This window comes from Heterodontus francisci, chromosome 45 (assembly GCF_036365525.1).
Source record: "Heterodontus francisci isolate sHetFra1 chromosome 45, sHetFra1.hap1, whole genome shotgun sequence".
NCBI classification, from domain to species: Eukaryota; Metazoa; Chordata; class Chondrichthyes; order Heterodontiformes; family Heterodontidae; genus Heterodontus; species Heterodontus francisci.
This window is the reverse complement of record NC_090415.1, coordinates 18269793-18341881: the sequence shown is the minus strand read 5'-3', so window position 1 is coordinate 18341881 and position 72089 is coordinate 18269793. Positions and strand designations below refer to the sequence as shown.

At 42.2% G+C, this 72089-nt stretch overlaps 4 protein-coding genes and 4 non-coding genes across 8 annotated transcripts; 3 read left to right on the top strand and 5 right to left on the bottom strand.

Moving 5' to 3' along the window:
* The first annotated feature begins 20360 nt into the window (after positions 1-20360).
* On the top strand, positions 20361-20821 carry LOC137356229 (histone H3). The gene has a single exon (XM_068022102.1). The coding sequence runs from the start codon at positions 20361-20363 to the stop codon at positions 20769-20771; it is 411 nt and encodes a 136-aa protein (XP_067878203.1). The 3' UTR covers positions 20772-20821.
* An 11810-nt stretch (positions 20822-32631) lies between these two features.
* On the top strand, positions 32632-33313 carry LOC137356149 (histone H1-like). Its single transcript, XM_068021964.1, has one exon. The coding sequence runs from the start codon at positions 32632-32634 to the stop codon at positions 33304-33306; it is 675 nt and encodes a 224-aa protein (XP_067878065.1). The 3' UTR covers positions 33307-33313.
* Positions 33314-35096: 1783 nt separating this feature from the next.
* On the top strand, positions 35097-35507 carry LOC137356486 (histone H3). Its single transcript, XM_068022371.1, has one exon. The coding sequence runs from the start codon at positions 35097-35099 to the stop codon at positions 35505-35507; it is 411 nt and encodes a 136-aa protein (XP_067878472.1).
* Positions 35508-36222: 715 nt separating this feature from the next.
* On the bottom strand, positions 36223-36612 carry LOC137356306 (histone H2A.J-like). Its single transcript, XM_068022183.1, has one exon. It carries the CDS (start codon positions 36610-36612, stop codon positions 36223-36225), a length of 390 nt encoding a protein of 129 aa, XP_067878284.1.
* A 13304-nt stretch (positions 36613-49916) lies between these two features.
* Positions 49917-49988, bottom strand: trnag-ucc (transfer RNA glycine (anticodon UCC)). Its single transcript has one exon. It is a non-coding gene; the product is annotated as a tRNA-Gly (tRNA).
* Positions 49989-52011: 2023 nt separating this feature from the next.
* On the bottom strand, positions 52012-52083 carry trnag-ucc (transfer RNA glycine (anticodon UCC)). The gene has a single exon. It is a non-coding gene; the product is annotated as a tRNA-Gly (tRNA).
* A 2021-nt stretch (positions 52084-54104) lies between these two features.
* Positions 54105-54176, bottom strand: trnag-ucc (transfer RNA glycine (anticodon UCC)). Its single transcript has one exon. It is a non-coding gene; the product is annotated as a tRNA-Gly (tRNA).
* Positions 54177-56200: 2024 nt separating this feature from the next.
* On the bottom strand, positions 56201-56272 carry trnaa-ugc (transfer RNA alanine (anticodon UGC)). Its single transcript has one exon. It is a non-coding gene; the product is annotated as a tRNA-Ala (tRNA).
* Between the last annotated feature and the right edge of the window lie 15817 nt (positions 56273-72089).

Sequence of the window (72089 nt, the reverse complement as noted above, 5' to 3'; positions counted from 1 at the left end):
TCTCATTGAATGGTGGAGAGGGCTCAAAGGGCTGAATGGCCTACTCCTGTTCCTAGTTCTTATGTTCTTGTGCTGTGGTCAGGGTAAGGGGGAACAAAACTGTGCTGCAGTGCTGTCCAACACTGACACTTTGTATCACCGGGTTCCCACTGTGGAAATGACAATGATGAAACTGTAAAGTTCTAACCCTCACCTGTTCTTGTCTTGCAAGGAACACTTCTCCTTTGTGCAAGAACCGGAATAGATGTGATGTTTCCCAGGACCAAGGAACCGTGCAGCCCAGCTCCTTCTAACACACAGTAGGTACGTGATCATTCCAATAGTGTAAAGGTACAGACAGCTCACCAGTTCCACTGTCAGGGACACCAGAAGGAATCAGTCTCGCACTGATCCCAAGATCCAGACACACATTTTCAATCCCAACAAGGTAAACAGGGCAGAAGAGACAGACATTGTATCCAGTTCAACCCAATTCCGTGCTGCTGAGAGGTCGAGACATGAATCCCAGGTCAACTATCAGATTTAAACAGAATCAGAGAGTCATTTACAGCCCAGAGGAGGCTATTCGGCCAATTGACTCCATGTTTACCCTCCACAAAGCAATACAGTCAGTCCCACTCCCCGGCTCGATCCCCATAGCCCTGCAAGTCTATTTCTCTCAGGTGACCATCCAACATCCTACTGAAGTCAGTGATTGTCTCCACTTCCACCTCCCTTGAGGACAGGGAGTTCCAGGTCATTACCACCCCCTGTGTAAAACAGTGTTTCCTCATATTCCCCCTGAATCTCTGGTCAAAAACATTCATTCAATCTGTGTAACCTAGTCCTTGTACCATTTGTTAATGGCAAGAGTTTTTCCCTTTCCAGCTTGCCTGTGAAAATCTTGTACACTTCAGTTAAATCTCCCCTCAATCTCCTTTGTTCTGCGGAGAACAAGCCGAGCTTTTCCAACCTAACATTGTAACTAAAATCCTCCATCCCTGAAACCATTCTGGTAAATCTCCCTCTGCACCCTCTCAAGGACCCTCCCATCCATGCTGAGGTATGGTGACCAGAACTGGACACAGTACTCCAGTTGGGGGTCTAACCAGAGCTTTAAAAAGGTTCAGTATAACCTCCCTGCCTTTGTACTCAATGCCTCTGTTTATGAAGCCCAAGATCCCATATGCTTTACTAACCACTCTCTCAATATGTCCTGTCAGCGACAATGATCTCTGCACTTGCACCCTCAGGACCCTCTGTTATTGCAAATTCTTTAGAACTGTGCCAAGAATTATATATTGCCTCTCCCTATTCCTTCTGCCAAAATACATCACCTCACACTTGTCAGTATTAAATTCCATCTGCCACCTCTCTGCCCATTCTACTTGCCTATCTATGTTCTGTTGCAGACGGTTCATATCATCCTCACTGTTTGCCTCACCTCCATGTTTGGTGTTGCCAACAAATTTGGAAATAGACTCTGTGCAGGCTGAGCTACAAATTAAATATTAGACAGATCTGACACACTGTACTCGATTGAAAGGTGTTGAATTCATACCAGGAAGATGCTCCAGGACACAAATTAAAATGTCACCCACTTAACCTACAGTATGAGTTTAAACAATATTCATCCCAATAGTGTAACCTCACACCCAGCTTCGATGCAAGTTCAAAATTCTGTGCAGTATCAGATTGAGTGATGCTGTAAAATAGTGAAACCCCGAGGGACAACTTTGATCACAGTTCAGCATTCATCCACATTATACAGCTGCAAGATGCAGTATCAATTGTTTTCAGCCCAGAGCTACACATTACATCCCATTTCAAACTGAAAGATACAGTGTCAATTCCATCACTGTAGATTGAGCTCCAGAATACAAGCCAGTCCAAAGACCTCATGCACTATTATTAGTGCTGTAAAGGCTGGACTAATATTATGTATCTCTCTTGTGTTTATAGGGAGACTGAGACAATAGTAGTTAAAAAGACTCTCATAATAGTTAAATAAAACCAACAAGCATCAAACACTGTGTTGCCATCATTTCATTTAAATGTCAAGCAAATATATTGTGTGGGATTAATTCTGTTACTTTCAGTGTCTGTTACTGTGTGAGAGTGTGGGATTAATTCAGTATCTGTCAGTGTCTGTTACTGTGTGAGTGTGGGATTAATTCAGTATCTGTCAGTGTCTGTGACTGTGGGATTAATTCTGTATCTGTCAGTGTCTGTTACTGTGTGTGAGTGTCGGATTAATTCTGTATTGTCACTGTCTGTTACTGTGTGTGAGAGTTTGGGATTAATTCTGTATCTGTCAGTGTCTGTGACTGTGGGATTAATTCTGTATCTGTCAGTGTCTGTTACTGTGTGAGTGTCGGATTAATTCTGTATTGTCACTGTCTGTTACTGTGTGTGAGAGTTTGGGATTAATTCTGTATCTGTCAGTGTCTGTTACTGTGTGTGAGTGTGGGATTAATTCTGTATCAATCATTGTCTGTTACTGTGTGTGAGTGTGGGATTAGTTCAGTATCTGTCAGTGTCTGTTACTGTGTGTGACTGTGGAATTAATTCTCTAGCTGTCACTCTCTCGTACAGTATGTGGTTTGGGTCTAAGTCTATCGCTGTCATAATCTGTTCGTGTAAGTGTGAAATTAGTTCTGGATCTTTCTCTCTTTCTCTCTCTGTTGTCCTTGTGTGTGGAATTTATTCTGTATTCACTCTGCTCTGCTATCGTATGTTAGTGAGTGTTTCAGTCTGTATCTGCCACTCTATGGGAATCCGGATTCATTCTGTATCTGACTGTCTCTGCTATTGTATCTTTGTGTGAGAGAAATTGATTCTGGATCTCTCAGTCCCTGGTGCAGTTTGTTAGTGTGAGATTCATTCTGCCTCTGACACTCTGATTCAATATGAATGAGAGATTAATTCTGTATCACACACTGTCTGGTTCTGTGTGTGTTTTTGTATTTTACCTGCATCTGTCAGTCTCTGCTATTTTTTCATGTGTGGGATTAATATTGTTACTGTCAGTCTCTGTTGCAGTATGTGAGCATGGGATGTATTTTATATTTATATCAGTCTCTGCTACTGTGCGTGTCGAATTCTCCCTGTATCTGTCTGTCCATGGGAAAGTGTGTGTGTTTTGGATTCATTCTCAGTGTTCATCACTCCATGAGAGTGTGGGATTCTTTCTGCATCTGTCTCTGCATGTGGGATTCATTCAGTATTTGTCAGTCTATGTAGTTTATCTGTCAGTCTCTGGTACTGGATCTGAATGTGTGTGTGTTTTCTGTGTGAGAGAGAGAGAAATTCATTCTCTGTCAGAATCTGGTACTGTGTATAAGTGGGATTAATTCTGTATTTTTCAGTCTCTGGCACTGTATGTGAATGTGTGGTTCATTTTGTCTATGTCAGTAGTGTGTGAGTGTGGCATTCTGTCTGTACCTATCAGTCTGTGGTACTGTTTGAGGGGTCTGACATTCCCTGCTACTGTGTGTAAGCATGTGATTCATTCTGTTTGTGGTACTGGAGGAGAGTGTGAGATTTAGTCTGTATCTGTCAGTCTCTTGTATGTTTGTGCATCTGCAGTTCATTTGTCAGATGTATTTCATTTGCATCTCACTTCTGGTCTCTCAAATAATATATTTAACATTAATACCTCAGTAGGTATTTACATCACATTTAATTTAAATTATGACAACACTGGGTTTGATTCTGTAGATGTTATTTAACAAATATGAGAGTGTTATAACTACTATTGACTCAGTCTCCCTGTAAACACATCAGTGATACATCATTTTAACCCAACCTTTACAGCACTAATGATAGTGCATGAGGTTTTTAGACTGGCTTGTATCCTGGAGCTCAATCTACAGTGATGGAATTGACAATGTATCTTTCAGTTTGAAATGGGATGTGATGTGTAGCTCTGGGCTGAAAACAATTGATAATGCATCTTGCAACTGCTTAATGTGGATGAATGCTGAACTGTGATCAAAGTTGTCCCTCGGGGTTTCTTTATTTTACAGCATCACTCAATCTGATACTGCAGAGAATTTTGAACTTGCATCTAAGCTGGGTGTGAGGTTACACTATTGGGATGAATATTGTTTAAACTGATAGAGCAGGTTAAGTGGGTTGTTTTTAAATTTGAGTCCTCGTGCACCTTTTCTGGGATGAATTCTGCACCTTTCAATCGGGTACATGTGTCAGATCTATCTTATATTTAATTTGTAGCTCAGGCTGAACAGAGTCTATTTCCAAATTTGTTGACGGCACCAAACATGGAGGTGAGGCAAACAGCGAGGATGATATAAACCGCCTGCAACAGCACATAGACAGGCTAGTAGAATGGGCAGAGAGGTGGCAGATGGAATTTAATACTGACAAGTGTGAGATGATGCATTTTGGCAGAAGGAATAGGGAGAGGCAATATATAATTATTGGCCCAGTTCTAAAGAGTTTGCAGGAATAGAGGGTCCTGAGGGTGCAAGTGCAAAGGTCATTGTAGGTGGCAGGAGGTATTGAGAGAGTAGTCAGTAAAACATATGGGATCTTGGGCTTTAAAAACAGCGGCATTGAGTACAAAGGCAGGGAAGTTATGCTGAACCTTTACAAAGCTCTGGTCCCGTTCTGGTCACCATACCTCAGCATGGATGGGAGGGTCCTTGAGAGGGTGCAGAGGAGATTTACCAGAATGGTTTCAGGGATGCAGGACTTTAGTTACAAGGTTTGGCTGGAAAATCTGGGCTTGTTTTTTTTTAAAGAACATTACAGCGCAGTACAGGCCCTTCGGCCCTCGATGTTGCGCCGACCTGTGAAACCATCTGACCTACACTATTTCATTTTCATCCATATGTCTATCCAATGACCACTTAGACTCACCAACTTTAAGGGCATTTACTACTGTTGCAGGCAGGGCGTTCCACGCCCCTACTACTCTCTGAGTAAAGAAACTACCTCTAACATCTGTCCTATATCTATCACCCTTCAACTTAAAGCTATGTCCCCTCGTGTTTGCCATCACCATCCGAGGAAAAAGACTCTCACTATCCACCCTCTCTCACCCTCTGATTATCTTATATGTCTCTATTAAGTAACCTCTCCTCCTCCTTCTCTCCAACGAAAACAACCTCAAGTCCCTCAGCCTTTCCTCGTAAGACCTTTCCTCCATACCAGGCAACATCCGAGTAAATCTCCTCTGCACCCTTTCCAAAGCTTCCACATCCTTCCTATATTGCGGTGACCAGAACTGCACGCAATACTCCAGGTGCGGTCTCACCAGAGTTTTGTACAGCTGCAGCATGACCTCGTGGCTCCGAAACTCGATCCCCCTACTAATAAAAGCTAACACACCATATGCCTTCTTAACAGCCCTATTAACCTGGGGAGCAACTTTCAGGGATTTATGTACCCGGACACCAAGATCTCTCTGTTCATCTACACTACCAAGAATCTTCCCATTAGCCCAGTACTCTGCATTCCTGTTCCTCCTTCCAAAGTGAATCACCTCACACTGTTCTGCATTAAACTCCATTTGCCATCTCTCAGCCCGGCTCTGCAGCCTATCTATGTCCCTCTGTACCCGACAACATACTTCGGCACTATCCACAACTCCACCGACCTTAGTGTCATCTGCAAATTTACTAACCCACCCTTCTACACCCTCTTCCAGGTCATTTATAAAAATGACAAACAGCAGTGGCCCCAAAACAGATCCTTGCGGTACACCACTAGTAACTAAACTCCAGGATGAACATTTGCCATTAACCACCACACTCTGTCTTCTTTCAGCTAGCCAATTTCTGATCCAAAGCTCTAAATCACCTTCAACCCCATACTTCCGTATTTTCTGCAATAGCCTACCGTGGGGAACCTTATCAAATGCCTTACTGAAATCCATATACACCACATCCACTGCTTTACCCTCATCCACCTGTTTGGTCACCTTCTCGAAAAACTCAATAAGGTTTGTGAGGCACGACCTACCCTTCACAAAACCGTGCTGACTATCGCAAATGAACTTATTCTTTTCAAGATGATTATAAATCCTGTCTCTCATAACCTTTTCCAACATTTTACCCACAACCGAAGTAAGGCTCACAGGTCTATAATTACCAGGGCTGTCTCTACTCCCCTTCTTGAACAAGGGGACAACATTTGCTATCCTCCAGTCTTCCGGCACTATTCCTGTCGACAATGACGACATAAAGATCAAGGACAAAGGCTCTGCAATCTCCTCCCTAGCTTCCCAGAGAAGCCTAGGATAAATCCCATCTGGCCCAGGGGACTTATCTATTTTCACACTTTCCAAAATTGCTAACACCTCCTCCTTGTGAACCTCAATCCCATCGAGCCTAGTAGTCTGAATCTCAGTATTCTCCTCGACAATATTTTCTTTCTCTACTGTAAATACTGACGAAAAATATTCATTTAACGCTTCCCCTATCTCCTCTGATTCCACACACAACTTCCCACTACTATCCTTGATTGGCCCTAATCTAACTCTAGTCATTCTTTTATTCCTGATATACCTATAGAAAGCCTTAGGGTTTTCCCTGATCCTATCCGCCAATGACTTCTCGTGTCCTCTCCTCGCTCTTCTTAGCTCTCCCTTTAGATCCTTCCTGGCTTGCTTGTAACTCTCAAGCGCCCTAACTGAGCCTTCACGTCTCATCCTAACATAAGCCTTCTTCCTCTTGACAAGCGCTTCAACTTCTTTAGTAAACCACAGCTCCCTCGCTCGACAACTTCCTCCCAGCCTGACAGGTACATACTTATCAAGGACACGCAGTAGCTGCTCCTTGAATAAGCTCCACATTTCGATTGTTCCCATCCCCTGCAGTTTCCTTCCCCATCCTACGCATCCTAAATCTTGCCTAATCGCATCATAATTTCCTTTCCCCCAGCTATAATTCTTGCCCTGCGGTATATACCTGTCCCTGCCCATCGCTAAGGTAAACCTAACCGAATTGTGATCACTATCACCAAAGTGCTCACCTACATCTAAATCTAACACCTGGCCGGGTTCATTACCCAGTACCAAATCCAATGTGGCATCACCCCTGGTTGGCCTGTCTGCATACTGTGTCAGAAAACCCTCCTGCACACACTGGACAAAAACTGACCCATCTAAAGTACTCGAACTATAGTATTTCCAGTCAATATTTGGAAAGTTAAAGTCCCCCATAACAACTACCCTGTTACTCTCGCCCCTGTCGAGAATCATCTTCGCTATCCTTTCCTCTACATCTCTGGAACTAGAATTAGAATTAGAATTAGAATATTACAGCGCAGTACAGGCCCTTCGGCCCTCGATGTTGCGCCGATCATCTGACCTACACTATTCCATTTACATCCATATGTCTATCCAATGACCACTTAAATGCCCTTAAAGTTGGCGAGTCTACTACTGTTGCAGGCAGGGCGTTCCACGCCCCTACTACTCTCTGCGTAAAGAAACTACCTCTGACATCTGTCCTATATCTTTCACCCCTCAACTTAAAGCTATGTCCCCTCGTGTTTGCCATCCTCATCCGAGGAAAAAGACTCTCACTATCCACCCTATCTAACCCTCTGATTATCTTGTATGTCTCTATTAAGTCACCTCTCCTCCTCCTTCTCTCTAACGAAAACAACCCCAAGTCCCTCAGCCTTTCCTCGTAAGACCTTCCTTCCATACCAGGCAACATCCTAGTAAATCTCCTCTGCACCCTTTCCAAAGCTTCGACATCCTTCCTATAATGCGGTGACCAGAACTGCACGCAATACTCCAGGTGCGGCCTCACCAGAGTTTTGTACAGCTGCATCATGACCCCGTGGCTCTGAAACTCGATCCCCCTACTAATAAAGGCTAACACACCATATGCCTTCTTAACAGCCCTATTAACCTGGGTAGCAACTTTCAGGGATTTATGTACCTGGATACCAAGATCTCTCTGCTCATCTACACTACCAAGAATCTTCCCATTAGCCCAGTACTCTGCATTGCTGTTACTCCTTCCAAAGTGAATCACCTCACACTTCTCCGCATTAAACTCCATTTGCCATCTCTCAGCCCAGCTCTGCAGCCTATCTATGTCCCTCTGTACCCTACAACACTATCCACAACTCCACCGACCTTCGTGTCATCCGCAAATTTACTAACCCACCCTTCTACACCCTCATCCAGGTCGTTTATAAAAATGACAAACAGCAGTGGCCCCAAAACAGAACCTTGCGGTACACCACTAGTAACTAAACTCCAGGATGAACATTTGCCATCAACCACCACCCTCTGTCTTCTTCCAGCTAGCCAATTTCTGATCCAAAGCTCTAAATCACCTTCAACCCCATACTTGCGTATTTTCTGCAATAGCCTACCGTGGGGAACCTTATCAAACGCCTTACTGAAATCCATATACACCACATCCACGGCTTTACCCTCATCCACCTGTTTGGTCACCTTCTCGAAAAACTCAATAAGGTTTGTGAGGCACGACCTACCTTTCACAAAACCGTGCTGACTATCGCAAATGAACTTATTCTTTTCAAGATGATTATAAATCCTGTCTCTTATAACCTTTTCCAACATTTTACCCACAACCGAAGTAAGGCTCACAGGTCTATAATTACCAGGGCTGTCTCTACTCCCCTTCTTGAACAAGGGGACAACATTTGCTATCCTCCAGTCCTCCGGCACTACTCCTGTCGACAATGACGACTTAAAGATCAACAACAACGGCTCTGCAATCTCCTCCCTGGCTTCCCAGAGAATCCTAGGATAAATCCCATCTGGCCCAGGGGACTTATCTATTTTCACTCTTTCCAAAATTGCTAACACCTCCTCCTTGTGAATCTCAATCCCATCTAGCCTAGTAGGCTGTATCTCAGTAATCTCCTCGGCAACATTTTCTTTCTCTACTGTAAATACTGACGAAAAATATTCATTTAACGCTTCCCCTATCTCCTCCGATTCCGCACACAACTTCCCACTACTATCCTTGATTGGCCCTGTTCTAACTCTTATCATTCGTTTATTCCTGATATACCTATAGAAAGCCTTAGGGTTTTCTTTGATCCTATCCGCCAATGACTTCTCGTGTCCTCTTCTTGCTCTTCTTAGCCCTCCCTTTAGATCCTTCCTGGCTAGCTTGTAACTCTCAAGCGCCCTAACTGAGCCTTCACGTCTCATCCTAACATAAGCCGCCCTCTTCCTCTTGACAAGCGCTTCAACTTCTTGAGTAAACCACGGCTCCCTTGCTCGACAACTTCCTCCCTGCCTGACAGGTACATACTTATCAAGGACACGCATTAGCTGCTCCTTGAATAAGCTCCACATTTCGTTTGTGCCCATCCCCTGCAGTTTCCTTCCCCATCCTACACATCCTAAATCTTGCCTAATCGCGTCATAATTTCCTTTCCCCCAGCTATAATTCTTGCCCTGCGGTATATACCTGTCCCTGCCCATCGCTAAGGTAAACCTAACCGAATTGTGATCACTATCGCCAAAGTGCTCACCTACATCTAAATCAAACACCTGGCCGGGTTCATTACCCAGTACCAAATCCAATGTGGCATCGCCCCTGGTTGGCCTGTCCACATACTGTGTCAGAAAACCCTCCTGCACACACTGGACAAAAACAGACCCATCTAAAGTACTCGAACTATAGTATTTCCAGTCAATATTTGGAAAGTTAAAGTCCCCCATAACCACTACCCTGTTACACTCGCTCCTGTCGAGAATCATCTTCGCTATCCTTTCCTCTACATCTCTGGAACTATTCGGAGGTCTATAGAAAACTCCCAACAGGGTGACCTCTCCTCTCCTGTTTCTAACCTCGGCCCAGACTACCTCAGTAGACGAGTCCTCAAACGTCCTTTCTGCCGCTGTAATACTTTCCTTGATTAACAATGCCACCCCCCCCCCTCTTTTACCCTCTTCTCTGTTCTTTCTGAAACATCTAAATCCCGGAACCTGCAACATCCATTCCTGCCCCTGCTCTACCCATGTCTCCGAAATGGCCACAACATCAGGATCCCAGGTACCAACCCATGCTGCAAGCTCACCCACCTTATTCCGGATGCTCCTGGCGTTGAAGTAGACACACTTTAAACCAAGTTCTTGCTTGCCAGTGCCCTCTTGTGTCCCTGTAACCTTATCCCCTACCTCACTACTCTCAACAGCCTGTACACTGGCACTGCAATTTAGGTTCCCATTCCCCTGCTGATTTAGTTTAAACCCCCCCGAAGAGCACTAACAAATCTCCCCCCCAGGATATTGGTACCCCTCTGGTTCAGGTGAAGACCATCCTGTTTGTAGAGGTCCCACCTACCCCAGAAAGAGCCCCAATTATCCAGGAAACCAAAACCCTCCCTCCTACACCATCCCTGCAGCCACGTGTTCAACTCCTCTCTCTCCCTATTCCTCTCTTCGCTAGCACGTGGCACAGGCAACAACCCAGAGATAACAACTCTGGTTGTTCTCGCTCTAAGCTTCCACCCTAGCTCCCTGAATTTCTGCCTTAAATCCCCATCTCTCTTCCTACCTATGTCGTTGGTGCCTATGTGGACCACGACTTGGGGGTGCTCCCCCTCCCCCTTAAGGATCCCAAAAACACGATCGGAGACATCACGTACCCTGGCACCTGGGAGGCAACACACCAACCGTGAGTCTCTCTCGTTCCCACAGAACCTCCTATCTGTTCCCCTAACTATGGAGTCCCCAATGACTAATGCTCTGCTCCTCTTCCCTTTTCCCTTCTGAGCAACAGGGACAGACTCTGTGCCAGAGACCTGCACCCCATTGCTTACCCCTGGTAAGTCGTCCCCCCCAACAGTATCCAAAACGGTATACCTGTTGTTGAGGGAAACGGCCACAGGGGATCCCTGCACTGCCTGCTGGTTCCCTTTCCTTCCCCTGACGGTAACCCATCTACCTACTTCTTTTACCTGAGGTGTGACTGCCTCCCTATAACTCCTGTCAATAATCCCCTCCGCCTCCCGAATGATCCGAAGTTCATCCAGCTCCAGCTCCCTAACGCGGTCTGCGAGGAGCTGGAGTTGGGTGCACTTCCCGCAGATGCAGTCAGCAGGGACACTCTTGGCGACCCCTACCTCCCACATTCTGCAGGAGGAACATACAACTGCCTTTACCTCCATTCCCACTATTCTAGATTCCCAATAAATCTACTGAAAAACCAAACGAAAAAAAAAAGTCAAAACTTGTTCGCTTAGCAATCCGACGGACTGAAGTTTTAAATAAAAAGCTTACCTTATCAACACCCTAGAGTCCTTTTTTTTTGGTTAGAGGAGGAGGGTGGGTGGGAGACACTACACCTGTAGTGTCTCGGGTACTGCCACTGCCCAAATAAATAGTTTTCCCCTACCCAGCAGTCCCCGGTCCTCCGAAACAAAAAAGGGATTAACTTGTAACTTACTGAAATTGACCGCTCAGCTGAAAGTCCGCTCCGCACCCCGTTCTATCAAGGCTGCTCCTCGCAAAAGACAGAGATTTTAAAACTGCCCAAATAAATAGTTTTCCCCTACCCAGCAGTCCCCGGTCCTCCGAAACAAAAAAGGGAGTAACTTGTAACTTACTGAAATTGACCGCTCAGCTGAAAGTCCGCTCCGCACCCCGTTCTATCAAGGCTGCTCCTCGCAAAAGACAGAGATTTTAAAACTGCCCAAATAAATAGTTTTCCCCTACCCAGCAGTCCCCGGTCCTCCGAAACAAAAAAGGGATTAACTTGTAACTTACTGAAATTGACCGCTCAGCTGAAAGTCCGCTCCGCACCCCGTTCTATCAAGGCTGCTCCTCGCAAAAGGTCTATAGAAGACTCCCAACAGGGTGACCTCTCCTCTCCTGTTTCTAACCTCAGCCCATACTACCTCAGTAGACGAGTCCTCAAACGTCCTTTCTGTCGCTGTGATACTCTCCTTGATTAACAATGCCACCCCCCCCACCTCTTTTACCATCTTCTCTGTTCTTACTGAAACATCTAAATCCCGGAATCTGCAACATCCATTCCTGCCCCTGCTCTACCCATGTCTCCGAAATGGCCACAACATCGAGATCCCAGGTACCAACCCATGCTGCAAGCTCACCCACCTTATTCCGGATGCTCCTGGCGTTGAAGTAGACACACTTTAAACCAAGTTCTTGCTTGCCAGTGCCCTCTTGCGTCCTTGTAACCTTATCCCTGACCTCACTACTCTCAACATCCTGTACACTGGAACTACAATTTAGGTTCCCATTCCCCTGCTGAATTAGTTTAAACCCCCCCGAAGAGCACTAGCAAATCTCCCCCCCCCCGCCCCCCCCAGGATATTGGTACCCCTCTGTTTCAGGTGAAGACCATCCTGTTTGTAGAGGTCCCACCTACCCCAGAAAGAGCCCCAATTATCCAGGAAACCAAAACCCTCCCTCCTGCACCATCCCTGCAGCCACGTGTTCAACTCCTCTCTCTGCCAATTCCTCGCTTCGCTATCATGTGGCACGGGCACGGCTCCTCAGAACAAAGGAGATTGAGGGGAGATTTAACTGAAATGTACAAGATATTAACAGGCAAGCTGGAAAGCGAAAAACTGTTCCCACTAACAAATGGTACAAGGACTAGTTTACACAGATTGAATGTTTTTGACCAGAGATTCAGGGGGAATATGAGGAAACACTGTTTTACACAGGGGGTGGTAATGACCTGGAACTCACTGCCCACAAGGGAGGTGGAAGTGGAGACAATCACTGACTTCAGTAGGATGTTGGATGGTCACCTGAGAGAAATAGACTTGCAGGGCGACGGGGATCGAGCCAGGGTGTGAGACTGACTGTATTCCTTTGTGGAGAGTAAACATGGAGTCAATGGGCCGAATAGCCTCCTCTGCTGTATATGACTCTATTTAAATCTGATAGTTGACCTGGGATTCATGTCTCTACCTGTCAGCAGTACTGAATTGGTTTGAACTGGATACAATGTCTGTCTCTCCTGCTCTATTTACCTTGTTGGGATTGAAAATGTGTGTCTGGATCTTGGGATCAGTTTGAGACTGACTCCTTCTGGTGTCCCTGACAGTGGAACTGGTGAGCTGTCTGTACCTTTACACTATGGGAATGATCACGTACCTACTGAGTGTTAGAAGGAGCTGGGCTGCACGGTTCCTTGGTCCTGGGAAACATCACACCTATTCCGGTTCCTGCACAAAGGAGAAGTATTCCCTGTAAGACAAGAACAGGTGAGGGTTAGAACTTTACAGTTTCATCATTGTCATTTCCACATTAGGAACCCGGTGATACCAAGTGTCCATGTTGGACAGCATTGCAGTACAGCAGCACAGTTTTGTTCCCCTGAACCTGACTACAACACATTAACATCAGAACTAGGAACAGGACTAGGTCATTCAGCCCTTTGAGCCCTCTCCACCATTCAATGAGATCAAGGTTGATCTACTTCAACACCATTTTCCTGCACTATCCCTGTAACCCTTGATGTTTTTAGTATATAGAAATGTACCGATCCCCATCCTGAACATACTCAGTGACTGAGTCTCCACAGCCCTCTGGGTAGAAAATTCCCAAGATTCACCAGCCTCTGAGTGTAAGAAATTCCTCCTATTCTCAGTCCTAAATGGTCTGCTCCTTATTCTGAGACTGTATCCCCTGGTTCGAGATCCCCAGTCAGGGGAAACATCCTTCCTGCATCTACCCTGTCGAGTCCTGTAAGAATTTTGTATGTTTGAATGAGATCACCTCTCATTCTTCTAAACTCCAGAGAATAAAGGCCCAGTCTGTTTAATCTTCCCTCATCACACAATCCCTTCATCCCAGGAATTAGTTTGGTGAACCTTCATTGCACTCCCTCGGTGACAAGTATATCTTTTTATAGGTAAGAGACCAAAACTGCACACAATACTCCAGGTACAGTCTCAGCAAGGCTCTATTTCATTGCAGCAAGACATCTTTACTCCTATACTCATCCTCTTGCAATGAAGACCAACACACCATTTACCTTGTTAATTGCTTGCTGTACCTGCAAGTTACCTTCAGTGAAAGGAAAGATTGATTGTTTGGATAAATGACAGATCAGATAGCAGGCTTTCCCTGTGGTGTTTGATTGTTAGTCTACAGTACTGCAGATTCCCGGTGCTGTCTGATCATTACTCTACAGATCTGCAGATTGAAGACTTCTGGTTGATCAGTATACACATAATGGCCAGAACCTCGAATAGCTGACAAAGCAAAACAAAACATATATGTTAACATTGACAAAGCATGTTGAACAATTTCCAGCATTGACATTTAAAACAATTTTGCATGAAGTTATCTATCACTTTTTTAAAGAAAAATATTCTTGGCCTAGATTATTTGATGTCATGGATGAATCTCAAACCTCCAAAGCTTTCAGAGTGTCCATCTATCCTTTGACATCTTTGTAAGTTTTTGTAGCACTGCCAGATAAACAATGTTTCAGCTGGTTGAAAGATTGTTTCAAAGATGAAGATTGGAGCCACAATGTCAATGATTGTTTGGTCATGAGTTAAACAGAAACCCATGGAGTTGTGCCGCACTGTACCAGTATCTGTATTGCTTAAACTAATCACAGCAATTGCCCGAAGGCTCAGTAAATATCATGATACATTATGTAAACTCCTGCTTTACAGGTTGAGATACTTGCTGTACGTTTATCCAGTGAGCAGCTGAGATGCAGAGAGCAGGAAGGTCCTGAATGAATAATTATCATAAAATGATTATAAAATATACAGTATTTATTTAAAAAAAAAATTAAACTGTTCACTGTTAGGACTCGAGTCTACACACACACCAAGCACCCAACCGAACAACACCGGACCCGACCTTACCCTTCCTGAGCCCCCCAACTGGTAAAAAGCTGCAGCGCATGCGTGATGATAGTGACGGCACCGGCTCACTGCGCAGATTCAATTCCGACCCGGACCCGAGCCCGAAAGCCGGAGCCGCAAGCTGGGCCCGAGCCGAGGCGGACACATGTGCTCGGGTCCCGCTCGGGTTGGACTCGGGTATCCAGGCCTCCAGTGTACATTCCACACAGTCCCCGACTCTCGCTGAACTTCCCCGCTATTCAATGTTAATCTCTGAACACATCTGCAGACTCGCTCCCAAACCTGGTGTTGCTGCTGGAAGCAGATGTTGTTTGTTCACTTACCCCGGGACCCGGATGTCTCCATTCGCAGCTGATTTAAACAATCTTCCGCTCACTCACTGAATGACGTTCAGAGACAGTGTTGGGGGGAGGGGAGCGCATGCGCTCTTATCCTCATGATGACGTCACAGTGGGCGGGGTTATATCGCGCGTGCGCTGCTCTCTGCAACAAAACTCAATAGGAACTTTCCCCATTTCACCCTCATCAATGTGTGAACAATGAAACTGAACATGGGGTTAGGGTGGAGGGAGGGTGGGGAGGGCTGGAGGGAATCTATAACCTAGAAAGCCGGGAGCTGATCCCATGTCGATGTTCAAATTGCCGTCTCTCCCTGCAGGGTCTTTGTTATTATTGAGACCCTCCTCTCAAAACAATCCGACAGAAACATGGGAGGAAGGAGGGAGTCGGTGTGTTTGCTGGGACCTTGTAGAATTCATTTCAGTCAGCAAAGGTTTGTCTAACCGGAGTGAAACCCGCGGTCAATGTGAGAAATACACAATGGTGATCTTCATCGTTTCATTCGAAGCAAGAGAGACACGGAGCTGCCGCGATTATACCAGACACACAAACACAGTAACAATAGAGCCCGTCCCAGAGTTTCAGCTCCCGGTTGTTAAATGTCCTCATGTACACAGTCTTTGCTGTGAATTTTCAGGGCTCAGTTGCCGATTCCTAATCCTGTATCCCTTAAACACTCGGAACCAGGAGATCCTCGCACTCCCTGTTGAAAGATTTATGGACAGGAATTTTTCCAGCCTTTGGTCCTGTCGATCATAACCTGCTGTTCAAACATAGTATTATTCAAACACTTAATGTGAAATTCTGTTCACTACTTGGGCCTTGAACTCGGTTTGAGCAGATCAACTACTGAAAGATTCAGCATCTTTCCAGATATAGCAGCCAGAGCTGGATAGAGGGACTCAGGGTTTAATCCTGCACACACACAACAGAAGGAGTGACAGTCACACAGGGATGGGAACTGGTATCGTTTCTGTCGCCTACTCACCCAACAGGCAGAGTTAGAAACTGATTAAACATCCAACCCACTACAATTCAGTACTGGAGAAATACAGAGGCTCTTCCACTCCATCCTTCCATCCCGTACACTCGGCAGATTGACAGCACAAGGCCTTTCAGGTATCATTTCCGTGACCAAGAGTTTCATTCCGATGATATTAAACAGAGACTATCAGATGTTTATCCTTCATCCTGGAAATACTCGGACTCACTCTTACACTTCTACCAGATTGTTTTGGCCAAATGAGGAGCCGCCCCCGCACCCGCTCCCCTGCCTTATTCAGACAACCTTCCAGTCTCAGCCTCACACTCGTTACCATTAATTTGGTTTTGATCAATATGACTCAAAGATTGTTTGCAGTGCCAATCACTTCAATAATAATGGCAGTGATTTGTACAAATATCCCATATCCTCGACATCACCATGATTCCAACCAGGCAGAATAGTGAGAGTGCAGGTAAAAAAACAAAACATGTTTCTAAAAGAGTATAAGAAAATATTAATGAGTAGCAACCAAGAGAAACAAAAATAATTTATAACTAAACAAAAATGTAAAATGATAGTGCAAAAAATTGCGGAGCTTTTAGGGATAAAGAAATGAAATCTCCTTGTGTTGGAAAAGGTAATGAATGAGAGCGTTATATGTCTGTTCACAAAAGCCAGGATGAAGTTAATGTCCCGGTAGAGGAGGGGTACAGAGATATTGGATAGAATGAAAATAGACAGAAAGGAGGTTCTCAATAGATTGACATCACTTTAAGTTATCTTCTCTGCTGACGGGGGTGGTACCAGGTGATTGGAGGGTGGCAAATGTTGTGCCCCTGTTCAAGAAAGGGAATAGGAACAACCCTGGGAATTACAGGCCAGTTAGTCTTACTTCGGTGGTAGGCAAGTTGATGGAAAAGGTGCTGAGGGATAGGATTTCTGAGCATCTGGAAAGACACTGCTTGATTCGGGACAGTCAGCACGGTTTTGTGAGGGGTAGGTCTTGCCTCACAAGCCTGATTGAATTCTTTGAGCAGGTGACCAAGCAAGTGGATGAGGGTAAACCAGTGGATGTGGTGTACATGGATTTTAGTAAGGCATTTGATAAGGTCCCCCATGGTAGACTTATGGAGAAAGTCAGGAGGCATGGGATAGTGGGGAATGTGGCCAGTTGGATTAAGAATTGGCTAACTGATAGAAGGCAGAGAGTGGTCTTAGATGGTAAATACTCAGCCTGGAGCCCAGTTACCAGTGGCGTGCCGCAGGGATCAGTTCTGGGTCCTCTCCTGTTTGTGATTTTTATTAACGACTTGGATGAGGAAGTCGAAGGGTGGGTCAGTAAATTTGCAGATGATACAAAGGTTGGTGGAGTTGTGGATACCGAGGAGGGCTATTGTCGTCTGCAAAGGGACTTGGATAGGTTGCAGTGCTGGGCTGAAAAGTGGCAGATGGAGTTTAACCCTGAAAAGTGTGAGGTCGTCCATTTTGGAAGGACAAACATGAATGCAAAATACTGGGTTAACGGTAGGGTTCTTGGGCATGTGGAGGAGCAGAGAGACCTTGGGGTCTATGTGCATAGATCATTGAAAGTTGCAACTCAAGTGGATAGGGCTGTGAAGAAGGCATATGGGGTGTTAGCGTTCATTAGCAGAGGGATTGAATTTAAGAGCCGTGAGGTGATGATGCAGCTGTACAGGACCTTGGTAAGGCCTCATTTGGAGTACTGTGTGCAGTTCTGGTCGCCTCATTTTAGGAAGGATGTGGAAGCCTTGGAGAGGGTGCAGAGGAGATTTACCAGGATGTTGCCTGGAATGGAGAATAAGTCTTACGAGGAAAGGCTGAACATTCTAGGCCTCTTCTCATTAGAAAGGAGAAGGATGAGGGGTGACATGATAGAGGTTTATAAGATGATCAGGGGAATAGATAGGGTAGACAGTCAGAAACTTTTTCCCCGGGTGGAGCAAAGCGTTACAAGGGGTCATAAATTTAAGGTGAAGGGTGGGAGATATAAGGGGGATGTCAGGGGAAGGTTCTTTACCCAGAGAGTGGTCGAGGCATGGAATGCCTTGCCCGGGGAAGTTGTTGAGTCAGAAACTTTAGGGACTTTCAAAAGGCTTTTGGATAGGTATATGGATAAAGGAGAATGATGGGGTATAGATTAAATTGTCCTTGACAGAGGACAAAGGATCGGCACAACATTGTGGGCCGAAGGGCCTGTTCTGTGCTGTATGTTCTATGTTCTATGTTCTATGAGTCCAGATAGAAAGCATCTCAGATTACTGAGAGAGATAACAGAAATCCTGACGACAATGTTTGGATATTGAAGTCGTTCCAGTTGACCGAATCAGTGCAAATGTTACACTCCTGTTCCAAAAATGGGAAGGAAAAAGCTGGTGACTACAGACCAATGAATTTTGTCATCAGTGGTCGAAAACAATTGGAAACAAGTGTCAAGGATCAAATAAACTTCAACTTGAAGAATGATGAGTTAATAAGGGACAAGCAGTACCGATCTGCTAAGGACAAATCATGTGAGACTAACCTGATTGAATTCTTGGGGTTGACTTTGCTGAAGGTAGTATTATCGATATTGGATATCTGCTTTTTAAAAGGCATTCGATCAAGTAGTACATAACAGAGTTACACAGAAAATAGAAATTCATGTTAAAAATTGATACTGTTATGCTGAGATGGTAGTTGGCTAAAGGATAGGAGACAGAGTGTAGTAGTGAACTGATGTCTTTTTAATGTGAAGAAGTATGCAGTAGGGTGACACAGAAATCTTTATTAACAACATTGCTTTTATAGGGACCATAATTTGGAAGTTTGAGGAGGACAAAATACAAAGCAATGTATGTGAATAGTAAAGAGCTGTAAGTTTCAGGTAGATGTTACCTGAACAGAGGTGAGACAGAGAATACCCAACCTGTCTCACCTTGAGATTCTTGACCAAGATGGACCTACAAGGTACAGAGTCAAGTTCTGTGATCAAGTCAGAGAGTTTATTAGACTTAACTAAGATTCACAAAGTTAATCCTTAACAACAGCAATAAGTATACAGTAACAATCAGTACTGGTTCTTGCTTCTGAACTTGCTGGGACATGGACTTCTCTCCTTCTTCTTCTCTTGCTGTGTTGACCATAGTGTATCTGCTCCTTCTAAATGTGCCAACAATGTTCTGTTCACCCCTTGCAAAGTGTACCGATGACATCCCCTATCACCCTTTATTTTACCCTTCTCGGTGTGCTGGGATCTGACCATATTAGGTTCTGAATTGTTCCGGTTATCCTAATTGGTTCAATCTATACACTTTACAGATGCTTCCTGTGTCTTTCACATTTAGCAAGGATCCTTGTGTTCCCTGGTTCCAGTCTCTCTCATAAGGGGAAACATCCTCTCAGTATCCACCTTGCCAAGTGCTCTCAAGATCTTATGCATTTCAATAAGATCACTTCTCATTCTCAATTCTAATGGATACAGGGCAACCTGTCCAACCATTTCCCAGAAGATAACCCCTTCATCCCAGCGATCAGTCGAGTGAATCTTCTCCGAACTGCTTCTAATGCAATTTCTTTGTTTTCAGCAGTAAGGAGACCAAAACTGTACACATTATTACAGATACAGTTTCACCAATACCCTGGACAACTGTAGCAAATCTTCCTTACTTTAATAGTCCATTCTCCTTGCAATAACTGACATCATTCCATTTGTCTTCCTAAACTCATGTTGTACGTACCAACAAACTTTTTTGTGATTCATGTACCAGGATACCCAACTCTGTCCCGTTGTTTTACTGTATGTTTCTGTTCCATTTTATTCAGTGCGTCATGAATTAAACGGCTGCAAGTGATAATGTATTCGTGAGGGCCGATTCAAACTGTGTTGTCAGAGAGTGGGGGGATCTCGGACGAAATAAATGAAGCTGCAAGGAGTCAGATTTCATCATTCTTCCCGCCAATTAGGGTTTAAAAAAAATCTTTGTCTTGTTTTGCTGTCTGAAATTGGCGGGCTTTTTGAGATCGATGACATTCCAGTTACAAGTTAACCAATCAGGGCGCAGCATTTCCCGCCGTCCTTTTACTTCCCAGAGTTGGTTTCAATCTTGACTGATGGACGGGGCTGCATCCAATCACAACACTAGGGCGGTCCCTCTACTGTCTTAAATAGACAGTCCCTGAGCAGTCTCAACATTTACAGTGTCTTTGTTCCAGAGCTTCCACCAGAATGGCCAGAACCAAGCAGACAGCGCGCAAATCGACTGGAGGGAAAGCTCCCCGCAAGCAGCTGGCTACAAAAGCGGCCCGCAAGAGCGCTCCAGCCACGGGCGGAGTGAAGAAGCCTCACCGTTACAGACCCGGCACTGTGGCTCTGCGGGAGATCCGCCGCTACCAGAAATCCACCGAGCTGCTCATCCGCAAACTGCCCTTCCAGCGCCTGGTGCGGGAGATCGCGCAGGACTTCAAGACAGACCTGCGCTTCCAGAGCTCGGCCGTCATGGCCCTGCAGGAGGCCAGCGAGGCTTACCTGGTGGGGCTCTTTGAAGACACCAACCTGTGCGCCATCCACGCCAAGCGAGTCACCATCATGCCCAAAGACATCCAGCTGGCCCGCCGTATCCGCGGGGAGCGCGCCTAAACTCACCCTGCCCCGAACTGAGTTTGGCATCAAATAACACAACGGCTCTTTTAAGAGCCACCAAATCGGCAAAACAAAGAGCTGCGATCTCTGCAGCAGAGAAATGTGGTCTGGAGCAGCGATACCAATGTGCACAGATCATTTTATTAGAGGGACGATCATTTTAGGACTCAACAAAAGCTTTATTTGTGCAGAAACGCTAGAATTGTTAAAATGCCTGACAAATATCTCCAGAGGCAAGCGGCTAAATCCCGAATCATACCAACACAAAGCAGCGCTTGCATTATAAAATTGCCGTCTGTCAGACAGGAACCAGCTCTTTCACAGATAAAGTGGGTGGCTCTGAAAAGAGTCTTTGGGCCTGCTGGAGGTGTCTGGGGATGATGCGGGTCTTCTTGTTGTCCCGGGCCGCGTTGCCGGCCAACTCGAGGATTTCAGCTGTCAGATACTCGAGCACAGCAGCCAGATAGACCGGGGCTCCGGCTCCCACACTCTCAGCAAAGTTCCTCATTTCTCGGGAGCCAGTGAACACGGCCCACCGGGAACTGCAGTCCAGACTGTGAAGAGAGACTTGGCCTTGGACCGAGCTTTGACACCGGTTTTCCCTCTTCCAGACACTATTTTACCCCCCCAAAAATATACTTTATTCACAAAAATCTGTAAAAACTACAATTCAAAACAGTTCAGGAAGAATGATCAAATCTGCCTCACTTATACCTTCTGGATGAATGATAGTGAGGACACTGGTGATTGGTCACTCTGTGCAGCTTCTCATTGTGTTGTTCATGTTACCAATCAGATAGTTGCTTAGTTCACCAATCCGGAGACATCACGTTAATAGGGTGGAATATAACCGCTCCGGGTTGGCAGAATCCAAACCGTTTCTTTTTCAAATTTCAAAAGCCCGCCAACAGATTTGTAAAACAAGGAGCGGCTTCACTCGATATCAAGTTAATAGATCATATAGCCTTACAACAGGGATGTAAAAATATCCCCCATATTGTATTATTTCACATTTTCTCACAAGTTCCAGATTCGCTTTTCCAATCCGGCATCTATTCGGATTCATTCTCTGTCCTGTTTTAAAACAGTTTGGAACCGGCAGGCAAAAAGTCTCATTCACAACATTCTGTAACCGGATACATTTCAGATCAATGTAAAAAAAACACATCACACATTATAAATTGGTCCCTGTTTGTGGGAGACAAAAGCGGAGTGTAGATTTTCAGTGTGAGGTGTTAAAGAGTGAGACTGAGGGTTCCTACACCACCGGGGTTTCTAAATAATGTACTTATTAATTATTGAAACTAAACTGATGGGAGTCTGGGCCTTTCTCTTTGTTAGTGTCCGATATGTGAATTTGGAGTTTAATCTGTACCTGTCAGTTTCTGCTATGGAAGGTTGTTTGATTTTCCCTCTGTACTTGTTAGTCAGTAATATGTTTGTGTAACTTCACACTGCACATGTTAATTGATGACGTGTGAGTGTTGTTTTCACTCTACATGTCAGTCTCTGGTTTGGAGGCCTCGACTGCATCCTGTACCTATCAGACGTCTACATATAAGGATGGGTTTTAACCTGTTCCTGCCAATCTGTTTTATGTCAGTACTGTTTATTATCTGTATCTGTAAGTTTCTGATGAATGAATGTGGACTGTATCATATCCCTGTCAGTGATCATTAAGAGTTATTTTACACTGTAACTGCCAATATCTGATATGTGAGTGTGGGTTGTGATCTGCATCTGCCTGTTTCTGGTATGTGACATGAGCATTGTTTTTACTCTGTGTGTGTTAGCCTCACGTGTCAGAAGCTGAGTTTAATTGTACATCTCACTCTCTGCTGTATGATTGTGGATTTTCATCTGTAAAGTTAATTTCTGATATGAGCGTGTGAATTTTATTCTGTGTTCCAATTTCTGGGATGTGAGTGTGTGTTCTTTCTGTTCCTGTCAGTTTCTGACATGTGAATATGGATTTTCCTCTGTTCCAGTCAGTTACTGCAATCTAAGTTGCTCCTTTATTCTGTGCCTGTCAGTTTCTGGTCTGGAAGAAATATTTTTATTCATTACCTTTTATATTCTGACAAGTGAATGTGAGATCACTCTGTATCTGTCAGTTTGTGACATGTTACTGTGTCTTTTACTCTTCACTTGTCAGTTTCTGATATGTGAATGTTGATTTTATTTTGTACCTGACAGTTACTACAAAGCAAGTATGTATTTTATTCTGTACCTGTTTGTTTCCTGTAATTGATTGGAGCTTTTACTCTATATCTGTCAGTCTCTGGAATGTGAATGTTGCTATTACTCTGTGTCTGTCTGCGTCCGATTTGTCAGCAAGTGTTTTACTTTCCCTTTCTGTTCCTGACATATGAATGTGGATTTTACTATGTATCTCTCAGTTACTGGTATGTGATTGTGGGTTGTATTCTGTATTCTGTATTGTGACTTGTGTCCTAGTCCTGTCACTATCTTGTTTCATATGCCCATTATTCTGTGCATGTTACTTTATGGGAAATGACTGCAGGATTTATACATTTCCTGCCATATTACTACTATGGCTTCCAGAGCTGGTCAGAAGCCGGAAACTCTGTGGTTAGTAACTCACGTCCAAACTCCTTAAAGACTTTCCACCACTGACAAGCCACAAGTCAGAAGTCTGATGGATTACTCCCCACTTGCCTGGATGTGTGCACCTCCAACAATACTCAAGAAACTCTATACCATTCAGTACAAAGCAGTAGGCTTGATTGGCTTACCATTCACCAGATTAACCATTTACTCCCTCCACCACCAGTGCACAGTGTGTACCATCTACAAGACGTACTGCATCAACCAGAGGAAGCACCATGAAACAGCACCTGCCAAACCCACGGCATCTGCTACCAAGTAGAAGATGGGCAGGAAACGTATGAGAACATTACCACCTGCAATTTCATCTCCAGTTCATGTGTCATCCTGGCTTGAAAAAATAACACCACTCCTGCATCATCACTCAGTCCAAATTCTGCAACTCCCTACCTAGCACCACTTTGGGTCTACCTACACTACAAAGACTGGAGGGAGCAAGAAGGCCACTCGACACCATCTTCTAAAGGGCAATGAGGGATGGACAAAAACTTCTCTCCTTTCTAGAGATGCTCACATCCCATAAACATACACTACAAATAATCATAAAGGTGTGTATATGAATAACATTCGTTCTGTGTCTGTTCATCACTGGTACAGTATGAGTGTGGAAGTCATTCTCCATCTGTCAGTCTGAAAGACAGGATCTGTTTGTTTATATTTAAAAAACAATGAAGGAACTCTTACACATCTAGATCTGTCCAACTATCTGTCCCTCTTTGGATGGTATGAGAGTGAGGGATTTATTCTTTATCTCAGAATGTGGACTGTGACTGTGGGTTTTTCTCTGTATCTGTCAATTACTGATAAACACATATGGGCTTTCCACTGTACCTGTCTACTTCTGATGTGAGTGTGGGTTTTATTATGTATCTATCAGCTTCTGGTATGTAAGTGTTGGTTTTGTAATGTACCTGTCAGTTTCTGCTGAGCTGAACTGAACAGTGGTTTTGGTTTGAATCTCTCACTATCTGTTATGTGAGAATGAGCATTGTTTTGTACTTGTAAATTTCTGGAATAGCAGAAAGCTCTTTACATTGAACATAATACAAAGCAAAATACTGTGAATGCTGGAAATTAAAAAACAGAAAATGCTGTAAACACTCAGCAGGCTGCCAACATCTGTGAAGACAGAAACAGAGTTAACCTTTCAGGTCAATGGCCGTTCATCATTGATCTGAAATGTTAACTGTCTCCCTCTCTCCACAGGTGCTGCCAGACTTGCAGAGTATTTCCAGCATTTTCTGCTTTCATTTACACTGTACCTTCTTTATTCCGGCGAGTGAATGTGGGATCACTCTTCACCCTTTCATTTCTGATATATGAATGTGGATTTTACCCAGCATGTTGTCATTTACTGCAAAACAAATATCTGTTTTATTCTGTACCTTTTTGTTTGTGGTAATTGATTGTGGATTTTAACCTGCATCTGTCAGTCTCTGTAATGTGAATGCTGCTATTACTCTGTACTTGTCTGTGCATGATTTGTGAGGATATGTTTTACTTTCCCTGTCTGTTTCTGGCATGTGAATGTGGACTTTACTATGTACCTCTGAGTTACTTTATGTGAATGTGGGTTTTATTCTGTTTCTGCATGTCTCTGGTGAGTGTAAAGTTTTCCCAGTACCTATCAATATCACACTTGTGAGTGTGGCCATTATTCTGTACTTGTTGATTTATGGTAGTGCTTTTCCTGTCAATCTCTGATATGCTACTATACATTTTATTCTGCACTTGTCAGATTCTGCGATGTGATATTGGCTTTTCTCTGTCTGTCTGTGTCTGGTAAGTCATTATCAGTTTTACTGTGTATCCATCAGCTGCTGGTATTTGAGTATGAGGTTCAAATTGTATATTTCAATTTGTTCTGTGAATCTGCTTCAACCTTGAACTGACAGTTTCTATTCTGTGACTGTACTTTGAAAGGGTGATTGTTAATTTCTGCTAAATAGGTGTTCATTTAACACTGTGCATGTCAGTATCTGCAATGGGAATTTGTGATTTATGCTGAATCTGCCATTTGTTTATCTTGATGGTGTGCTTAATTCTGTTCCTGTCAGTCTCTGTTATAACAGCATTTTATTCTGAGTATCTGTCAGTCTCTGAAGTGTGAGTGTGGGATTTTCTTTGTGTCTGTAAGTTTCTAGAGAGGTTTTTAATTCTGTACATGGAAATTCCTGATATATGAGCATGTGTATTACTCTGTAACACTCATATTCTGGTATTTGAGTTTGTGTCTTTCTTCTTCTCATTACCTGCCTGTTTGTGAAAAGTTGGTTTGAATTTTACATTGTACAAGTTACATTCTGATCCCTGTTTGTGTGGTTTACTCTGCACCTCTCAATTTCTTATGTGATTGAGATTTATATCTGTACCAGTCAGTCTCTGGTATGTGCATCTAGATTTTACTCCACATCAGTCTAACTCAGAATCGTGAGTGTTGGTTTTTACCTTGTTTCCTTTGTACTTTGCAGTATGGAACTGTACTCGTCACTTTCTGGTATTTGTGTGTAGCTTTTATTTCATGGCTGTCAGTCTCTGCTGTGTTTTTCTGTATTGAGCGGGGTGGGGTGGGAGTGGAGGGACACAGGGGAAGCGGTTGGTTGGGTGGGTGTGGGGGTTTGCTTCTTGCCTGTCAGTTTCTGGTATGTTAGTGCAGTTTTATTCTTTTCTGGTGGGTCAGTGTTGTTTTCACTTCTTTTGCTGTATTATTCAGTTTCTTGACCTCGGGTGTAAGTTTCACTCTATATCTCTAGTTTACAGTTTATCTTTGTTAGTTTCTGATTTTGAGTGTGGGTTTATCTGTAACTGTCACTTTGTTTTATGTGAGAAACGTCTTATTCTGTATCTTTCAGTTTCTGATGTTTGTTTGTGTGTCTTGAACTTGTGCCCCTCAGTTTATTGCATGTGAGTGTGGGCTTTACTGTTAATCTAACACTTACTTGTATATGAGTGGTGTTCACTCTTTATCTTTGATTGTCTGGTTTGTAAATTTAAGTTTTAACCAGTGCATTTAAATTTCTAATGTGCAGGTCTGGTTTTTAACCTGTTTATGTCAAGGTCTGGTACACAAGTACGTGTTTCAGTCTGGCTTTTGAGTCTGGATTGTACACCACATCTCTACATTCTCTAGAATGTGAGTGTGATTTTTAATCTGTACATGTCAGTTTCTGACATGTGTCTGTGAGGTTTACTTTGTACATTTCATTCTCTGGTCTGTGACTGCTGAATTTATTCTGTATCTGTCAGTTTATGTGATGTGACATTGAATTTTCATCTGTATCTGTCAGTATCTGGTATATAAATCTTCTTAATGATGTGTGTGCTTTATTCTGTATCTGTCAGCGTGTGAAGTGCAAGTGTTGGGTTTTCTTTGTACCTGTCAGTTATGGATGAGAGATTTTCACTCTCTAACAGTAAATTTCTTGGAATTCACTGTGGATTTCACTGTGTCTGTCAGTCTCTGATAGTTGAGTGTGGATTTTATACTGCATTTGCTATTTTCTGATATGTAAATGTAGATTTTTATCTTTACCTGTTAGTTTCTAGTATGCGAGTCTGGTTGTCAATCTGTATCTGCCAGTTTCTCATGTGAGGGAGGCAGTTATTCTGCACCTGTTACTTTCTGAAATGTGTGAAGGTTTTTATCTTTCCTGTCAGTTTCTGGTATGTGATTGCGAACTTTGTTCTGTCCCTATCTGTTTCTGTGAATGGAATATAGGTTCTGTTCCTGTCAGTTTCTGGTATGTGATTGTGACCTTTGTTCTGTCCCTATCTGTTTCTGTGAATGAAATGTGGGTTCTGTTCCTGTCAGTTTCTGGTATGTGATTGTGACCTTTGTTCTGTCCCTATCTGTTTCTGTGAATGGAATATGGGTTCTGTTCCTGTCAGTTTCTGGTTTGTGATTGTTGCCTTTGTTCTGTCCCTATCTGTTTCTGTGAATGAAATGTGGGTTCTGTTCCTGTCAGTTTCTGGTATGTGATTGTGACCTTTGTTCTGTCCCTATCTGTTTCTGTGAATGGAATATGGGTTCTGTTCCTGTCAGTTTCTGGGATGTGATTGTGACCTTTGTTCTGTCCCTATCTGTTTCTGTGAATGGAATATGGGTTCTGTTCCTGTCAGTTTCTGGTATGTGATTGTGACCTTTGTTCTGTCCCTATCTGTTTCTGTGAATGGAATATGGGTTCTGTTCCTGTCAGTATCTGGTGTGTGAATGTGGGTTTATTCTGTATCTTTCAATCTTTGGAATTTGATTATGTACTTTCTGCAGCACCTTTTAGCTTCTGTTAAGTGAATGAGATGTTAAATCTGTACCTGTCCATTGATAGTATATGAATGTTTATTTTACTCTGTACCTGTCAGTTTATGGAACATGAAGGTGTTCCCGCCCCCACCTGCCAACTTCCAATATGTGATTGTTGTTTTATTGTAGACCTGCCATTTTCTGTATATAATTCTGGTTTTTGATCTTTACCTGTCAGTTTCTGTTACTTGAGTGAGTTTTACTTTGCACCAGTTGGTTTCTGGTATGTGTCACTTTTAAGCTGTACCTGTAAAGTTAAGATATAACAGTGTGGGTTTATTCTGTATCTTTCAAACTCTAGTGTGTGATATGGGGCTTTTCTCTGAATCTTTCTATTTTTGGTCTGTGTGTTTTAATCTGCAGCTTGCAGTTCCTGATAGGTGTGTGTGCACATTTTCTTTTTTTCTGCAGCTATCAATGTCTACTACACAAGTATGTGTGTTATTCCTATCATTCAATTTCTCTTATTGGAGAATTGATTTTCCTTTGTCCCTCTCAGTCTCTGGTATGTGTCCATGTGTTTTACATGGTAAGTGTCTGTCTCTGTTAGGTACTCTGGTGTTATTCTCTATCTGACAGTCTCTTGCATGTGAGTGGTTTTATTTTCTTCTCTGTAGCTGTCAGTCTCCCTTCTGTGACTGGAGGTTTTAATCTTTACTTTAACTCTTTTATAATTTGTAAATGTGAATTTCACTCTGTGTCTGTCTGTTTACAGTATAGGAATGTGTTTATTTTCTTTTAATCATCAATTTCATAAAATCATCGAAAGTTTAAGGCATGGAAAGAGGCCACTTATTCTAATCCCACCTTCCAGGATTTGGTCGTGAACCCTGCAGCTTATGGCACTTGAGGTGCCTTGCCAGAGTACGTCTGAATCAGTTGAGGGTCCCTGCCTCAACTATCCTTTCAGGCAGTGAGTTCCAGACCCCTAACACCCTCTGAGTGATTTTCTTTCCCTCATCTCCCCTCTAATTTTTCTACCAATCACTTTAAATCTCTGGCCTTCGTCACTGACCTCTTTGTTAAGATGAATAGACCCTTCACCTCCACTCTGTCCAGGTCCCTCAAAATTCGATACATTTCAATCAGCTCTCCCCTCAGCCTTCACTGTTCCAAAGAGAATAATCCCAGCCTATCCAATCTTTCCTCACAACTGCATTTTTCCAGCCCTGGCAACATCCAAATAAATATCCTCTTTACCCTCTCTAGTGCAGTTACATCATTTCTGTAATGAGGTGACCAGAACTGCACACAGTTTCAGGTATGTGAGGGTGAGATTCACTCTCTATCTTACTGTCTCCAGGATGTGTCCCTCTTGTGAGATTGATATAGTGTCTTTCAATCTGACCGTGGGTGTGCTTTTGAACTGAGATTGATGTACCTAACATTCAGCAGTACAGAATTGGAATGGATTGGAAACAATGTCTGTCTCTTCTGCTTTGTTTGATTGCTGGATTGAAAATGTGTCTCTGAACTTGGGATCAGTGAGAGTTTGACTACTTCTGCTCCATGTGACTCTGGAATTAACTGATGGTCTCTGGGAGTGATAACATACCTACTCTGTGTTGCAAGGAGCTGAATGCACATTTCCTTGTGCCTGGGAATCATCACATTCATTCTGTTCCCTTGAAGTATTTGCCTACAGAAAGGAAGAACAATATATCTTGTAACTGAAGATCAGTTGAGGTGGAAGCTAGAAAAGAGATTAATGTAACATTTCAATTCATAATCATTATTACTAACCACAAATACTCACCAGAAATACAAAGAATGTCAAGGTCTGATTTCACTGCAGATCTCAGCATCTGCTGACCAGGTGTTTTGGCCGATTTACAACAATTTAGTGACATCCAGAAACAAGCCAATATCTGCACTGCTCCAAGATTGGGATTACCTGAGGAATGTTTGTACAGATCAGGTTTCTATTTCCATCTGACATTACAACATAAGAACCTAAGAAGTAGGAGCAGGAGTAGGCCATTCAGTCTCTCGAGTCTGATCCGCCATTCAATGAGATCATGGCTGATCTGATCCTGGATTCAGCTCCATTATCCTGCCTGCTCCCAGAACACATTACTCCCATGTAGATCAAAAGTTTAACTCATCCTTGAATATATTTAACAACCCAGCCTCCACTGCTCTCTGAGGTAGAGAATTCCAAAGATTAATGACGCTTTGAGAGAAGAAATTCCTCCTTCCCTCCGTCGAAAATGGGAGACTCCTTATTCTGAAACTGTGCACCCTGGATCTTGATTCCACTATTCACTGTTCACTCACAGTAAACAGCGTGAAACAGGAGTTAAACCACCAACATGTATTACAGAACTGAGACGAGAAACAGCAAAAATTTTCAACAGCAGCTTATTCACGTTCTGTCTCACTTACCCAGTGCACACACACAGGCCGAGAAAGGCCTCTCCATTCCGCCGCTCACTCCATGTTCCCGGATCAGTTCATCCTCCACATTGCCTCTCACAAACAGCCCGCGACTCCCCCTGAACTTGCTCCGGAGTCAATGGTGATCTCTGATCCAGACTGCGGACAGGGTCCCAAAGCAATGTGCTGCTGGAATCAGATTGCTGTTTGCTGCCTTACCCCGAGGCTGTAATATCTCCATTCCCTCTGTTAAAAACAAACTCTTTCCGCTCACTGAGTAAATGGCGTTCAACAGATTTGCAGGAGGAGGGGAGCGCGCATGCGTACATTCGCTCATTCACAATCAGCGGTGGGGGCGGGTTAATACCGCGCATGCGCCTCATTCGGCAATGGTTTGAAAAACAAAAATCAATCGGAACTTTCTCCAGTTCAGTTTTATCTGATTTTGAGCAATGGAACCGGGACTGTGGGCAAGATTAGAGAAGGTTTCCAGCTGGGAGATTACCCTGTTACCAAGCTCAACTTGAGATCATTCTCTGCACTATGTTTGCTGTTCATTAGCTCGAATTCTCAAAGTGATCCTCCGAGGGAGTCGATGTTTTTGCAGGAATGGAGCAGGAGTTAATATCTGACAGTTACAGTCACAGATCAATTTAATCAGGTTGAAACTGTCTGTCACTGAGAGTCATAGCGAAGGATTTGAGCTGAAAGATTGCAGAGAGTTCAACAGGGCAGAGAAAGTTACATTTGGGACATTGTATGCCTCACTCTCTGACACTTTCCCGGACTGTGAGATTAATAATGTGTTTTCCTCTGGCACCATATCAGTGAGAGATGAGATTGTAACGTCTTGTTTCCCCAGGCGGATCTTTCGAGATAAAACGAATCTTACATTTCAGTCTGCAGCTCAATAATTACAGGCCAGTCAGTGCAACCTCAGTAGTGGGCAAATTATTGAAATCTATTCTGAGAGACAAGATAAACTGTCACTTAGAAAGGCACATACCAACTGAATTGAATTTGAAAAAGGATGATAGATGAGGGTAGTGCAGTTGATGGATTCTACATGACAAGGTCCCAAAATACAGAATCTTTATAAAATAAAATCTCATGGGATCCAGGGAAATGCAGCAAGGTGGATGCAAAATTGGCTCAGTGGCAGGAAACAAAGAGTAATTGTTGATGGCTGCTTTTGAGACTGGAGGGCTGTTTCCAGTGGTTTTCCCCAGGGCTCAGTAATGTGTCACCTGTTTTGTTGATGATCTATATAAACAATTTGGACATAAATGTTGAGGGACACGGTCAAGAAGTTTGCAGACGACACCAATATTGGCCGTGTGGTAGATAGCGAGGAGGATTGCTGTGGACTTGAGGAAGATGTTTATGGTCTGGTCAGAAGGGCAGAAAAGTGGCATATAGAATTCAATCCGGAGAAGTGTGACGTGATGCACTTGGGGAGGTCAAACAATGCAAAGGAATACACGATTAATGGGAAAATACTGAGAGGTGCAGAGGAGGTGAGGGACATGGGAGTAAATGTCCACGGATCCCTGAAGGTAACAGGGTAGGGCGGTAAAATGGTTAAGAAGACTTATGGAATCCTTTCCTTTATTGGCCGAGGTATAGAATATAAGAGGAGGAAGGTTATGCTGGAACTTTCTCATCATTGGTTAGGCCAGAACTTGAGTTCTGTGTGCAGTTCTGGTCACCTCATTACAGAAAGGATGTAACTGCAGTAGAGAGAGTACAGAGGAGATTTACGAGCATGTTGCCGGGACTGAAAAATGCAGCTCTGAGGAAAGATTGGAAAGACTGTGGTTGTTCTCCTTGGAACAGAGAAGGCTGACGGGAGATCTGATTGAAATGTATAAAATGTGGAAGGGCCTGGATAGAGTGGAGCTGAAGGGTCTATTTACCTCAGCATTGAGATCAAAACCTGTCCTGGGAACTCTACATTTAGTGAACAGTTCGGCATGAGAATGTGTAGATGTGAATATTGTGTAAGAGAGAGTGTATTAAAGGTGCTGGCGGGTTAGTCTAATGTCACTGTGTTTGTGGGTCCGGACTCATCGCCGGATTTCCGAGTCCCTCTTGTGTCAAGTAACAAGATTTTCCAGTCAAAGAAGCACATTGATCCCCTTCTCATTCCCAAAGTGGGAATTCAGTGTTGTTTCTTTGTTGATTTCAAGATTTCAGTCAAAATGTAGAGAACATGTCAGCTATCGGGGGAAAGAGCGCCATCAGTGCAGCAATAAAACGGGTTTCAGTCAAAAATGGAGTCTTTACTTCAAGTGCAAACTTTTGGATAGCAGGCATTCTGATGTCAGAGACAGGAAGGATCTAGTCTGGGATTCTACAGTACCCGAATTTCAGTGGAATTGGAGAGTTTAGGACCAGAGAGAAACACAGAGAGGCAGCAGGAGCCGGGAGCTGACAGCAGGTTGTCTCCGCCCCCGTCCGCTCACTGCCTTTAAGTTGCTAAGTGCCGCCACCACCGGCTTCATTTCTGACCCAGTTCTGACTGACAGACAGAAGTTGTGCAGAGTCCCGGACATGACCGATACAGCAGGCGCCGAAACGGCTCCTCCAGCTCCCGCCGCTCAAGTCAAGACTGCCAAGAAGAAGAAAGCGGCACCCCGGAACAAGTCAGCCGGTCCCACGTTGAGCGAGCAGATCCTCAGGATTGTGGCGGATTGCACCGATCGCAAGGGGACCTCACTGCACGCCATAAAGAAGGCTCTGGGTAGGAGCGGTGTGGATGTGGGGAAGTTCAGGACCCAAATCAAGCAAAGTATCAGGAGGAATGTGAACAAAGGCTCCCTGGTGCAGAGCAGCGGTACGGGCGCCTCCGGCTCCTTCAGAATCCCGAAGCAGGGAACCAAGGGAAATGTGGGAAAGAAAGTGAAGTCAGGAGCAGGCAAAAAACCTTTAGTGAAGAAAACAGCTGGTAAGAAAGTGACAGCAAAGAAATCAGCAGCCAAGAAATTACCAGTCAAGAAATCGGCAGCGAAGAAAGCAGCAGGCAAGAAAGTGACCAGCAAGAAGGCGGCTACGCCAAAGAAATCCCCAGCGAAGAAAGCAGCGCTTCCGAAAAAGTCTCCTGTGAAGAAGGCCAAAAAACCCAAGAGTGCCACGGGCGGAAAGGTGCTCAAGAAAGTTCAATCATCAAGGGGCAAGACCAAGCCGAAAGCAGCAAAGGCTCAGAAAGCAGCCCCTGGAAAGAAGTGAAACTGCACGGGAAACTTGTAGACATCTGAACCCAAAGGCTCTTTTCAGAGCCACCCACATCTCTCAGGAAAGAGCTGTTCCCCCTATCAAATGATCCCTGTCCCGCCGCCGTGTGCACATTTCACATAGAAATGATTGGAAGTAAATGCAGGATCCCTGGTGACTCGCTGACACACACTACACTCAGCCCTTCCCCCACTCTCTGTAACAAAACAGAGGGATGTCCCGGCCTCACTGTAACTGGGGATCTGTTCGGTACAGTCTCAGTTCATGCTCATTTCACTAATTCGGAGTGAGAGGGTCTAACACAGGAATACTGGCGAGAAACCCCGCGTCACAACTCAATTCTCTAATTCAGCTGGGGTAAGGTGTTAGTAAAATACTCAATCCGTCTGGGAGGGGAGGTGTGTGGAAACGGGTTGACTTGTGATCGGAAGCACTGTACTTAGGCGGGTAGATGATCAACTTTTAATTGTTATAGATCCTTATTTAACAGCTCTGGGTTTCTGTTATCTTTGACTATAAAGGTTGAGTCTGGGAGTTTTGTGCTGAGCTCTGTTGTTGAGAGTTTTTTTTTTGAATTGGCGGTTCGAGCAAGTGGGAGGCGGAGCTGGAGGATGAAAGACATTTCTCTGCTCTGTCTGTCACTCAGTTTCCTCTCCGCCCCGCCTCTCACTCTCTGTCACTTTCTCAGTCAGGTCCGGGCGGGCTGTATAAAAAAGGCAGCAGAATCAGCTCGTTTCTCATTCAGAATCGGTTTGTCTGAAGAAGCGTCATGACAGGAAGAGGTAAAGGAGGCAAAGGACTGGGCAAAGGCGGAGCAAAGCGGCACCGCAAAGTGCTTCGTGATAACATCCAGGGTATCACCAAGCCAGCAATCCGCCGCCTGGCTCGCCGTGGTGGAGTGAAGCGCATCTCGGGTTTGATCTATGAGGAGACCCGCGGGGTGCTGAAGGTTTTCCTGGAGAATGTGATCAGAGATGCGGTCACCTACACTGAGCACGCCAAGCGCAAGACGGTCACCGCCATGGATGTGGTGTACGCTCTGAAACGCCAGGGCCGCACTCTCTATGGATTCGGCGGCTAAACAAATCCACCCTTTCTACCAAACACAAAGGCTCTTCTAAGAGCCACCCAAAGACTCACAGAGAAAGCAGTGACATGGCAACTTGAATTAATAAGATCAAGTTATCAGTATATTGTTTATCTTTATCAACAACTGCTTTTATACATCATTACATTCTCTCAGTAAATTTACATATCACAGAAATTTCACTGTCTTTTTATCTTCATTATTTATCGAACACGTCATGAATTAAACGGTTGCATTTGATAATTTATACGTGAGGGTCTGAACTGCCGGCACGAAGCGGGATTTACTGCCGTTACAGTAAGTAATGACTGGCGCTTTATTCCCGCCAGAGAACACTATTCAAACTGTGTTGTCAGACACAGAGGGGGATCTAGGAAGAAAGAAATAAAGCTACAAGGAGTGAGATTTTATAATTGTTCCCGCCAAATTAGGTGTTTTTTAATCTTTCCCTTGTTTGCTCATCGGAAATTGGCGGGCTGTTTGAAATTGACAAAATTTCAGTTTCAGTTCCAGTTCAACCAATCAGTGCACAGCATTTCCCGCCGGCCTTTTCTTTCCCAGAGCTGGTTTCAAACTTGACTGATGGACGGGGCTGCATCCAATCACAACACTGGGGCGGTCCCTCTACTGTCTTAAATAGACAGTCCCTGAGCAGCCTCAACATTTACAGTGTCTTTGTTCCTGATCTTCTACCAGAATGGCCAGAACTAAGCAGACAGCACGCAAATCGACTGGAGGGAAAGCTCCCCGCAAGCAGCTGGCTACCAAAGCGGCCCGCAAGAGCGCTCCAGCCACGGGCGGAGTGAAGAAGCCTCACCGTTACAGACCCGGCACTGTGGCTCTGAGGGAGATCCGCCGCTACCAGAAATCCACCGAGCTGCTCATCCGCAAACTGCCCTTCCAGCGCCTGGTGCGGGAGATCGCGCAGGACTTCAAGACAGACCTGCGCTTCCAGAGCTCTGCCGTCATGGCCCTGCAGGAGGCCAGCGAGGCTTACCTGGTGGGGCTCTTTGAGGACACCAACCTGTGCGCCATCCACGCCAAGCGAGTCACCATCATGCCCAAAGACATCCAGCTGGCCCGCCGTATCCGCGGGGAGCGCGCCTAAACTCACCCTGCCCCGAACTGAGTTTGGCATCAAATAACACAACGGCTCTTTTCAGAGCCACCAAATCGGCAAAACAAAGAGCTGCGATCACCAGTTGTCAGCGAAATGGGGTCCAGAGCAGATCATTTTATTAGAGAGCCGATCATTTTGCAAAAGCTTTTGTTGTGCATAAACGGTAGATTTGTTAAAATGTCACAAGAGGAGAGCAGCTAAATGCCCGAATCCAGTAGGGAGAAGGCTGAGGGGAGATCTGATTGAAATGTACAACATTTTGGCGGGTCTGCAGAGAGTGGAGGTGAAGAGTCTTAGCAGAGAGGTCAGTGACTATGGGGCATATGTTTAAAGCGATTGGTGGAAAAATTAGAGGGAAAACGAGGATTTTATTTTCACCCAGAGGGTGATGGGGGTCTGGAACTCACTGCCTGAAAGGGTAGTTGAGGCAGAGACCCTCAACTCATTCAAAGGGAATCTGGATATGCATTTCAAATGCTGTAATCTGCAGGGCGACGGACTGAATGCTGGACGGTGGGATTAGAATAGGTGGGTCGTTTTTCGGCCGACGACACGATGGGCCAAGTGGCCTCTTTCTGTGCCAATACAAAGCAGCGCGAGCATTATAAAATTATCGCCTCTCAGACAGCAAGCAGCCCTTTAACAGATAAAGTGGGTGGCTCTGAAAAGAGCCTTTGGGTTCGCAGATTTAAGTCAGGCCGCTTCACTTGCTCTTGGTGCTCTGAGCGCTGGTTTTCTTGGGCAGCAGCACGGCCTGGATATTAGGCAGCACCCCGCCCTGAGCGATGGTCACCCCTCCCAGCAGCCTGTTGAGCTCCTCGTCGTTGCGGACGGCCAGCTGGAGGTGTCTGGGGATGATGCGGGTCTTCTTGTTGTCCCGGGCCGCGTTGCCGGCCAGCTCGAGGATTTCAGCTGTCAGATACTCGAGCACAGCAGCCAGATAGACCGGGGCTCCGGCACCCACACGCTCAGCATAGTTCCCCTTTTTAAGGAACCTGTGAACACGGCCCACCGGGAACTGCAGTCCAGCCCGGGAGGAGCGAGACTTGGCCTTGGACCGAGCTTTACCACCGGTCTTCCCTCTTCCAGACATTACCACAATCAGACAAACACTTTCAGGAAGAATGCTGAGAACCGCCCACAATAGTCCCATTTATACCTTCGGGAGGAATGGTGTCGGGGGCACTGGTGATTGGTCATTCTGCACTGGGTGTCATTGTACTCTTCATGTGACCAATCAGAGAGCTGCTGAATTCACCAATCCGGAGACGCCAAGGAGATGAGGGCGGAAAATAACGGCGCGAAATTGTCAGACTGCAAACGATTTTTCAAATTTGAAAATCCCGCCAATATATTTGTAAAACACAGAGCGGCTTCAATATAGATCATCACATTTATAGGTAACTTGGTTTTACCGCAAATATTTTAAAATCTTTTTCATATTGTATTATTCTACATGTGGTAACAATTTCCAGATTGGCTTTCACATTCCGCCATCTATTCGGGTTTACTCTCTATCCTTTTTGAAAGATTCTATAACCAGAGGACAGAAAGCCTCTTTCACAGCATTCTGTAACCATTTCAGCTCAATGTTCCTAATGATACCACATCACTGATTATAGATTGATCCCTATTGGTGAGAGACAACAGCGGAGTGTATAATCTTAGTGTCAGGTGTCAAAGAGTGAGACTGAGGGTTCCCACACCACCGGGGTTTCTAGATAATGTACTGATTACTTATTGAGGACAAACTTGATCTCGGAATATGAGTGACTGAGAAATGATGCCTGTGCGTTAAATCAGATTTTATTATCGAAATACAGCAAAGGAGCCGAATATGAACGCGTCCGTGAACAAAGCTCACAAATAGTCAGTAATTAATGATCGGGATATTATTAAGCAGAGACAGGAAGATCACACGGGCAGTGAAACTGTATTAAACAGAATCTGTGGGATTAAAACAGAGATCACAAAGGCAGTTAGAAAATACTTGGTATAAATATCAAAACAAATTGATATTATAGAGATAATGTTGTAGCTTTTTGAGAGACGTTGTGGGTGGCTCTTAAAGGTCAGAACTCGCATTTTATACACATCCCCAGAGCTCGATGTTAATGAAGGATGGGGTGAAAACCATGTTCGTGATTGGCTGGTTTACAATGATGTCAATTCTTGAGATTCTCTATTTATCTGATTGGTTACTCTAGATAACCAGTCAAATTTAGTGCTCGGCGAAGCCACAATATTTCACAGCAGTCAGCTCAGTCCATTGCTTTTGCCTGTCACCTATCCACCGATATCCCTGACTTTCTCACTCCCTCTGTTACTGTCTCTTCAACTGGTTCAGTTTTGTTGGCACCAGCCCGTCACCTTTTTCATTCTGCACGGATTATTCCTCCGCACTTCAGCTTACTCACAGAAGACAAGGTGGCCGAGTGATTAAAACGATGAACTGCTAATCTGTTGTGATCTGCATGCGTGGGTTTGAATTCCATACTCCTTGTTTCTGAATGTTTAAAATAAGAGCACCGGCTTCGTGTTCCATTCGAGTGCTCTGGTTCTTTCTAAACAAGAAATACGGATGTGTAAAATAAACACAGTGACGGTGTTGTAGTGGAGTATTGCATCCAGTTCTGGTTATTTGAGGGTTCAGAGGAGATTTATCAGAATGTGTGAAGTCGGTAGAGATGGATTTGTTCTCCATTGAATCAACAACATTGAAACAGTTGAAGAGACAGTAACAGAGGGAGTCAGAAAGTCAGGGATATTGGTGGATAGGTGACAGGCAAGATCAGTGGACGAGCTGACTGAAGGGAGATTTACAACAAGTGTGAAACATCATGACAAGTGAGACAAGGATAAACAGTTCCCATTCGCTCATTGTACAAGGACATAGTAACAGAAATTGAGGATTTGGGGCGAACACTGAGTGAGTGGTGATGATCTGGAACTCACTTCCCACAAGGGAGCTGGAAGTAGAGACAATCAATTACTTCAAGAGATGATTGAATCAGCATTTGAAGGAATTAAACTTGCAGAGTTACAGGGATAGAGCGGTGGAGTGAGTGTGACTGGATTGCACTGTCGAGAGCTGTCATGGACTCGATGGGCCAAATAGCCTCCTTCCGTGCTGTAAATAACTCTATGTTTACTATTCGTTTCAGACTGAATACTGATCAGTTTAAAGGCTATTTTAAATCTATATTTATTCAAGAAATGATAAATTTCCGGGAGACGTACATGGATGATGAGAATCATTTTATAAATTGCATTGACTTGTTCAGTTTTAAAACTGTTTTTTTTTTATTTTGTCTGTGTGTAGCTTGTACTCTGTCCCCGTCAGTTCCTGGTCTGTGAGTGTGAGTTTACCTTATTTTATTTAATTCTCTGTTATCTGAGTGAGGGTCCAATCTTTACCCAGAGCGCTGTTTGTGAACTGAACTTTACCTATCTCCCTTTTTATTATTATTAAACAAAGATCTGCACACTCTTGTTTCTGACTGAGAACTCATTTATTAGTTTAAAGGACATGTCTTGTTTAACATAGATTTCATTGAAAGAAAATTGAAGCTCAGCATTGTGGGAGATACACATGGATGATGAGAGTCTTTTGTAAGTTTTAATTTGGAAATCACATTGATAATTTTTATGTTATAAAATGAATCTGTATGATACCAGAATTGAGGTCTGACCTGCAGTAGAGAACTCATGTCAACTGCTTGGAAAGCAGATATTCTCAGCACTATACCACCATCACTATGTGAGTTTAATGTAGGTAAATGAGTACATTATTCTGTAACATTTATTTTCTGTTATGTGAATATGTCTGGTTCCAGTTCATCATGTCAGCCTCTGGTACTCTGCATGAGGTGGGATTAATGTGGTGTATGTCAGTTTCTGGTACTGCCTGTGAGTGTGAATATATTTCTGTATCCATCAGTCTCTCAAACTGAATGTGAGTGTGGATTAATTCATTTATCATCCGTCTCCGCAACTAACAGTGAGAATGTGATTCATTCAGTATCTCTCTGTCTCTGGTATTGTATGTGAATGTGTTGTTTATTCTGTGTTTTTCTGTGACTGGTAGAGTTTGAGAGTGTGGCATTCATTCTGTACCTGTTAGGAAATATTATTGAATGGCATTGTGGACTCTGTTTTTTAGGCACTCCTACTCTATGTGAATCAGATTTGTACTGTGTCTGTCTGTTTCACGTCATGTAATTGATTATGGGATGCATTATATAGCTGTCAGTCTCTGGCTGTGATAGATAGATCGACAGACAGACAGATTTTTGATCTACAAGGCAGTAAAGGGTTATTGGGACAGCGAGGAAAGTGAAGTTAAGCACAATCAGATCAGCCATGATCATATTAAATGGCAGAGTAGGGTGGAGAGGTCAAATGGCCTACTCTTGGTCATATTTGTTATGTTCTTAAGATCTTATCTTACTTGACATGATTGTGGGCCACATTCTGTATCTTTAAATCTCTGGTCCAGAATGTGTGCTTGGAATTCATTCCTTGTCTAGTGGGTGGCACAGTGGCGCAGTGCTTAGTGCCGCAGCCACATAACTCCAGGGACCCGGGTTCGATTCTGGGTACTGCCTGTGTGGAGTTTGCAAGTTCTCCCTGTGACCGTGTGGGTTTTCGCCAAGTGCTTCGGTTTCCTGCCACGGCCATAAGACTTGCAGGTGATAGGTAAATTGCCCCTCGAAGATAGGTGGTCGGGAATATGAGATTACTGTAGGGTTAGTATAAATGGGTAGTTGTTGGTCGCCACAGACTCGGTGGGCCGAAGGGTCTGTTTCAGTGCTGTATCTCTAAATAAATGTATCTGCCTCTGAGGGAGTGTGCAAGTGTGAGATTAATTCTGGAGCAGCCAGTGTGCGTACTGTACATGCATGTTGGATCCATTCAGTATATGTAAATTATGGGTATGATATGTGATTCATTCTCCATCCATTAGGCTCTGGTACCCTGTTTCAGTGTCAGGTTCAATTTGCATCTCTGTGATGTCTGTGTGATCCTTCAGTACTTAATATGTACCTCAAGCATTCTGTTGGCTACTGTTAAATATTTTCATCTATCAATATTTTTTTCCTTGTGTTTAATATAAAATAGGAATTAACTATTTCATAGCTGTCTGTTTTGTTCAATTCTGGTACATGAGTTGTGAATTGATATCCAATTCCTTGCTCTGCCAAATTAATTGTGAATGTTAATCTTTCAATCTGATCCATGACCTGGTATGTACAGTCAAATTACACCATTTTGTAAAAAAAAAGAATGAATACTGTATGTTTCTGTCTGACCCTTAGTGACATGTTTGGACTGGTTTGTAATCTGTAGCTCAGTTGATATTGTGGGGGACTTTATTGGGATTCATTCTGTAGCTTTCAATCAGATAAATTTTGCCTGTTCTAGTTAAGATATCTTATTTGAAATGTAGTCAAATTGACAGTGTATTTAAATCTGATAATGAGTGTGTTTTTAGACTGGGTTTGATGTATCTACCAGTCAGCTGGAGTGAAATAGATACAACTTCAATCTCTCCTGCTCTGCTTGACTGTTGGATTGAAAATGTGTCTCTTGATCTTGGGATCAGTGTGGGTCTGACTACTTCTTTTGTTTGTTACAGTGGAAATGATGAGCTGGCTGTGTCACTGTGCTTTGTGAGTGATACTGTATCTACCTACTGTGTGTTGGAAGAAACTGGCTGCACTTTTCCTTGTGTCCAGGAGTCAGGACTTTCATTCTGGTTCCTTCAAATGTTTGCCTGCAGCAAGAAAAAGTAATTCTTATACTTGAAGAAAGGTCAGTGAGAAGAATCACAGAATCATTACAGTGCAGAAGGAGGCCATGTGCCCCATCGTGTCTGCACCGGTTCTCTGAAAGAGCAACTCCCTCAGTTCCATTCCCCTGCCTTCTCCCCATAAACCCACCAAATTCTTCCCTTTCATAAAACTTTCTAATTCCCTTTTGAATACTTCAGTCAAACCTGCCTCCATCAAATTCCAGATCTTAACCACTCGCTGCATGAAAAAGATTTTCCTCATGTACCTTTTGCTACTCTTACCAAATACTTTAAATTTGTGCCTTCTCGTTCTCGATCCTCTCATGAGTGGGAACAGTTTAGTTTAGAGATACAGCACTATAACAGGCCCTTCGGCCCAACGAGTCTGTGCCGACCATCAACCACCCAATTATACTAATCCTATATTCCTACCACATCCCCACCTGTCCCTATATTTCCCTACCACCTACCTATACTCGGGGCAATTTATAATGGCCAATTTACCTACCAACCTGCAAGTCTTTTGGCTGTTGGAGGAAAGCGGAGCACCCGGAGGAAACCCATGCAGACACAGGGAGAACTTGCAAACTCCACACAGACAGTACCCAGAATTGAACCCATGTTACTGGAGCTGTGAGGCTGCAATGCTAACCACTGCACCACTGTGCCACCCCCAGAGTTTCTTTCTATCTACTCTACCCAGACACCTCATGATTTTGAATACCTCTATCAAATCACCTCTCAGTCTGCTCTTCCCCAGGGAAAACAGTCCTAACTTCTCCAATCTATCTTCAAAACTGAATTTCCTCATCCCTGGATCCATCCTCATGAATCTTCTCTGTACTATCTCCCATGCTGTCAGGTCTTTCCTCAAGTGAGGTGCCCAGAATTGGACATCATATTCCAGCAGAGGCTGAATTAGTGTCTTACAGAAGGTCAACATAACTTCCTTGCTCTTGTACTTTATTCCACTATGAATGAAGTCTAGGATGCTGTATGTTTTATTAAACACATTCCAAACCTGTCCTGCCACTTTCAATGACTAATGCACATACACACCTCAGTCGATCTGCTCCTGCTCCTCGAATTATACCCTTTATTTTATACTGTTTCTCCATGTTCTTACTACCAAAATGAATCACCCCACATTTCTTTGCATTGAACTTCATCTGCCACCTGTCTGTCCATTCCACCAACTTGTCTATGTCCTTTTGTAGTTCTACACTATCCACCTCACAGTTCACAATGCTTCCAAGTTTCGTATCATCTGCATACTTTGAAATCGTGCACCAAGGTCTCGGAGATTAACCTATATCAGGAAAAGCAAGGGTCCAAACACTGATCCCAGGGAAACTCCATCACAACCTTCCTCCAGCCAAAAAACATCCATTAACCACAGCTCTTTGTTTCCTGTAACTCAGGCAATTTCGTATCTAGTTGCGACTGTCCATTTTATTGCACGAACTACAAGTTTGCTCACAAGTCTATTGTTGCACTGTATCAAACGCCTTTTGAAGGTCCATGTGCAGCACATCAACAGCATTGCCCTCATCAACCCTCTCTGTTACCTCCTCAAAAGACTTCAGCAATTTGGATCAACATGATTTTCCCTGAAGAAATCCATGCTGCTTTTCCTTAATTAACTCACATTTAGAGTCATAGAGTTCTACAGCACATAAATAGGCCCTTCGGCCCATCATGTACATGCTGGCCATCAGGTACCTAAGTATTCTAATCCCATTTTCCAGCACTTGGTCAGTATCCTTGTATGCTATGGCGGTTCAAATGTTCCTCTAAATACTTCTTGAATGTTGTGAGGGTTTCTGCCTCTACCATCTCTTCAGGCAGTGTGATCCACATTCCAACCATCTTCTGGGTGAAAACATTTTGCCTCAAGGCCCCTCTAAACCTCCTGCTCCTAACCTTAAATCTATGTCCCCTGGTTATTGACATCTCTGCTCAGGGAAAACAAATCGTCCTATCTATACTTCTCATAATTTTGTTTTCCTCAGCCAGGTCCCCCCTCAGCCTTCTCTGCTTTAATAGTCCCTGTGACTATTGATTTTGCCCCTAATTATTTTTTCTCGATTTTTTCCCAACACTGAATTTAAACTAACTGGCCTGCAGTTGATAGGCTTATATTTACACCCTTTATTGAAAAATTCTGCAGTTCTTTATCACCACCCCCGAGTCTAAGGAAGAGTGAAAAATTATGGCCAGATCCTCTGTGATTTCCACCCTCACTTCCCTCAGTTTCCTTAGATGCATCTCATCTGGCTCTGGTGCTTTCTCCACTTTAAGTACAGACAGACTATCTAACATTTCTTCTTTATCAATTTTAAAACCCTTTAATATCTGACTTACCTCCTCTTTCAACATTACCAAGGAAGAAGATGCAACCCAGACAAAGACAGATGCAAAGTATTGCTTTAATACCTCAGCTATGCCCTCTGCCTCCATGTGTAAATCCCCTTTCTGGTCCCTAATCGGCCGCACTCCTCCTTTTACCACCTTTTTACTATTTATATGCTTATAGAAAACGTTGGGATTTCCTTTAATGCTAGCTGGCTGTCTCTTTTCATCTTCTCTCATTGCTTCTCCTATTTATTTTTTTTTCCACTTCCCCTCTGGACCTTCTATATTCAGCCTGGTTCTCAATAGTATTTTCTATCTGGCATCTCTTATAAGCACACTTTTTCTTCTTTATCTTAATCTCTACCTCTTTTGCCATCCAAGGAGTTCTGGGTTTGTTTGTTTTAATTTTCCCCTTCAAGGGAACATACGTCGACTGTGCCCGAACTATCTGTTCTTTGAAGGTAACCCAATGTTCATCTACCTGTTTTACTGCCAGCTTTTGACTCCAATTTATTCGCCCCAGCTCCATTCTTACCCCATTGAAGTTGACTTCCCCCCAGTTAATTATTCTTACCTTGGATTTCTCTTTGTCCTTTTCCATAGTCAACCTAAACCTTATGATACAATGATCACTATCCCCTAAATGCTCTCCTCCTGATACGTGATCCACTTGGCCCACCTCATTCCCAAGAACCAGGTCTAGCAGTGCCTCCTTTCTCGTTGGACTAGCAACATACTGTTGTAGAAAATTTTCCTGAACACACTGTAGGAACTCTTGCCCCTCACTGCCCTTCACACTGTTATTATCCCAGTCTATGTTTGAATAATTAAACTCTTCCATTATAACTACCCTATAATGTTTGCACCTTGCTGTAATTTCCTTGCAAATTTATTTTTCCATGTCCTACCCACTAGCTGGTGGCCTATAGACAACACCGAGCAATGTAACTGCAGCTTTTTTGTTCCTTTGCTCTTGCCAAATTGATTCTGTCCTCGACCACTCTGGGACATCCTTTTTCTCCAACACTCTCCTTGATCAATACTGACACCCCTCCCCCTTTATTCCCTTTCATGTTTTCCCTGATCAACTTGTATCCAGGAATGTTTAACACCCAGTCTTTCCCAGTCTCTGTTCGAGCCACAACATCAAATTTGCACATGACAATCTCCGCCTGTACCTCACCATCTTATTAACCACACTCCGTGTGTTCACATACATGTACCCTGATTCAGACTGTATTACATTCTGCCTTACTCTGACTCCACTTAATAACGTATTATTCCCTACTCTTGTGTTATCAATCTCCCCCAGTATTCTGTACATGTCGGTATCCCTCTCTATTACTTGCTCCCTGACAAGTTAACTGACATGATACAAAAGTAATCAATATAATCTTTTCAATAATAATCATTATGAACAATCGGAAAAAGAAAACCAGCAACACAAACAGTGTCTGTCTCCTGCAACACTCTGCTTCTGCTGCCCACCTGTTTGCAGCGGTTTTGCGACACTCAGAAACAACCCACACCCCGCACCGCTCCATGAATCGGACTACCCGATGGAGTCGTCACCTCTCCCTTCCCCCCACCGGCTCACTCCATGTTCCGGGACCAGTTTCTGCTCCACAATCTCCGACTCCCGCTGAACTTCCCCGCTATTCAATGTTAATCTCTGAACACATCTGCAGACTCGCTCCCAAACCTGGTGTTGCTGCTGGAAGCAGATGTTGTTTGTTCACTTACCCCGGGACCCGGATGTCTCCATTCGCAGCTGATTTAAACAATCTTCCGCTCACTCACTGAATGACGCTCAGAGACAGTGTTGGGGGAAGGGGAGCGCATGCGCTCTTCGCTTCATTATGACGTCCCAGTGGGCGGAGCTATAATGCGCTTGCGCAGATCTCTGCAACAATTCAGCGTTCAAAACTCAATGGGAACTTTCCCCATTTCACCCTCATCAATGTGTGAACAATGAAACTGAACATGGGGTTAGGGTGGAGGGAGGGTGGGGAGGGCTGGAGGGAATCTATAACCTCGAAAGCCGGGAGCTGATCCCATTTAGATGTTCAAATTGCCGTCTCTCCCTGCAGGGTGTTTGTTATTATTGAGACCCTCCTCTCAAAACAATTGGACAGAAACATGGGAGGAAGGAGGGAGTCGGTGTGTTTGCTGGGACCTTGTAGAATTCATTTCAGTCAGCAAAGGTTTGTCTAACCGGAGTGAAACCCGCGGTCAATGTGAGTAATACCGAATGGTGATCTTCATCGTTTCATTCCAAACAAGAGAGACACGGAGCTGCCGCGATTATACCAGACACACAAACACAGTGACAATAGAGCCCGTCACAGAGTTTCAGCTCCCGGTTGTTAAATGTCCTCATGTACACAGTCTTTATGAATCTCTGGGGTTCGTTGACGATGTCTAGTCCTGTATCCCTTAAACACTCGGAGCCAGGAGATCCTCACATTCCATTTTGAAAGATTTATGGACAGGAATTTTTCCAAACTTTGGCTGAGTCGATCATAACCTGCTGTTCAATCATAGTATTATTCAAAGAATTAATGAGACATTCTGTTCACTACTTGGGTCTTGAACTCGGTTTGAGCAGATCAATAAGTGAAAGGTTCAGCATTTTTCCAGATATAACAGACAGAGCTGTATAGAGGGACTCAGGGTTAATCCTGCACACACAGGACAGTTTGAGTGACAGTCACACAGGGACGGGAACTCCTCTTGATTCCGTTGCCTACTCACCCAACAAGGACAGTTCGGGACTGACTGAACATCCAACTCACTATAATTCAGTACTGGAGAAAGACAGAGGCTTGTCCACTCCATCTGTCCTTACTGTATCTGGTACATTATGTGAGGGAAAGTGTTCCAGTACCTCTCACTCTCAGACAGCAACTGACATGTGTTCAGACAGTCAGTGTTAGTCTTTCACTTACCATGAATAGGCGCCTCTCCAAGAACCTGTAAATCCAATATCCCGAAGCAGCTGTTCTACTCAGAACTTGGTCATGGTAGGAGAACCCCAGGAGGACAGTGGAAACACTTTAGAGATGTCCTCAAATCATCCCTCATTTGGGAAGACATTGTACTCTTCAGGGATATTTGTCAGGAACATGCAAAGGTGAACTCGACGCAGCGAAGGCAGCAAAGACAGCACCCACACCTCCAATGCAGTCATTTACCTGACCCTTCCAGCACCACCAGTCCCTGATATGACAGAGTCTGCAGATCATGCATTGGACTTATCAGCCATTTCAGAACTCATCAAACTGGAGTGGAAAAAAGTCATCCTTGATCGCGAGGGACTGTCTGAGATGGAAGATAATAAATAGGCCAATATAATGATCAGCAATAATAATGAACTGGAGAGGGAGGAGATCGAGTGCAGGGAGATAGAATAGGGAGGGGAAGTGGCCTGTGACGTTTATATAATGTAACACGCTGACAGAGATCCTGTTCTATTTGGTACACAAATTATTCAAGATAGAAAAATGTAAACTACTCTCTCGCTGACATATTGTACCAGAGACAACCTCTCTATTATTTCCAAACTCAAAACAGGGCCAGATTATAAACAAATACTGTATTTCTCACTGAACCACTTTTACCTGTTGGACTCTCTGCAGATTCGCAGGACAAGGCCATTCAGATATATTTTCAGTCACTAAGAGATTCATTCTGATGACATTAAGCAGAGACTATCAGATGTTTAACTTTCATCCCTCAAACACTCGGATTCACTTTTACACTTCGACGAGATCCGTTTGGACAGTTTAGGAGCCGCCCCCTCACCCCTTCCTCCGCTTTATTCCGACCATCTTCCAGTCTCAGTGTCACACACGTTACCATTAATTTGCTTTTGATCAATATAATTCAAAGGTTGTTTGCAGCGAAAATCATTGAAATAATGATGACAGTGATTTGTACAAAATATCCCATATCCACCCTATCACCATGACTACAAGCAGGCAGAACCAGGGGAAGGAAAAATCTGCTAACAAAGACTATTATTTTTGACATCAGTGCTGAGTTAATAAAGGACAACCAGTACGGATTTGCTCAGGGCAAATCATGTGCGACTAACATGATTGAATTCTTGTGGTTGAAGTTACTGAAGGTAGTACAGTAATTATTGGATATATGCTCTTCCAAAGGCATTCAATCAAGTAGTGAATAACAGACTTACATGGAGAATAGAAATGCATGTTAAAATTGACACTGGTATTCTGAGATGGTAGTTGGTTAAAGGATAGGAGGCTCTTCTGTGACCTTGTCTTATTTACACCTTCTCCTTTGTTATCTCTTGCCCCAACCCCGCTTTACTTGCTTATAACCTTTCACAATTCTAATATTTGCTCGTTCTGAAGTAGGGTCACAGACCTGAAACGTTAACTCTGCTTCTCTCTCCACAGATGCTGCCAGACCTGTTGAGTATTTCCAGTATTTCTTGTTTTTATTTCAGATTTCCAGCATCCACAGTATTTTGCTTTTATTTTAGAGTTTATTAGTGAACTGATCCTTTTTGCTTACTGGGCAGAACTATGCAGTGGAGTGACGCAGAAAACTGTACGAAGAACAATGTTTTTAACGGGCCCACAATTTCGAAGTTTAAGGAGGACAAAATACACAGCAATGTATGCATATAGTAAAGAGCTGTAAGTTTCAGGTAGATGTTACCTGAACAGAGGTGAGACAGAGAATACCCAACCCGTCTCACCTTTAGATTCCTGACCAAGATAGACCTACACGGTACAAACTCAAGTTATGTGACCATGTCAGAAAGTTTATTAGGCTTAACCAAGATGTACAAAGTTAATACTTAACAATGGTAATAGATATTCAGTCACACACAACACCCGTTCTTGTTTCTGTGCTTGCTACCGCACGGACTTCTCTCCTTCTTCATCCCTTGCTGTGTTTTTTTGACTATATTCTATCTTCTCCTTTTAAGTACCAACGATCTTCTGTTGACCCCTCTCTAAGTGTGCTGACGATGTCCTGTAACACCCTTTCTTTTATCCTTCTTGTGGTGCAAGGATGTTACCATATTAGTTTTGAATTGTTCCAAGTGTCCTAATTGGTCCAGGTTGACATCATTGTTTGACACTAGTTAGTTAATGGTTGAATCTACACACAGTACAGATGTTTCCCGACTCTTTCTATTTTAGCAAGGATCCTAAAGGTTACATTCTTGCTGATCCCAGACATTTTTTTCTTTAATTCTGCCTTTATCTCATCTCTCTCCATGCAAGGAGTGCTGGTGACTCTCCCATTGTTCTCACAAAAAGGTTTAAACAAAGTATAGCCTTGAAAACACATTTCATAATAAAGCAAGCAACAGATCAAACAGACTTCAATATATTGATGTACAAAGCATATCATTAATCCTATTATTTTAGCTGTCCTTATTTGTCACAAACGTAAAATATGTCACGGTCCATCGCGCCCACATTGTGGATTCTCCTCCAGCTACATGACTTGCCTTTTTTTTTCCTATGGCTACGTGCATCTTCCACACTGACACATCTCTCAACATGACATTTTAACATAGTTCAGTGAAGATGACCGTCATGCTTCACAATCCAACCTTAACATTGCAGTTCTTGCATAAATGTAAGCCATGCAAATACTCTAAACTTTACACAGCGGTGAGCAGTGTTCAGGTGATACAGAAAATCTGGTGCGTTGGACAGAGACAATCAGTTAATCTATCAAAGTCTATTGATGCTATGCTCCTATCGAGAATACTTACAACACAACTATTCTTTTGTTATTGAAAAGCTTGGATAGATGGCTCTGGATTGTGTTATCGAAGTAGGTGGTTGTTCTCCTTCCAGCAATGTGGATTGAGGGGAGATCTGATGCAGGTGTAGGTAAGTTAGACAAGGATAACCCGTTCCCATTAGTTGATGGTACAAGGACTAGGAGACACAGATTGATGGTTTTGGGAAAGAGATGCAGGGAAATGTGAGGAAGCACTTTTTGCTTTACCTGCTCCATTGCAACTGCAATGTCTGTCCACAAGTGTGGTGGAAGCAGAGACAATCAATGATTTCAATAGGAAATTGGAGAAACACTTGAAGGAAACAAACTTGCTCCAGGGTGACGCCAATCAAGCGGGAGAATGAATCTGATTGGATGATAAGAACATTTTATCAATTTCAATTCTGTCAAAGCTTTGACATTTTTTTCGTTTGTAAAATACTGCAACATAAAGGAAAGCTGCAGTTTAAGGTTGCGATGGCCGGGAATCGAACGCAGATCAACTGCTTGGAAGGCAGCTATGCTCACCACTATACCACCATCGCTTACTGTACTGCACTGGTCCAGCGTTTTGATTAATAGAATGCTGTACAATGGTTTCAACTTGCACCTGAGCAACACGATTATGTTAACAGAAACACAATACTGTGAATGCTGGAAATCTGAAATAAAATCAGAAAGTGCTGCAAATATTCTGATCAATGGTCACTCACCTGAAACGTTAACTCTGCTTCTCTCTCCACAGATGCTGCCAGACCTGCTGAGTATTTCCAGCATTTCTTATTATTATTTCAGATTTCCAGCATCTGCAGTATTTTGCTTTTATTTTCGAGTTTAGTAGCGAACTGATCCTTTTTGCTTACTGGGCAGAACTATGCAGTGGAGTGACGCAGAAAACTGTACGAAGAACAATGTTTTTAACGGGCCCACAATTTCGAAGTTTAAGGAGGACAAACTACACAGCAATGTATGCATATAGTAAAGAGCTGTAAGTTTCAGGTAGATGTTACCTGAACAGAGGTAAGACAGAGAATACCCAACCCGTCTCACCTCTAGATTCCTGACCAAGATAGACCGATAAGGTACAAACTCAAGTTATGTGACCATGTCAGAGAGTTTATTAGGCTTAACCAAGATGTACAAAGTTAATACTTAACAATGGTAATAGATATTCAGTAACACACAACACCCGTTCTTGTTTCTGTGCTTGCTGCCGCACGGACTTCTCTCCTTCTTCATCCCTTGCTGTGTTTTTTTGACTATATTCTATCTTCTCCTTTTAAGTACTAACGATCTTCTGTTGACCCCTCTCTAAGTGTGCTGACGATGTCCTGTAACACCCTTTCTTTTATCCTTCTTGTGGTGCAAGGATGTTACCATATTAGTTTTGAATTGTTCCAAGTGTCCTAATTGGTCCAGGTTGACATCATTGTTTGACACTAGTTAGTTAATGGTTGAATCTGCACACAGTACAGATGTTTCCCGATTCTTTCTATTTTAGCAAGGATCCTAAAGGTTACATTCTTGCTGATCCCAGACATGTTTTTCTTTAATTCTGCCTTTATCTCATCTCTCTCCATGCAAGGAGTGCTGGTGACTCTCCCATTGTTCTCACAAAAAGGTTTAAACAAAGTATAGCCTTGAAAACACATTTCATAATAAAGCAAGCAACAGATCAAACAGACTTCAATATATTGATGTACAAAGCATATCATTAATCCTATTATTTTAGCTGTCCTTATTTGTCACAAACGTAAAATATGTCACGGTCCATCGCGCCCACTTTGTGGATTCTCCTCCAGCTACATGACTTGCCTTTTTTTTCCTATGGCTACGTGCATCTTCCACACTGACACATCTCTCAACATGACATTTTAACATAGTTCAGTGAAGATGACCGTCATGCTTCACAATCCAACATTAACATTGCAGTTCTTGCATAAATGTAAGCCATGAAAATACTCTAAACTTTATACAGCTGTGAGCAGTGTTCAGGTGATACAGAAAATCTGGTGCGTTGGGCAGAGACAATCAGTTAATCTATCAAAGTCTCTTGAAGTTATGCTCCTATCTATACTACTTACAACACAACTATTCTTATGCTATTGAAAAGCTTGGATAGATGGCTCTGGATTGTGTTATCTAAGTAGGTGGTTGTTCTCCTTCCAGCAATGTGGATTGAGGGGAGATCTGATGCAGGTGTAGGTAAGTTAGACAAGGATAACCCGTTCCCATTAGTTGATGGTACAAAGACTAGGAGACACAGATTGATGGTTTTGGGAAAGAGATGCCGGGAAATGTGAGGAAGCACTTTTTGCTTTACCTGCTACATTGCAACTGCAATGTCTGTCCACAAGTGTGGTGGAAGCAGAGACAATCAATGATTTCAATAGGAAATTGGAGAAACACTTGAAGGAAACAAACTTGCTCCAGGGTGACGCCAATCAAGCGGGACAATGAATCTGATTGGATGATAAGAATATTTTATCAATTTCAATTCTGTCAAAGCTTTGACATTTTTTTCGTTTGTAAAATACTGCAACATGAAGTAAACCTGCAATTTAAGGTTGCGATGGCTGGGAATCGAACCCAAGTCAACTGCTTGGAAGGCAGCTATGCTCACCACTATACCACCATCACTTACTGTACTATGCTGGTCCAGCGTTTTGATTAATAGAATGCTGTACAATGGTTTCAACTTGCACCTGAGCAAGACGATTATGTTAACAGAAACACAATACTGTGAATGCTGGAAATCTGAAATAAAATCAGAAAGTGCTGCAAATATTCTGATCAATGGTCATTCACCTGAAACGTTAACTCTGCTTCTCTCCCCACAGATGCTGCCAGACCTGCTGAGTATTTCCATCATTTCTTATTTTTATTTCAGATTTCCAGCATCTGCAGTATTTTGCTTTTAATTTAGAGTTCAGGAGCGAACTGATCCTTTTTGCTTACTGGGCAGAACTATGCAGTGGAGTGACGCAGAAAACTGTACGAAGAACAATGTTTTTAACGGGCCCACAATTTCGAAGTTTAAGGAGGACAAAATACACAGCAATGTATGCATATAGTAAAGAGCTGTAAGTATCAGGTAGATGTTACCTGAACAGAGGTGAGACAGAGAATACCCAACCCGTCTCACCTTTAGATTCCTGACCAAGATAGACCGACAAGGTACAAACTCAAGTTATGTGACCATGTCAGAGAGTTTATTAGGCTTAACCAAGATGTACAAAGTTAATACTTAACAATGGTATAGATATTCAGTAACACACAACACCCGTTCTTGTTTCTGTGCTTGCTGCCGCACGGACTTCTCTCCTTCTTCATCCCTTGCTGTGTTTTTTTGACTATATTCTATCTTCTCCTTTTAAGTACCAACGATCTTCTGTTGACCCCTCTCTAAGTGTGCTGACGATGTCCTGTAACACCCTTTCTTTTATCCTTCTTGTGGTGCAAGGATGTTACCATATTAGTTTTGAATTGTTCCAAGTGTCCTAATTGGTCCAGGTTGACATCATTGTTTGACACTAGTTAGTTAATGGTTGAATCTACACACAGTACAGATGTTTCCCGATTCTTTCTATTTTAGCAAGGATCCTAAAGGTTACATTCTTGCTGATACCAGACATTTTTTCTTTAATTCTGCCTTTATCTCATCTCTCTCCATGCAAGGAGTGCTGGTGACTCTCCCATTGTTCTCACAAAAAGGTTTAAACAAAGTATAGCCTTGAAAACACATTTCATAATAAAGCAAGCAACAGATCAAACAGACTTCAATATATTGATGTACAAAGCATATCATTAATCCTATTATTTTAGCTGTCCTTATTTGTCACAAACGTAAAATATGTCACGGTCCATCGCGCCCACTTTGTGGATTCTCCTCCAGCTACATGACTTGCCTTTTTTTTTCCTATGGCTACGTGCATCTTCCACACTGACACATCCCTCAACATGACATTTTAACATAGTTCAGGGAAGATGGCCGTCATGCTTCACAATCCAACCTTAACATTGCAGTTCTTGCATAAATGTAAGCCATGAAAATACTCTAAACTTTATACAGCTGTGAGCAGTGTTCAGGTGATACAGAAAATCTGGTGCGTTGGGCAGAGACAATCAGTTAATCTATCAAAGTCTCTTGAAGTTATGCTCCTATCTATACTACTTACAACACAACTATTCTTTTGTTATTGAAAAGCTTGGATAGATGGCTCTGGATTGTGTTATCTAAGTAAGTGGTTGTTCTCCTTGCAGCAATGTGGATTGAGGGGAGATCTGATGCAGGTGCAGGTAAGGTAGACAAGGATAACCCGTTCCCATTAGTTGATGGTACAATGACGAGGAGACACAGATTGATGGTTTTGGGAAAGAGATGCCGGGAAATGTGAGGAAGCACCTTTTCCTTTCCTGCTCCATTGCAACTGCAATGTCTGTCCACAAGTGTGGTGGAAGCAGAGACAATCAATGATTTCAATAGGAAATTGGAGAAACACTTGAAGGAAACAAACTTGCTCCAGGGTGACGCTAATCAAGCGGGAGAATGAATCTGATTGGATGATAAGAATATTTTATCAATTTCAATTCTGTCAAAGCTTTGACATTTTTTTCGTTTGTAAAATACTGCAACATAAAGTAAACCTGCAATTTAAGGTTGCGATGGCTGGGAATCGAACCCAAGTCAACTGCTTGGAAGGCAGCTATGCTCACCACTATACCACCATCGCTTACTGTTCTATGCTGGTCCAGCGTTTTGATTAATAGAATGCTGTACAATGGTTTGAACTTGCACCTGAGCAACACGATTCTGTTAACAGAAACACAATACTGTGAATGCTGGAAATCTGAAATAAAATCAAAAAGTGCTGCAAATATTCTGATCAATGGTCACTCACCTGAAACGTTAACTCTGCTTCTCTCTCCACAGATGCTGCCAGACCTGCTGAGTATTTCTAGCATTTCTTATTATTATTTCAGATTTCCAGCATCTGCAGTATTTTGCTTTTATTTTCGAGTTTAGTAGCGAACTGATCCTTTTTGCTTACTGGGCAGAACTATGCAGTGGAGTGACGCAGAAAACTGTACGAAGAACAATGTTTTTAACGGGCCCACAATTTCGAAGTTTAAGGAGGACAAAATACACAGCAATGTATGCATATAGTAAAGAGCTGTAAGTTTCAGGTCGATGTTACCTGAACAGAGGTGAGACAGAGAATACCCAACCCGTCTCACCTTTAGATTCCTGACCAAGATAGACCGACAAGGTACAAACTCAAGTTATGTGACCATGTCAGAGAGTTTATTAGGCTTAACCAAGATGTACAAAGTTAATACTTAAGAATGGTAATAGATATTCAGTAACACACAACACCCGTTCTTCTTTCTGTGCTTGCTGCCGCACGGACTTCTCTCCTTCTTCATCCCTTGCTGTGTTTTTTTGACTATATTCTAGCTTCTCCTTTTAAGTACCAACGATCTTCTGTTGACCCCTCTCTAAGTGTGCTGACGATGTCCTGTAACACCCTTTCTTTTATCCTTCTTGTGGTGCAAGGATGTTACCATATTAGTTTTGAATTGTTCCAAGTGTCCTAATTGGTCCAGGTTGACATCATTGTTTGACACTAGTTAGTTAATGGTTGAATCTACACACAGTACAGATGTTTCCCGATTCTTTCTATTTTAGCAAGGATCCTAAAGGTGACATTCTTGCTGATCCCAGACATTTTTTTCTTTAATTCTGCCTTTATCTCATCTCTCTCCATGCAAGGAGTGCTGGTGACTCTCCCATTGTTCTCACAAAAAGGTTTAAACAAAGTATAGCCTTGAAAACACATTTCATAATAAAGCAAGCAACAGATCCAACAGACTTCAATATATTGATGTACAAAGCATATCATTAATCCTATTATTTTAGCTGTCCTTATTTGTCACAAAAGTAAAATATGTCACGGTCCATCGCGCCCACTTTGTGGATTCTCCTCCAGCTACATGACTTGCCTTTTTTTTTCCTATGGCTACGTGCATCTCCCACACTGACACATCTCTCAACATGACATTTTAACAGAGTTCAGAGAAGATGACCGTCATGCTTCACAATCCAACCTTAACATTGCAGTTCTTGCATAAATGTAAGCCATGAAAATACTCTAAACTTTATACAGCTGTGAGCAGTGTTCAGGTGATACAGAAAATCTGGTGCGTTGGGCAGAGACAATCAGTTAATCTATCAAAGTCTCTTGAAGTTATGCTCCTATCTATACTACTTACAACACAACTATTCTTATGCTATTGAAAAGCTTGGACAGATGGCTCTGGATTGTGTTATCTAAGTAGGTGGTTGTTCTCCTTCCAGCAATGTGGATTGAGGGGAGATCTGATGCAGGTGTAGGGAAGTTAGACAAGGATAACCCGTTCCCATTAGTTGATGGTCCAAGGACTAGGAGACACAGATTGATGGTTTTGGGAAAGAGATGCCGGGAAATGTGAGGAAGCACCTTTTGCTTTACCTGCTCCATTGCAACTGCAATGTCTGTCCACAAGTGTGGTGGAAGCAGAGACAATCAATGATTTCAATAGGAAATTGGAGAAACACTTGAAGGAAACAAACTTGCTCCAGGGTGACGCCAATCAAGCGGGAGAATGAATCTGATTGGATGATAAGAATATTTTATCAATTTCAATTCTGTCAAAGCTTTGACATTTTTTTCGTTTGTAAAATACTGCAACATAAAGTAAACCTGCAATTTAAGGTTGCGATGGCTGGGAATCAAACCCAAGTCAACTGCTTGCAAGGCAGCTATGCTCACCACTATACCACCATCGCTTACAGTGCAGTGCTGGTCCAGCGTTTTGATTAATAGAATGCTGTACAATGGTTTCAACTTGTACCTGAGCAATACGATTATGTTAACAGAAACACAATACTGTGAATGCTGGAAATCTGAAATAAAATCAGAAAGTGCTGCAAATATTCTGATCAATGGTCACTCACCTGAAAAGTTAACTCTACTTCTCTATCCACAGATGCTGCCAGACCTGCTGAGTATTTCCAGCATTTCTTGTTTTTATTTCAGATTTCCAGCATCTGCAGTATTTTGCTTTTATTTTCGAGTTTAGTAGCGAACTGATCCTTTTTGCTTACTGGGCAGAACTATGCAGTGGAGTGATGCAGAAAACTGTACGAAGAACAATGTTTTTAACGGGCCCACAATTTCGAAGTTTAAGGAGGACAAAATACACAGCAATGTATGCATATAGTAAAGAGCTGTAAGTTTCAGGTAGATGTTACCTGAACAGAAGTGAGACAGAGAATACCCAACCCGTCTCACCTTTAGATTCCTGACCAAGATAGACCTACAAGGTACAAACTCAAGTTATGTGACCAAGTCAGAGTGTTTATTAGGCTTAACTAAGATGTACAAAGTTAATACTTAACAATGGTAATGGATATGCAGTAACACACAACACCCGTTCTTGTTTCTGTGCTTGCTGCCGCACGGACTTCTCTCCTTCTTCATCCCTTGCTGTGTTTTTTTGACTATATTCTATCTTCTCCTTTTAAGTACCAACGATCTTCTGTTGACCCCTCCCTAAGTGTGCTGACGATGTCCTGTAACACCCTTTCTTTTATCCTTCTTGTGGTGCAAGGATGTTACCATATTAGTTTTGAATTGTTCCAAGTGTCCTAATTGGTCCAGGTTGACATCATTGTTTGACACTAGTTAGTTAATGGTTGAATCTACACACAGTACAGATGTTTCCCGACTCTTTCTATTTTAGCAAGGATCCTAAAGGTTACATTCTTGCTGATCCCAGACATTTTTTCTTTAATTCTGCCTTTATCTCATCTCTCTCCATGCAAGGAGTGCTGGTGTCTCTCCCATCGTTCTCACAAAAAGGTTGAAACAAATTGTAGCCTTGAAAACACATTTCATAATAAAGCAAGCAACAGATCAAACAGACTTCAATATATTGATGTACAAAGCATATCATTAATCCTATTATTTTAGCTGTCCTTATTTGTCACAAATGTAAAATATGTCACGGTCCATCGCGCCCACATTGTGGATTCTCCTCCAGCTACATGACTTGCCTTTTTTTTTCCTTTGGCTACGTGCATCTTCCACACTGACACATCTCTCAACATGACATTTTAACATAGTTCAGTGAAGATGACCGTCATGCTTCACAATCCAACCTTGACATTGCAATTCTTGCATAAATGTAAGCTATGAAAATGATCTAAACTTTACTCAGCGGTGAGCAGTGTTCAGGTGATACAGAAAATCTGGTGCGTTGGGCAGAGACAATCAGTTAGTCTATCAAAGTCTCTTGATGTTATGCTCCTATCTATACTACTTACAACACAACTATTCTTTTGTTATTGAAAAGCTTGGATAGATGGCTCTGGATTGTGTTATCTAAGTAAGTGGTTGTTCTCCTTCCAGCAATGTGGATTGAGGGGAGATCTGATGCAGGTGTAGGTAAGTTAGACAGGGATAACCCGTTCCCATTAGTTGATGGTACAAGGACTAGGAGACACAGATTGATGGTTTTGGGAAAGAGATGCAGGGAAATGTGAGGAAGCACTTTTTGCTTTACCTGCTACATTGCAACTGTAATGTCTGTCCACAAGTGTGGTGGAAGCAGAGACAATCAATGATTTCAATAGGAAATTGGAGAAACACTTGAATGAAACAAACTTGCTCCAGGGCGACGTCGAACGAGCAGGAGAATGAATCTGATTGGATGATGAGAATATTTTATCAACTTCTATTCAGTAATGGCTTTGACATTTTTTTCCTTTGTAAAATACTGCAACATAAATTTGACCTGCGATTGGACATTGGGGTGACCAAGCACAACAGCTCCTTGCAGATCTCCACAATGTACAACAATAAAACACCAAGCATACCGGCTCTTTTAAGATCCACTGACAGCCTCTCTGAAAGAATTGATTTACTGCAGTAATTTGAATACCAACTGCTAACATTTCAGCTGGAGGTAATTTCGAGATCTCCGACAAGAACATTCGTGGATCGGTTCGATCATTGTGTCAATTTTTAATTCCCTGCCTTAAAATAAATACCGGCCAACGATCTGTATTGTACCTGTCAGTTCCTGGTATGTGAATGTTGATTTTACTCTGTACCTGTCAGGTCCTGGTCTGTGAATGTTGATTTCACTCTGTACCTGTCAATTCCTGGTATTTGAATGTTGATTTTACACTGTACCTGTCAGATCCTGGTATTTGAATGTTGATTTTACTCTGTACCTGTCAGTTCCTGGTATGTGAATGTTGATTTTACTCTTTACCTGTCAGTTCCTGGTATGTGAATGTTCATTTTTCTCTGTACCTGTCAGTTCCTGGTATGTGAAGGTTGATTTTACTCTGTACCTGTCAGTTCCTGGTATGTGAATGTTGATTTTACTCTGTACCTGTCAGTTCCTGGTATGTGAATGTTGATTTTACTCTTTACCTGTCAGTTCCTGGTATGTGAATGTTGATTTTTCTCTGTACCTGTCAGTTCCTGGTATGTGAATGTTGATTTTACTCTGTACCAGTCAGTTCCTGGTATGTGAATGTTGATTTTACTCTGTACCTGTCAGTTCCTGGTCTATGAATGCTGATTTTACCCTGTACCTGTCAGTTCCTGGTATGTGAATGTTGATTTTACTCTGTACCTGTCATTTCCTGGTATGTGAATGTTGATTTTACTCTGTACCTGTCAGTTCCTGGTATGTGAATGTTGATTTTACTCTGTACCTGTCAGTTCCTGTTATGTGAATGTTGATTTTACTCTGCACCTGTCAGTTCCTGGTATGTGAATGTTGATTTTACTCTGTACCTGTCAGTTCCTGGTATGTGAATGTTGATTTTACTCTGTACCTTTCAGTTCCTGGTATGTGAATGTTGAGTTCACTCTGTAACTGTCAGTTCCTGATATGTGAATGTTGATTTTACTCTGTACCTTTCAGTTCCTGGTATGTGAATGTTGATTTTACTCTGTCCCTGCCTGTTCCTGGTATGTGAATGTTGATTTTACTCGGTAGCTGTCAGTTCCTGGTATGTGAATGTTGATTTTACTCTGTACCTGTCAGTTCCTGGTATGTGAATGTTGATTTTACTCTGTACCTGTCAATTCCTGGTGCGTGAATGTTCATTTTACTCTGTACCTTTCAGTTCCTGGTATGTGAATGTTGATTTTACACTGTACCTGTCAGTTCCTGGTATGTGAAGGTTGGTTTTACTCTGTACCTGTCAGTTCCTGGTATGTGAATGTTGATTTTACTCTGTACCTGTCAGTTCCTGGTATGTGAATGTTGATTTTACTCTGTACCTGTCAGTTCCTGGTATGTGAATGCTGATTTTACTCTGTACCTGTCAGTTCCTGGTCTATGAATGCTGATTTTACCCTGTACCTGTCAGTTCCTGGTATGTGAATGTTGATTTTACTCTGTACCTGTCAGTTCCTGGTATGTGAATGTTGATTTTACTCTGTACCTGTCAATTCCTGGTATGTGAATGTTGATTTTACTCTGTACCTGTCAGTTCCTGATATGTGAATGTTGATTTTACTCTGTACCTGTCAGTTCCTGTTATGTGAATGTTGATTTTACTCTGCACCTGTCAGTTCCTGGTATGTGAATGTTGATTTTACTCTGTACCTGTCAGTTCCTGGTCTATGAATGCTGATTTTACCCTGTACCTGTCAGTTCCTGGTATGTGAATGTTGATTTTACTCTGTACCTGTCAGTACCTGGTATGTGAATGTTGATTTTACTCTGTACCTGTCAATTCCTGGTATGTGAATGTTGATTTTACTCTGTACCTGTCAGTTCCTGGTATGTGAATGTTGATTTTACTCTGTACCTGTCAGTTCCTGTTATGTGAATGTTGATTTTACTCTGCACCTGTCAGTTCCTGGTATGTGAATGTTGATTTTACTCTGTACCTGTCAGTTCCTGGTATGTGAATGTTGATTTTACTCTGTACCTTTCAGTTCCTGATATGTGAATGTTGAGTTTACTCTGTACCTGTCAGTTCCTGGTATGTGAATGTTGATTTTACTCTGTACCTTTCAGTTCCTGGTATGTGAATGTTGATTTTACTCTGTCCCTGCCTGTTCCTGGTATGTGAATGTTGATTTTACTCGGTAGCTGTCAGTTCCTGGTATGTGAATGTTGATTTTACTCTGTACCTGTCAGTTCCTGGTATGTGAATGTTGATTTTACTCTGTACCTGTCAATTCCTGGTGCGTGAATGTTGATTTTACTCTGTACCTATCAGTTCCTGGTATGTGAATGTTGATTTTACTCTGTATCTGTCAATTCCTGGTGCGTGAATGTTGATTTTACTCTGTACCTTTCAGTTCCTGGTATGTGAATGTTGATTTTACTCTGTACCTTTCAGTTCCTGGTATGTGAATGTTGATTTTACTCTGTAACTGTCAGTTCCTGGTATGTGAATGTTGATTTTACTCTGTACCTGTCAGTTCCTGGTATGTGAATGTTGATTTTACTCTGTACCTGTCAGTTCCTGGTCTGAGAATGTTGATTTTACTCTGTACCTGTCAGTTCCTGGAATGTGAATGTTGATTTTACTCTGTACCTGTCAGTTCCTGGTAAGTGAATGTTGATTTTACTCTGTATCTGTCAGTTCCTGGTATGTGAATGTTGATTTTACTCTGTACCTGTAAGTTTCTGGTATGTGAATGTTGATTTTGCTCTGTACCTGTCAGTTCCTGGTATGTGAAGGTTGATTTTACTCTGTGTCTGTCAGTTCCTGGTATGTGAATGTTGATTTTACTCTGTACCTGTCAGTTCCTGGAATGTGAAGGTTGATGTTACTCTGTATCTGACAGTTCCTGGTATGTGAATGTTGATTTTACTCTGTACCTGTCAGTTCCTGGTATGTGAAGGTTGATTTTACTCTGTACCTGTCAGTTTCTGGGATAGGAATGTTGATTTTACTCTGTACCTGTCAGTTCCTGGAATGTGAAGGTTGATTTTACTCTGTACCTGTCAGTTTCTGGGATGTGAATGTTGATTTTACTCTGTACCTGTCAGTTTCTGGGATGTGAATGTTAATTTTACTCTGTACCTGTCAGTTCCTGGTATGTGAATGTTGATTTTACTCTGTACCTGTCAGTTCCTGGTATGTGAATGTTGATTTTACTCTGTACCTGTCAGTTCCTGGTCTGTGAATGTTGATTTTACTCTGTACCTGTCAGTTCCTGGTATGTGAATGTTGATTTTACTCTGTATCTGTCAGTTTCTGGTATGTGAATGTTGATTTTACTCTATACCTTTCAGTTCCTGGTATGTGAATGTTGATTTTACTCTGTACCTGTCAGTTCGTGGTATGTGAATGTTGATTTTACTCTGTACCTGTCAGTTCCTGGTATGTGAATGTTGATTGTACTCTGTACCTGTCAGTTCCTGGTATGTGAATGTTGATTTTACTCTGTACCTGTCATTTCCTGGTCTGTGAATGTTGATTTTACACTGTACCTGTCAGTTCCTGGTCAGTGAATTTTGATTTTACTCTATACATTTCAGTTCCTGGAGTGTGAATGTTGATTTTACTCTGTACCTGTCAGTTCCTGTTATGTGAATGTTGATTTTACTATGTACCTGTCAGTTCCTGGCATGTGAATGTTGATTTTACTCTATACCTGTCAGTTCCTGGTATGTGAATGTTGATTTTACTCTGTACCTGTCAGTTCCTGGTATGTGAATGGTGATTTTACTCTGTACCTGTCAGTTCCTGGTATGTGAATGTTGATTTTACTCTGTACCTTTCAGTTCCTGGTATGTGAATGTTGATTTTACTCTGTACCTGTCAGTTCCTGGTATGTGAATGTTGATTTTACTCTGTACCTGTCAGGTCCTGGTATGTGAATGTTGATTTTACTCTGTACTTGTCAGTCCCTGGGATGTGAATGTTGATTTTACTCTATACCTGTCAGTTCCTGGTATGTGAATGTTGATTTTACTCTGTACCTGTCAGTTCCTGGTATGTGAATGTTGATTTTACTCTGTACCTGTCAGTTCCTGGTATGTGAATGTTGATTTTACTCTGTACCTTTCAGTTCCTGGTATGTGAAGGTTGATTTTACTCTGTACCTGTCAGTTTCTGGGATGTGAATGTTGATTTTACTCTGTACCTGTCAGTTTCTGGGATGTGAATGTTAATTTTACTCTGTACCTGTCAGTTCCTGGTATGTGAATGTTGATTTTACTCTGTACCTGTCAGTTCCTGGTATGTGAATGTTGATTTTACTCTGTACCTGTCAGTTCCTGGTCTGTGAATGTTGATTTCACTCTGTACCTGTCAGTTCCTGGTATGTGAATGTTGATTTTACTCTGTATCTGTCAGTTCCTGGTATGTGAATGTTGATTTTACTCTATACCTTTCAGTTCCTGGTATGTGAGTGTTGATTTTACTCTGTACCTGTCAGTTCGTGGTATGTGAATGTTGATTTTACTCTGTACCTGTCAGTTACTGGTATGTGAATGTTGATTGTACTCTGTACCTGTCAGTTCCTGGTCTGTGAATGTTGATTTTACACTATACCTGTCAGTTCCTGGTATGTGAATTTTGATTTTACTCTATACCTTTCAGTTCCTGGAGTGTGAATGTTGATTTTACTCTGTACCTGTCAGTTCCTGTTATGTGAATGTTGATTTTACTATGTACCTGTCAGTTCCTGGCATGTGAATGTTGATTTTACTCTATACCTGTCAGTTCCTGGTATGTGAATGTTGATTTTACTCTGTACCTGTCAGTTCCTGGTATGTGAATGTTGATTTTACTCTGTACCTGTCAGTTCCTGGTATGTGAATGTTGATTTTACTCTGTACCTTTCAGTTCCTGGTATGTGAATGTTGATTTTACTCTGGACCTGTCAGTTCCTGGCATGTGAATGTTGATTTTACTCTGTACCTGTCAGTTCCTGGTATGTGAATGTTGATTCTACTCTGTATCTGTCAGTTCCTGGTATGTGAATGTTGATTTTACTCTGTACCTTTCAGTTCCTGGTATGTGAATGTTGATTTTACTCTGTCTATGCCAGTTCCTGGTATGTGAATGTAGATTTTACCCGGATCCTGTCAGTTCCTGGTATGTGAATGTTGATTTTACTCTGTACCTGTCAGTTCCTGGGATGTGAATGTTGATTTTACTCTGTACCTTTCAATTCCTGGTATGTGAATGTTGATTTTACTCTGTACCTTTCAGTTCCTGGTATGTGAATGTTGATTTTACTCTGTACCTGTCAGTTCCTGGTATGTGAAGGTTGATTTTACTCTGTACCTTTCAGATCCTGGTATGTGAATGTTGATTTTACTCTGTACCTGTCAGTTCCTGGTATGTGAATGTTGATTTTACTCTGTACCTGTCAGTTCCTGGTATGTGAATGTTGATTTTACTCTGTACCTGTCAGTTCCTGGTATGTGAATGTTGATTTTACTCTGTACCTTTCAGTTCCTGGTATGTGAATGTTGATTTTACTCTGTATCTGTCAGTTCCTGGTATGTGAATGTTGATTTTACTCTGCACCTGTCAGTTCCTGGTATGTGAATGTTGATTTTACTCTGTACCTGTCAGTTCCTGGTCTGTGAATGTTGATTTTACTCTGTACCTGTCAGTTCCTGGTATGTGAATGTTGATTTTACTCTGTACCTGTCAGTTCCTGGTATGTGAATGTTGATTTTACTCTGTACCTGTCAGTTCCTGGTATGTGAATGTTGATTTTACTCTGTACCTGTAAGTTCCTGGTATGTGAATTTTGATTTTACTCTGTATCTGTCAGTTACTGGGATGTGAATGTTGATTTTACTCTATACCTTTCGGTTCCTGGTATGTGAATGTTGATTTTACTCTGTACCTGTCAGTTCCTGGTATGTGAATGTTGATTTTACTCTTTACCTGTCAGTTCCTGGTATGTGAATGTTGATTTTACTCTGTTCCTGTCAGTTCCTGGTCTGTGAATGTTGATTTTACTCTGTACCTGTCAGTTCCTGGTCTGTGAATGTTGATTTTACACTGTACCTGTCAGTTCCTGGTCAGTGAATGTTGATTTTACTCTATACCTTTCAGTTCCTGGACTGTGAATGTTGATTTTACACTGTACCTGTCAGTTCCTGGTATGTGAATGTTGATTTTACTCTGTACCTGTCAGTTCCTGGCATGTGAATGTTGATTTTACTCTATACATGTCAGTTCCTGGTATGTGAATGTTGATTTTACTCTGTACCTTTCAGTTCCTGGTATGTGAATGTAGATTTTACTCTGTACCTGTCAGTTCCTGGTATGTGAATGTTGATTTTACATTGTACCTGTCAGTTCCTGGTATGTGAATTTTGATTTTACTCTGTATCTGTCAGTTACTGGGATGTGAATGTTGATTTTACTCTATACCTTTCGGTTCCTGGTATGTGAATGTTGATTTTACTCTGTACCTGTCAGTTCCTGGTATGTGAATGTTGATTTTACTCTTTACCTGTCAGTTCCTGGTATGTGAATGTTGATTTTACTCTGTTCCTGTCAGTTCCTGGTCTGTGAATGTTGATTTTACTCTGTACCTGTCAGTTCCTGGTCTGTGAATGTTGATTTTACACTGTACCTGTCAGTTCCTGGTCAGTGAATGTTGATTTTACTCTATACCTTTCAGTTCCTGGACTGTGAATGTTGATTTTACACTGTACCTGTCAGTTCCTGGTATGTGAATGTTGATTTTACTCTGTACCTGTCAGTTCCTGGCATGTGAATGTTGATTTTACTCTATACATGTCAGTTCCTGGTATGTGAATGTTGATTTTACTCTGTACCTTTCAGTTCCTGGTATGTGAATGTTGATTTTACTCTGTACCTGTCAGTTCCTGGTATGTGAATGTTGATTTTACATTGTACCTGTCAGTTCCTGGTATGTGAATGTTGATTTTACTCTGTACCTGTCAGTTCCTGGTATGTGAATGTTGATTTTACTCTATGCCTTTCAGTTCCTGGTATGTGAATGTTGATTTTACTCTGTATCTGTCAGTTCCTGGTATGTGAATGTTGATTTTACTCTGTACCTGTCAGTTCCTGGTATGTGAAGGTTGATTTTACTCTGTACCTGTCAGTTCCTGGTATGTGAATGTTGATTTTACTCTGTACCTGTCAGTTCCTGGTATGTGAATGTAGATTTTACTCTGTACCTGTCGGTTCCTGGTATGTGAATGTTGATTTAACTCTGTACCTGTCAGTTCCTGGTATGTGAATGTTGATTTTACTCTGTACCTGTCAGTTCCTGGTATGTGAATGTTGATTTTACTCTTTACCTGTCAGTTCCTGGTATGTGAATGTTGATTTTACTCTGTTCCTGTCAGTTCCTGGTCTGTGAATGTTGATTTTACTCTGTACCTGTCAGTTCCTGGTCTGTGAATGTTGATTTTACACTGTACCTGTCAGTTCCTGGTCAGTGAATGTTGATTTTACTCTATACCTTTCAGTTCCTGGACTGTGAATGTTGATTTTACACTGTACCTGTCAGTTCCTGGTATGTGAATGTTGATTTTACTCTGTACCTGTCAGTTCCTGGCATGTGAATGTTGATTTTACTCTATACATGTCAGTTCCTGGTATGTGAATGTTGATTTTACTCTGTACCTTTCAGTTCCTGGTATGTGAATGTAGATTTTACTCTGTACCTGTCAGTTCCTGGTATGTGAATGTTGATTTTACATTGTACCTGTCAGTTCCTGGTATGTGAATTTTGATTTTACTCTGTATCTGTCAGTTACTGGGATGTGAATGTTGATTTTACTCTATACCTTTCGGTTCCTGGTATGTGAATGTTGATTTTACTCTGTACCTGTCAGTTCCTGGTATGTGAATGTTGATTTTACTCTTTACCTGTCAGTTCCTGGTATGTGAATGTTGATTTTACTCTGTTCCTGTCAGTTCCTGGTCTGTGAATGTTGATTTTACTCTGTACCTGTCAGTTCCTGGTCTGTGAATGTTGATTTTACACTGTACCTGTCAGTTCCTGGTCAGTGAATGTTGATTTTACTCTATACCTTTCAGTTCCTGGACTGTGAATGTTGATTTTACACTGTACCTGTCAGTTCCTGGTATGTGAATGTTGATTTTACTCTGTACCTGTCAGTTCCTGGCATGTGAATGTTGATTTTACTCTATACATGTCAGTTCCTGGTATGTGAATGTTGATTTTACTCTGTACCTTTCAGTTCCTGGTATGTGAATGTTGATTTTACTCTGTACCTGTCAGTTCCTGGTATGTGAATGTTGATTTTACATTGTACCTGTCAGTTCCTGGTATGTGAATGTTGATTTTACTCTGTACCTGTCAGTTCCTGGTATGTGAATGTTGATTTTACTCTATGCCTTTCAGTTCCTGGTATGTGAATGTTGATTTTACTCTGTATCTGTCAGTTCCTGGTATGTGAATGTTGATTTTACTCTGTACCTGTCAGTTCCTGGTATGTGAAGGTTGATTTTACTCTGTACCTGTCAGTTCCTGGTATGTGAATGTTGATTTTACTCTGTACCTGTCAGTTCCTGGTATGTGAATGTAGATTTTACTCTGTACCTGTCAGTTCCTGGTATGTGAATGTTGATTTAACTCTGTACCTGTCAGTTCCTGGTATGTGAATGTTGATTTTACTCTGTACCTGTCAATTACTGGTATGTGAATGTTGATTTTACTCTGTACCTGTCAGTTCCTGGTATGTTAATGTTGATTTTACTCTGTACCTGTCAGTTCCTGGTATGTGAATGTTGATTTTACTCTGTACCTGTCAGTTCCTGGTATGTGAATGTTGATATTACTCTGTATCTGTCAGTTCCTGGTATGTGAATGTTGATTTTACTCTGTATCTGTCAGTTCCTGGTATGTGAATGTTGATTTTACTCTGTACCTGTCAGTTCCTGGTATGTGAAGTTTGATTTTACTCTGTGTCTGTCAGTTCCTGTTATGTGAATGTTGATTTTACTCTGTACCTGTCAGTTCCTGGTCTGTGAATGTTGATTTTACTCTGTACCTGTCAGTTCCTGGTCAGTGAATGTTGATTTTACTCTATACCTTTCAGTTCCTGGAGTGTTAATGTTGATTTTACTCTGTACCTGTCAGTTCCTGGTATGTGAATGTTGATTTTACTCTGTACCTGTCAGTTCCTGTTATGTAAATGTTGATTTTACACTGTACCTGTCAGTTCCTGGCATGTGAATGTTGATTTTACTCTATACCTGTCAGTTCCTGGTATGTGAATGTTGATTTTACACTGTACCTGTCAGTTCCTGGTATGTACATGTTGATTTTACTCTGTACCTGTCAGTTCCTGGTATTTGAATATTGATTTTACTCTGTACCTGTCAGTTTCTGGTATGTGAATGTTGATTTTATTCTGTATCTGTCAGTTCCTGGTATGTGAATGTTGATTTTGCTCTGTACCTGTCAGTTCCTGGTATGTGAATGTTGATTTTACTCTGTACCTGTCAGTTCCTGTTATGTAAATGTTGATTTTACACTGTACCTGTCAGTTTCTGGCATGTGAATGTTGATTTTACTCTATACCTGTCAGTTACTGGTATGTGAATGTTGATTTTACACTGTACCTGTCAGTTCCTGGTATGTAAATGTTGATTTTACTCTGTACCTGTCAGTTCCTGGTATTTGAATGTTGATTTTACTCTGTACCTGTCAGTTTCTGGTATGTGAATGTTGATTTTATTCTGTATCTGTCAGTTCCTGGTATGTGAATGTTGATTTTACTCTGTACCTGTCAGTTCCTGGTATGTGAATGTTGATTTTACTCTGTACCTGTCAGTTCCTTGTATGTGAATGTTGATTTTACTCTTTACCTGTCAGTTCCTGGTATGTGAATGTTGATTTTACTCTGTACCTGTCAGAATCTGGTATGTGAATGTTGATTTTACTCTGTACCTGTCAGTTCCTGGTACGTGAATGTTGATTTTACTCTGTACCTTTCAGTTCCTGGTATGTGAATGTTGATTTTACTCTGTACCTGTCAGTTCCTGGTATGTGAATGTTGATTTTACTCTGTACCTGTCAGTTCCTGGTATGTGAATGTTGATTTTACTTTGTACCTGTTAGTTCCTGGGATGTCAATGTTGATTTTATTCTGTACCTGTCAATTCCTGCTGTGTGAATGTTGATTTTACTCTGTACCTTTCAGTTCCTGGTATGTGAATGTTGATTTTACTCTGTACCTGTCAGTTCCTGGTATGTGAAGGTTGATTTTACTCTGTACCTGTCAGTTCCTGGTATGTGAATGTTGATTTTACTCTGTACCTGTCAATTACTGGTATGTGAATGTTGATTTTACTCTTTACCTGTCAGTTCCTGGTATGTTAATGTTGATTTTACTCTGTACCTGTCAGTTCCTGGTATGTGAATGTTGATTTTACTCTGTACCTGTCAGTTCCTGGTATGTGAATGTTGATATTACTCTGTATCTGTCAGTTCCTGGTATGTGAATGTTGATTTTACTCTGTATCTGTCAGTTCCTGGTATGTGAATTTTGATTTTACTCTGTACCTGTCAGTTCCTGGTATGTGAAGTTTGATTTTACTCTGTGTCTGTCAGTTCCTGGTATGTGAATGTTGATTTTACTCTGTACCTGTCAGTTCCTGGTCTGTGAATGTTGATTTTACTCTGTACCTGCCAGTTCCTGGTCAGTGAATGTTGATTTTACTCTATACCTTTCAGTTCCTGGAGTGTTAATGTTGATTTTACTCTGTACCTGTCAGTTCCTGGTATGTGAATGTTGATTTTACTCTGTACCTGTCAGTTCCTGTTATGTAAATGTTGATTTTACACTGTACCTGTCAGTTCCTGGCATGTGAATGTTGATTTTACTCTATACCTGTCAGTTCCTGGTATGTGAATGTTGATTTTACACTGTACCTGTCAGTTCCTGGTATGTACATGTTGATTTTACTCTGTACCTGTCAGTTCCTGGTATTTGAATATTGATTTTACTCTGTACCTGTCAGTTTCTGGTATGTGAATGTTGATTTTATTCTGTATCTGTCAGTTCCTGGTATGTGAATGTTGATTTTGCTCTGTACCTGTCAGTTCCTGGTATGTGAATGTTGATTTTACTCTGTACCTGTCAGTTCCTGTTATGTAAATGTTGATTTTACACTGTACCTGTCAGTTTCTGGCATGTGAATGTTGATTTTACTCTATACCTGTCAGTTCCTGCTATGTGAATGTTGATTTTACACTGTACCTGTCAGTTCCTGGTATGTAAATGTTGATTTTACTCTGTACCTGTCAGTTCCTGGTATTTGAATGTTGATTTTACTCTGTACCTGTCAGTTTCTGGTATGTGAATGATGATTTTATTCTGTATCTGTCAGTTCCTGGTATGTGAATGTTGATTTTACTCTGTACCTGTCAGTTCCTGGTATGTGAATGTTGATTTTACTCTGTACCTGTCAGTTCCTTGTATGTGAATGTTGATTTTACTCTTTACCTGTCAGTTCCTGGTATGTGAATGTTGATTTTACTCTGTACCTGTCAGAATCTGGTATGTGAATGTTGATTTTACTCTGTACCTGTCAGTTCCTGGTACGTGAATGTTGATTTTACTCTGTACCTTTCAGTTCCTGGTATGTGAATGTTGATTTTACTCTGTACCTGTCAGTTCCTGGTATGTGAATGTTGATTTTACTCTGTACCTGTCAGTTCCTGGTATGTGAATGTTGATTTTACTTTGTACCTGTTAGTTCCTGGGATGTCAATGTTGATTTTATTCTGTACCTGTCAATTCCTGCTGTGTGAATGTTGATTTTACTCTGTACCTTTCAGTTCCTGGTATGTGAATGTTGATTTTACTCTGTACCTGTCAGTTCCTGGTATGTGAAGGTTGATTTTACTCTGTACCTGTCAGTTCCTGGTATGTGAATGTTGATTTTACTCTATACCTTTCAGTTCCTGGTATGTGAATGTTGATTTTACTCTGTACCTGTCAGTTCCTGGTATGTGAATGTTAATTTTACTCTGTACCTGTCAGTTTCTGGTCTGTCAATGTTGATTTTACTCTGTACCTGTCAGTTCCTGGTATGTGAAGGTTGATTTTACTCTGTACCTGTCAGTTCCTGGTATGTGAATGTTGATTTTACTCTGTACCTGTTAGTTCCTGGGATGTCAATGTTGATTTTACTCTGTACCTGTCAATTCCTGGTATGTGAATGTTGATTTTACTCTGTACCTTTCAGTTCCTGGTATGTGAATGTTGATTTTACTCTGTACCTGTCAGTTCCTGGTATGTGAATGTTGATTTTACTCTGTACCTGTTAGTTCCTGGGATGTCAATGTTGATTTTACTCTGTACCTGTCAATTCCTGCTATGTGAATGTTGATTTTACTCTGTACCTGTCAGTTCCTGGTATGTGAATGTTGATTTTACTCTGTCCCTGTCAGTTCCTGGTATGTGAAGGTTGATTTTACTCTGTACCTGTCAGTTCCTGGTATGTGAATGTTGATTTTACTCTATACCTTTTAGTTCCTGGTATGTGAATGTTGATTTTACTCTGTACCTGTCAGTTCCTGGTATGTGAAGGTTGATTTTACAATGTACCTTTCAGTATCTGGAATGTGAATGTTGATTTTACTCTATACCTGTCAGTTCCTGTTATGTGAATGTTAATTTTACTCTGTACCTGTCAGTTCCTGGTCTGTGAATGTTGATTTTACTCTGTACCTGTCAGTTCCTGGTATGTGAAGTTTGATTTTACTCTGTGTCTGTCAGTTCCTGGTATGTGAAAGTTGATTTTACTCTGTACCTGTCAGTTCCTGGTCTGTGAATGTTGATTTTACTCTGTACCTGTCAGTTCCTGGTCAGTGAATGTTGATTTTACTCTATACCTTTCAGTTCCTGGAGTGTGAATGTTGATTTTACTCTGTTCCTGTCAGTTCCTGGTATGTGAATGTTGATTTTACTCTGTACCTGTCAGTTCCTGTTATGTAAATGTTGATTTTACACAGTACCTGTCAGTTCCTGGCATGTGAATGTTGATTTTACTCTATACCTGTCAGTTCCTGGTATGTGAATGTTGATTTTACACTGTACCTGTCAGTTCCTGGTATGTAAATGTTGATTTTACTCTGTACCTGTCAGTTCCTGGTATTTGAATGTTGATTTTACTCTTTACCTGTCAGTTTCTGGTATGTGAATGTTGATTTTATTCTGTATCTGTCAGTTCCTGGTATGTGAATGTTGATTTTACTCTGTACCTGTCAGTTCCTGGTATGTGAATGTTGATTTTACTCTGTCCCTGTCAGTTCCTGTTATGTAAATGTTGATTTTACTCTGTACCTGTCAGTTCCTGGCATGTGAATGTTGATTTTACTCTATACCTGTCAGTTCCTGGTATGTCAATGTTGATTTTACTCTGTACCTGTCAGTTCCTTGTATGCGAATGTTGATTTTACTCTTTACCTGTCAGTTTTTGGTATGTGAATGTTGATTTTACTCTGTACCTGTCAGTTTCTGGTATGTGAATGTTGATTTTACTCTGTACCTGTCAGTTCCTGGTATGTGAATGCTGATTTTACTCTGTACCTTTCAGTTCCTGGTTTGTGAATGTTGATATTACTCTGTAC

Coding starts and splice junctions, on each gene's coding strand:
- LOC137356149 (XM_068021964.1), top strand. CDS start 32,632: ATGACCGATACAGCAGGCGCCGAAACGGCTCCTCCAGCTCCCGCCGCT.
- LOC137356486 (XM_068022371.1), top strand. CDS start 35,097: ATGGCCAGAACTAAGCAGACAGCACGCAAATCGACTGGAGGGAAAGCT.
- LOC137356306 (XM_068022183.1), bottom strand. CDS start 36,612: ATGTCTGGAAGAGGGAAGACCGGTGGTAAAGCTCGGTCCAAGGCCAAG.
- LOC137356229 (XM_068022102.1), top strand. CDS start 20,361: ATGGCCAGAACCAAGCAGACAGCGCGCAAATCGACTGGAGGGAAAGCT.